We start from the raw sequence: 72089 nt of genomic DNA, 5'->3' as shown, positions 1-72089 counted from the left end.
TCTTTCTCTGTGTTGTCGCACTTTTCAGCTTTGATATCACAGAGAGAGTAGAATAATTAAAACACGCCGTTCATTATGAGACGGCAACAATTACTTAACAGCCGATTAGGCAGACAGAATGAAGGACAGACAGATAAGTTCCCCCTGACGTTTATTCACAGTAATGCTCCTGCCTGAACTTCTGGAAAATCTACCTTGTACATCTCTTTGTCAAAGTGTATCTTTCAGCACTACTATAGGATGGAAGATAACAGTATCAATTAATCTGGGGTAAATGTAGATAATGGCTGCCAGTTACTGCCAGTATGCATTTAACTGCTTGTGACGTCATCACTGCTAGCCTCGACATATGCACATCCGTTGAGTAGACGTTAATAGATCATAACTACTTAGAAAAGTTAATCAAGAAAAGTAAATATGAAAACAATCCAATACACTCACACAGTTTGTCATTAACACAGATTTTTTGACATTTCAACATTTGGTTTTCTTTTTCAAGCCTCTGAAACTTTTGGAAAATTTACCAGGAAGCCTTAAATTATATCTATCTGTCGTTTAAATAAAAATGGAAATTGTTTTAATAAAATAGACTGCATGTGCAATTTGTAACTAATAGCAAAGACTAATCCTGAGGTCTGTATACATTTCTAGACACTGATTCCTCTTTATTAGGAAAACCTCGCAGGTTACCATAGCTGCTTACTTCACTGGGGTCTGCTTGTGTGTTTGTTGTGTGTTTTTATGCAAACTTGACTTAATGGTCTATTAAGGCAGAAACCAAACACAAACTGAAACAATGCATCTTATCTTGTTGATGTCTAGAAGGTGGTTGGCGCCGAGCTGAAATGGCTGAATGAGGCTGAGGTGAAGTCTGGGGGTGGGTAAACACCTTGCCTTAAATAAGCTTGTCCTTTATTTATTATTAAATAATTGTGTTTTTGTGAAGACTGCACACCATGCTGGATAAGGCCTGCTCAGCATAATGAAGGTCACAAAACTGAAGATTGAGGAAAGTCTGCTGCTAAATGGAGGAACACAAGCATTTATTTGCTGTGGGAGGTGATTTTAGAGTTTTGTTGAGCAGCAGATAAATAGCCTGAGAAAGTGATAGCAAAGTATTAGTAACATGAGCTGCTTGTCTACTGGGACCTAAAAATCACATTAACGGAGTGTGTACTTTGAAATCAGCACTATGAGGAAGGTAAGAAAAATAATATAAGCTTAATTTACAAAATGACCATATAAAATGGACTTTTTCTTTACTCTGAAATGCAAGTCTACGTTTACACATCACAATTTCAGCTCTTCTTGGCCTTTGAATGCCTGACTTTCTGTGTTATAGAGTTTATTTAAAGAAAGCTTTTTCTCCTTGCACCTCTGAAATTGGTGAACACTTTCCACCATTAACAATTGCAGTTCACGAATGTATTTAGGATACAGGTCTGATATTTTTGTTTTGCTGCTGAAATGAACCATTTTGTTCTATGAATAGTTTTATATACAGTTGTAAATCCTAGCATAGATTCAGCCCTACACTCTCTTAAAATATCAATATGCGGACAACAATTTTGAATGATCCGCTGTGGCATCCCCTAACGGGAGCAGCCGAAAGAAGAAGAAGAAGCCTCTCTTAAAATAATGATTCTTTAATGGCACTGGATGGTGTGATTCTTCATAGAACCCTTGTTTGAAAAATAACCATTTCATTCTGTGAAGAGCTCTTTGAACATGAAGTGGGTTTTTGGAGCTTTGAAAAGTTTTCTAATATATGGACAAAACAGAAAACATAAATGTGTAGTAGGCTACCTAAGGATATAACAGATTAAGAAAACATGAACTTAGCTCATGTTATCGTAGGCAGCAAAAGTTATTTTAAAATCAGTAAGCCATTGGTGTTTCTCAAATCTGTTATCATTTATTTAGTTATGGTTATTTTTGGAACCTGTTAGGGATCTAAATAAAAGGATCTGTCTGGAATCTTAATGTGGATGGTTCTTTTGGGAACCGACAATAATTCCCTTATGGCATTTGCTCTGAAGAACCACTTAGGCACTTTTATTTTTAAGAGTGACATGGGCAGCTACTAATGTACTGGCTGTCACTTATTTATAAATTAATAAAAATAATATTTGTACAAATCAAAATAAGTCAAGGCCTACCCATACTGTATTTGATGGTTAATGTGCATATTAACTGCAAAAGCAACATTTTCAAAGATGTAAACATGAAATAACTTCTACTTCAAAATAAAATAGAGTGTTGTGTTTGTCAGGCTACAATCTGTTTATTAAATTAACTGTAAGCAAAAGTTAAAAATGTAATTTTTTCTCTTTCAGGCATCTTTGCCAAGGCTTTACAGATTACTTTCCTGTATATGCGTCAATTAGATGTATTTCTACAATAATGCAGTGGCCATAGTAGATAATGTAACAAACATTACAAACTGTCATTTATACACACACCTATAGCTTCCAGCATTTCAATCAATCTCAGTGACCTCAAGGTAAGTTTAATCACAATAACCTCTTCACCTTGTGAGATAAACAAAATAAGCTACTACATCCATTATCTTATACCACTTAACTCTTCAAAGTTTGTTGGCGAGTCCACCCCTAGCTCTACAAGCCACTGCTCTGCAAACACAATACAATCTTGGCGGGCCACTAAATGATAGCTGATCCACTGTCACCTGTTTATAAGTAAATTAAAATGAAAGGTTGAACAGATAAATAAGTAATAATAAATAATTTTATAGAAGATACTTTGTTGAGTTATTTGAGTTGACGTTATGCTGATTTACCAACAGAAGTTTTCTTCTTCTTCCAGTTCTTCTAGCTGTTTTAGTTTCTGTTTTATTTTTGTTCTTATTATTATTGCCTGGTGCTGCTGGGATAGGCCCGGCCCAGACCCCGACCATCCATAACCCTGAATTGTGTTAAGAGGATTTCAGAATAGTATGATCCTTCATATTCTTTTATGTTATGTTATATACTGACTGTCTGACACACATATATATATGTATACTGTATATGTATACATATGTATATGTATGCTGTCTATATACTATATATATACTGCTGTTGGTAAGGTTTTAAATGGCACAGTCAGCAATTAAACATTTTAAGCCTGAGCCTACAATAGCAGCATCCAGGATAACGGTTACATTAACACAGAAAGCGGCACACAAGCACATATATAACAGTAACGACAGATAAGGATTATAATGCTCAAATCATTTTGGTGTGTGAAAACCAGAATGTGCGAAAAAACAAACAAAAACTGCAGACTGAATGAATTCAAAATATCCATGGTATATGTACAAATATACAAATCCTAAACCATTTTCTATGCTGAAAATCGCGGAGAGCTAGTGTCTTTCCAACCAATAATAACGCAAACTCGGCAAAATAAAAAGAGCACACTGGGCCAATTACCGGCCGCTAGTTAGTTTAATGTCACTGTCGTCAACTGCGGCTGCAATCCCGAGTCCCAGGAGAAACCGGAGCAGGAAAATTGCTCTGAACTCGATTTTGACTGGTCAGCCTTTTATTCCGGCATGTCTGCTCCTTGTTAGCGTCTGCAGATTACATACTGCAAGGATGTGCAGTGGGAATAAATCTTTAAATGAAATAACCATCCGACCTGTTGTTTTAAACTGGAATACAAACTTAAATTGCTTTTACCCGCGAACAACAAATTCTCATTTATTAACAAACAGACGACCGCCGTAATATATCAATGTAATACGATTTCTGCAAAAGATTCGTTTACCTGAATGGATGAAGTTTAAAACCTGAGTCTTAATCTTTGGTACATTATTATGGATGCTATTAGCTACTGAATACGTTAGAGGTTGCTCTCCTGGAATGTTTATTTTGCGGATACATACATTTTGGGAGTCTTTCAGTTTTATTTATGTAATGTTTCAATAGGACACTAATATACATTTTTAATGTTTGTGGTTTTATTATGCATAATACGGTTTGATGCCGAGCTTCTGGAAAGCTTACGGTATGGTATGTCATACATATGTTTGTTTGCATTAATAACAGCTTTGACAGAATATGCACGACATTTATTGGAAAATATTTGAAAACATTTTTAACGAAAATACAACATGACAGACAGACAGACAGACAGACAGACAGACAGATAGACATCATACGCTATATTTGAAAGTGTTTAGGGAAGGAAGGGACGAAATGGGGTAGGAAACATATCTAGGTATAAAAAGAAATTAATATGTAGATAATTATAAAAATCAATGTTTTGGTTTGAGCTCTATTTTAATGGATTTATTGACATCTTTGTCGCAAGAGTTTATTAACTTCTAGTGAGATTACATAGTCAAAATTCGGATCTAAATTTACCCAAAAAGAGTAGTATTCTTAAATCTTTAAAATAAATAAACAGATACAAAAAGTTTACTTGAAGCTCCCTAATCTGTGAGCTCCTAAAAATAAAGGTGTCAGAGTGGTTCTAGAGCGGTGTCCCAAAATACATCCACATGAAGGTTCTAGAAAAAAAGTATGTCGAGAATCCATAAATAATCATAAAGAGATGTTAAGAGATTTGTAAAAATACCAATGGGCTTATGATTTTAAAATGACGTTTGCTACATACAGAACTCCTTCTACGTTAAGGTTTTCTTGATCTGTTTTGTCGTGCTAGGTAGCCTACAGGACATAAAACATATCTGTTTTCTCCACATATTAGGAAGTTTTTCGAAGCTCAAAGAACCTTTCATATTCAAAGAACCCTTCCCAGATTGAAATTGCCCTTCAGTAGCTACGAGGACCCACACGACCCAATAAGGTGCTATTAAAGAATTACTATTCTACGAAATACGACATATATCCTGACAATGCATCCATCTGGTTTTAGAACGCCCTCGACATGCGAAACAAATCTTGACGACGTAAGACGCCCACTAAGCGGAAATCACTGCACATTGTCCAAAATACTTCGTGTCGATATTAGTTGTTGGTCATTTACGCGACCACTGATGGATTTGTGGGGTTCAGAAGTGGTTGGATGAATGGGTGAAAGGTAAACGTCTGAAGAAACGAAGATTATTATTATTATTATTATTATTATTATTATTATTATTATTATTATTGTCGGTTTAAATGTCGATGTTTGCCCCACCTGTTCCAGGTTAAAAAAAATGTAATTCGTGTTTTTTTAGAACATTTTCGCTAACCTCAGGTGTTCAAACGATTTATTAGGTTCCCATTACTTTTACTTGAGGGAGCGGGTAGTTCGGGTCCCGTAAATTAAAGCTGAAATATCTTAAATGGGCTTTTTTTACTCCTTCATTCCTGTGTTATACAGTTAACACGATCGCAACTCCAATATTGGCAGGCATTGTAAAAAAATGCGTCCGAATGGTAATATGTGTCCGCAGTGTGTTATCAGCCATCTGCGCTTGTTTTAAAACGACAGCGAATACTCTTTCAAATAAGCAATGAAAGTGTGGAAGTGAACTTAATACCAATCTACAAGATCATAACCAACAGGGTCGAGACATCTCCTGGCCAAGATGTTAAAACATTATGTAATCGGTACAGAATCAGTTTCATAAGTGGAGAAAATGAAATAAATCAATGAGTAAATAAATAAATACATACACACATACATATACACACACAAATAAATAAACGGATTTTTTTTTTCGCTGAGACTCTGTGATTCTTGAATGCACTACATGGGCTGCAAGGTTACCAGAGTGGGTTCCGGCCTTAATGAAATTATATGACTGACGTTCAAAAACTTGCAACCTCACTTTTATATTTTTGTAGGAAATGGTGAAGGCGAGAGGAATAGTAATTGGGCATTAAAAAGTTGGTACGACGCTGAGAAAATTGCATTGCAAACGAAGGTGACTATGTAGAAAAGTGATTTAATTTGTTTTTTAAATTCTTAATAAATAAGAGTTTAACGAAAGGACGGAAGCTTTTTGAACGTCTCTCGTAGTTGAGGAAATAGGTACAAAGATAAACTCGATTCAATTTTACCTATCGCAATTACTGCTCTATAATTAACTATTCAAAAGCGTTATTATTTCAATCCGCAAAATAAAATGAATGGGGAAAAACAAAAATATTTACATCATTTTCCAGAATCCATGAGAGAAGAGCGTGGAGTATGTGGGAAAACTGCACCAGTATAACGAAACCATGTTCGGAAAAGTCTTCCTTTTAAACTGTTCAAAGTAGTAGTGGTAGGCTCCATGGCAGTCAGTGCAAGGTACACTTTAAAGATGTGTAGAAATGATAAGCATAATAACTAGTGAAGCACGCGGACTACGATCTTAAAATGCTAATAAAGGCTAGATATAAACACTAACTCTCCGCCTGCTCTTTTATAATTATGAATTCTGAACACGTCTGTACCATGTCATGTTGAATTAGCATGGGCTTGCAGGGATTGAGCTTTAATTACAACACACTTTTTCCATTGCCCTGGAAAGTGTCTGTTGCCGCTATATACATTTTTATGAATTTCAGCAGCACACAGTATCAGGACAAACGCTATCGCTTACGTCCAGCAGATTCTAGCCCCAATACGCATGTAATCGCGTCCCAGACTGACAGACCGTAGCATTTTATACATGTAGATCATCATCATCATTACTATAGCAATGATGTTGATGATAATTATAAAAATGGTAATTAACCGTTCATTCACAGTAAATGTAACATGCACTTGTACTCAGAAAGAAAACGATATTAACAGAAACGCTACCATCAATCCGTTTTCTAAATCCTTTATTTCACTTTAAGGTATCGGAAAATCGCAGATTACCCTGAGAGCTAAATAAATGTCTCTGTGTACGCGCAACTATTGACTAAAATAACATTTAGCACATAATAATTAAAACAAATGTCGCTAAAACAACCATATATGTTAAAACATTCATTCATGTATCCATACGTTATGAATTATAGAAGATACAAATAATCATTATCAGGCAATCACGATCAATCATTCGATTATTTTGCGGAAAATCATCTCGTTATTTTGCTTTAACTGACTGCAGTATCGTGGTAAGTAAGCCAAGCCTCCCTCGGCACAGCCTGACCCCACGTAACAGCACAAGGTAAGAAACCTCCGGCTGGTCGTCAGCTGGTCACCGGGCAAGCTCCCTCTCCAACGCCCAATCGCCCGTAGTCTCCAGTGTGCTTTTGCCGTTTGCTTTGCCTTGTGTTTTTATTTTAAAACACTAATTTAATTTTTCTCTACTATTCAAGCGCATTCGATCTAGCAGTTTTTTATACATAGATGCGTGATTTACTGATAACCACGCGAATGCTTCTAACCAACTCTCAAAATACTGAGAAGATACACTGGCTAGCAAAATGGCTTGTCTATATTGATTTTAAGAAAAACGATCGAGATTTTAGAAAGCAACAGGTGTGCTGCGTTATAGAAATCAAGTGTTTCTATAATTCGTCCTTCCGTTTTCATGTCCAAAGAACACTTCCTAAAATGAATGGTTCTTTGCCAAACAATGGTTGTATGAGGAACCACTTCAACCCATATTGCTATAACAGAACAATTTATTTAAAGAATGCAAGATCACAGAAAGTGATGTGTATCTTGATCAGATATAACTCAATTAATTAAACCTATGTATATCTAGATCAGGCAGGCAAAAAGGTGACCCTCATACACATTCATAATTAACTAATGTAGGTGGACCAATCAGCACAACCTTTGGGGAGCTGCTCTTTATCAAATAAGCTGGTATGCATGGAAAGAACATGTAACTTAATTCCATCCTAATAATAATTTATATTATGCAGGAACTATATATTTATATACACTACTGGTCAAAAGGTTTAGAACACTTTGTCCAGTCTGCAGTAGTCCACAGCCAGTATTTCCAGGCCCTATCTTGTCCTTTAAGGAATGGCTTTGTTACTGCCACTCACCCTGTTAAACCTGCAGCACAAAGTCTCCTCTTCACAGTAGAAACTAAGACTTGCTTTTCTCGGCCCCTGTTCATTTGTGCTTGAAGCTGTGCTGTGAGGATGTAGTAATGCAGTCTGTTCCAACTCAAAGAAAAGACAGACAGATGGTTTTTAAGTAATCAACAGAAGGTAGGACTCCTGTGCAAATTGTTTGCTTCAACTTGCAATGCTTAATATACTTTAATTGCTGCAGAACATATGCAGATTGAAATCTATTAGGTGTCCCATGAAGAAGGTCCATTTGTAATATTCTGATATTTGTTTTTTTCAGTGTATGCTAACCAGAACTAAATTTAAACCTCTAGCAGTTTACTACTTACCTTTTCACCATTTATTTTAGGCCATTCATTGGGTGTCAACTGATTAGTTTGGAAGAAAAACTAAAAAAACTGAAGTGGTCTAAAACTTTTGACCAGTTGTGTAAGTATAATATATGCGTGTGTCTCAGTGCTTTGATTTGCTTAATACATCAGTATTTTGCTCAATATACAAAGTATACACATAGACCGAAAGTGTAGAATATAATTTAAAAACAAATGTTTCTGCAATGAACAGAGAGAGTCTGTAGGAAGTTGCATTTGGATGTTTTTACTGAAAAAGTGCTCATACCTCAGTTGCAGAGAAATCTGAAATAAGTAAATTTGTAATTAAGTAGCATATCGAGTTCATTAAAACACTGTATATATATATATATATATATATATATATATATATATATATATATATATATATATATATATATATATATATATATACTATACTGTATATACATACAGTGAAACCTCAGTTTGCGAGTAACTTGGTTTACGAGTGTTTCGCAAGATGAGCTAAAATTTGTAATCAATTTTCACTTGATAAACGAGTGAGGTCTTGCAATACAAGTAGTATGTATACGCTTTGTCTGCTGAGCATCATGTGATTACAACTGAGCTGATGGTTCTCTCTCTCTCTCTCGCTGTGGGATTGTGGGCAATCGTCTCCTATTTCTCCGTCTGAGTCGACGTGCCTCACTCATATATTCAACATCTGTACGAGCGTATACTGTTTACTTCAGAACTGTGTATGTGTGTGTGTGCGAGCGTGCATGCGTGCGCGTGTGTGCTGTGACATGTGAGTCCCCGTCTTGCACCCCAAAACACAAAGCTGATTCTCAGTACTTTAGCAACACCGACTTTATTCAGCTTGAAACAGCAACAGCGCGGTTATTTATTGTAGCAGGATCTGCCACTCTCCTATACACAGACACAGCAGTCAGGTAGGGTCGTGGCCAAGTAGTACTGTGCCCTGCACATTTATAATGTCTCTTGTTTCTTGTATCACCCATCGACGGCAGGCACTTATAGCATGTCTGCGATCTTTTTGGATTCACTTTTACAGCAAACTGCTACAGCGCTGGGAGACTGCGATTGCTTTGTGACGCTCTTCCGCGTGTCGTCCCACTGGGTGGAATCCCACAAGAGTTTAGAAACTCACTCACACCAGCCATGATTCTTTTCAAAGGTAAAGTGCAGGTTAATTTGTTTTATGTATTTTTACTTTATATTTTGTATTAATCATTTTTATATGAATAGTTTTGGGTTGTGGAACGAATCAGCTGAGTTTCCATTATTTCTTATGGGGAAATTCAGTTTGATATACGAGTGCTTTGGACTGCGAGTACATTTCTGGAACGAATTATGCTTTCAAACTGAGGTTCCACTGTGTGTGTGTGTATATATATATATATATACACATATATACCTGTATATATGCACAGGTATATATATATATATATATATATATATATATTTATATATATATATATATATATATATATATATATATATGTTTGAACTCTATTAAGAATTTTAAAAACAAATTACATCACTTTTCTACATAGTCACCTACATTTGTGATGCATTTCTCCCAGCGTCATACCAACTTTTTAATGCTCAATTATTACTCCTCCCGCCTTCTCCGTTTCCAATGAAAATATAAAAGTGGAGAAACTCTTTGAACGTTCCTCCTATGTATATATACTTTTAAGTAATGTTTAAAAGTATCCCATTGTCACCTTTTAATATTTTTGACTATTTCAATGGAATTGCAGTATGTCCTTGCAAATATTTCAAGATTTTGTTTTTAGCAGCTATTCTGTTTCTGTTTGGTTGTTTTATGTTGGGAAGTATGATATGCATTCACCTTGCTTAAAATGTACCTTTAGCACAATGTTTAAATGATAAAAACACTGTTTTTAGATAATATTTGAAACCTCCAGATTTCCGCAGAATATGCAACTATATACACACTCACACATCATTTACTGCAGCATATCACCTGTCATGTCTAGAGCTCTGGGTTCAATGAAGTTCCGTTTTTGAGCACACCTTTCTAGTGACACCTCAACTAACAGCACAGCCATCCGTCTTTTCAGTTAAAAAGGCTTTCAACTGACCCAGGATTATTAACACAAATGTCTGCAGTTGATTGATTTGAATGGTGGCTTTCCAGATTTTAAATAATTTTAAATTAATAATTTTATGTCCTTCCCAGCCCCAACTTTTAACATAACCCCTAGTGACGAGGGCTGTAATGTTAAAAATTACAAAACTTAATGCCTAATATTAAGATTTTCATTTTTTAGCCCTAATGTTAAAAGTTTTTTTTCTAGGTCACTTTTGCATGTTCTACCCTATTCTTCTAAACATAATTTTAGTGTTTTTAACCCTAATCTTAATAGTCTAGTTGTAAGTGCCTAATCTTAAAACTCAGATTAGAGACCCTAATCTTAATATGCAATTTTTATTATGTTTTAGATGGTCTACTCCTACCCCAACCCTTAATTTAACCCCAAGTGACAGGGGCTCTAATGTTAAAATGATTCTAAATCTAACATTCACATTAGCAGCCCTAGTGTTAAATTTTCCCTTTTTAGTTCAGGTTTTAACCCTAATCTTAAATAGTTGCAGTCCCTCAGGCTAAAATTTGTACCCTGTGGGGACAAATATGTATGGACCAGTTTTATAATCATTTCTTTATTTATTGAAATACATTTTAAAGAAAAATTATTCCCTTTTATTTTATTCCTATTATAAGAACATTTTAAGTTTTTTTTTAAGAGAGCATATTTATAGGCATATAGCTAGTTCTGTTTAAAGGGCTGGGTATTTTAAATATTTATTACAACCTTCCTTTACACTGAAAAAAGTATAACATTTATGTTGTTCATTCAACGTAACTTTTCTATTTCAAGCAACTTAAGATTAGTCATTTAATGTTGTAGCTTGAAATATTTGGTTTCAGATCTCAATCAAAGTAAAAAAAATTGTTTGTACCAAAGTAAGTTATGGTGGAGGGAATAAACGTAGAAATCCTATTTCAGTTAACTTAATATTTTAGTTTGTTCGTGTGCCGTGTTTGAGGGGCTGTTTGTATATTCTTCCGGTCGAACTTTCCAGTGTGCTGGCTTTCCAACTGCCAAAAAAGAAGAACAACTTAAAAAATAGATTTAGTATAAAACAAGTGAATTGCACCCAATCACTCTAAATGATTTGCCTCAACTTAGAAATTGTGGGATCAATAAGCTAAAAATAATTATATTGGTTCAGATTGAAAATATTAAGTGTGAATCATCACCTTTTTTTTCAGTGTAGACCTGTATATTTACCTTTTTAAAACTCTGTTAGAAAACCTATTTATTGTTTTAGTACAGGGAAAATTTTAATCGGGAGAATTTATTTATATTGGGGTGTGATTTTAATAGTGGGTTGGCATGCACAATAATTAAACAATTGTTCAGGAGGAGTGTGCCAGTGCCTCGGTCATACGGGACTGTCATCCTCCACTAACCCACACCCCATCCCAGAGTATTTACACCAGAAAGTCTACCAGAAGTGTGCTGCAGCTTCATTACAGACACTTGCTCTCATAAGTAACTGCATGAGTGTCTGGCACAGTACCGCAGCAATCAGCATCATGAAAGGGACAAGACAAATCAATAAGAGGTGCTTAGTTTCCAGTAAAACTAACTGCTACAGCACTTCATCAGTCAAGTAGTGCTCTTTAATAAGTGCTCTAAAGTCTGTAAAACTCAACACTCTTGTGTATTTCACATTACAACAGTAATAAACAAGATAAGCCTGGCAATTAAAAAAAATAAGTCAAGAAGAGCAATATCAAGGGTCAAATTAAAGGGTCTTTAAAATATAATACAATTCTATCTTTGTTTGCCTCTCTGCAAATGAAACATGGCCAATTACATACATTTTAATATATTCAACATTTTTAAATCTGCAGTGGGCTGGCACCCTGCCTGAGGATTTGTTCCTGCCTTGCGCCTTATGTTGGCTGGGATTGGCTCCAGCAAACCCCGTGACCCTGTGTTTACTGTTTAGAGCTGCAATTCATGAAACTAAAAAAAGTCATATTTAATGATTCAAGGTGATTGAGTCATTATTTTATTTCAAAGGTAAAATATATTTATTGTTTTCTTGCTGTGTCTGATTAACTATACATACCATTACTCAGAATGGTGATATGTTAAATTTTTCCTTATCTGTTTATGCAATTTCCAATGTATATGAAATATCAGTGACACACATACGCACTTGATAGACAACTTCAGGGCTCATCAAATAGTAATTCCATTCCGAACCTGGGGTTGGCATTGTCACTTAATTCCTCTCCTTTTCCTCCCTCTACAGATTGGATGATTGACGGACAGAACATTGATGACATCACTTCCAACTTCTGACCTCTTGAACCCGCCTATTCCGCCTCTTAATGCTGAAAACCAGCTTCATCGACCTTCTCAGAATCAATCTGTAATCAGCTCACATCAGAGGATGACTTCACCACATTCATTGCATGTTTTTTTCTTGCTTTCATCTTAAATCACATTTGAGGATCACCTTCAAGTGCCCCAAACATTTATAATCTCTTGGCTTAATTCCTTTTACACCAGTTACATTTTTCGCATTGAATTTCCAAAGAATAACAAGCTGGAAAGTCATTTAAATTGTTGCTGGGTTCTAAAAATAATGCTGAAAGCATTTGTTAATAACAAAAAAACATCTATAAAGTTTTCACAATTTATGGACAGAAAATAAAATGTAAAAGTGCACTTCTTAACCATAAACTAAGATTTTTTTTATCGGAAGCTATATAAACACAATATATAAATTTACATTTTCTTTAAATACTTCAATGGACAAAAGTTTAAGCAGATACAACAGAAATTTAAATGTCATGCACTTCACAGAATTTAATTTGAGACACTAATGAATTAGGACACATATTAGAAGAGGGCAGTCTGGTGGACAGTATTTCTTCTTCATTGATTCAGAATCCTTGTTTTGAATCTCATGCCTGTAAGTTTTCCAATGTGGACGTTGTACACTGCCATTTGTTTTGTGAGGTTTCCATGTTTTTTGTGAGGTGTTCCTGCCCAAATAATTTACAGCCTAAAGTAATTAGTGACTTTAAACTGGTACCAATGTGTTTACGTGTAGGAGTAAATGCTGGGTGAACTAGTACCCTATCCAGGTTTGGTTCCTGCATTGAACCCAACGCAAAGATATTTTCTGAACACTCTGAACTCCAACATGTAACAACTATGACAGGAGTGTGCATATTTTACTAAAATGTGTAAGCCAGAGTCTAAAAGAAAATGTCAGCTCAGCATCATACTGATGACATCTTCCATCTTGTGAACATTTTTCTCTTATGATTAATTGTCTTTTTAAAATGTATTTGCAGTTACAAGAAAAAAATTGTGAAAACTGTGGAATACCTTGCCTTCCTTTGTATGTTAAGTACTCATAAAATGTAATCTGTGCTTGTATTCATCAAACATCTCAGAATTACTCCATAAGAATTACACTGTCTAACAAGGAGAAAAATGTGTACTACCCCAGAGTAGGACACAAGAAGTAGTTATGAAGCATCGTACAACCACTCCCAGCAAGGAGTAGGAGTTCACATTTGAGAATGAATGATGTCAAAATTTTACAGCATTCCAAACTGGAAAATTGTACTCACAAATGCATTTTGTAGTTTCCTTGGAAATCGTGATGGCTTTTCACTAAGGCATCACCAAAGCTAATAATAATAATAATAATAATAATACTCAAAGTAGTAGGAGATGGAGAAGAACAAGTAGTTCATTTTAATCCAAAGATTGAATTCCAGTTAATGAGTTCCAGCATCTTTCATAATGGTGACATGATAACATCATGTGTCGTGTTACTGTCCACCTACATGAATAGCCATGGGCATTGTTACCATTAACAACAGGGCTGCACCCATGTGAAACAATACAAAAACAGCATTATCCATAGAAAAATCGATGAAAATGACAATGTAACAATAATAATAATACAAAACACTTTAATTAAAATGTCGCAGCACAACAATTAATACGTTTCAGTCATGTGAATGATGATTTGTGTCTGTCTTCTTTTGGTCACCCAGTTTAGATTTTAGTTTTGTGAACTAAGTTGTTGCATGTCAGATCATATTCTGCTGTTAGATTTTGCCTTACAATAACATCAAACTCAGCACTTAAGAACATGTGAATAGCATACATTTTTTAATTCCTGTATTGAAATAGTTATAGTACAGGTTTGATTATGAAATGTTTGTTGTGGATGTTATTATGCTATTATTTATATTTACATAGGTTAAGATTTGTATTATATGCTTGTTTGATTGTTTTACAAGGGTTTTTTTTTGTTATTGTGACATACTGCAATAAAGCATCTAGTACATGTCTCATTTACTGTATATGGTGAATATCCATCTTAAAGTTCAAATAGTCACCTTATAATCCATATATTCAGCTTATATGACAAATGTCTCATTTACATTGCAAAATCCAGCATAAATTTCAATATTCTATTATATACTGTGTAACAACTCAGACAGTCACAAAGGTTTGGGGCAGCCACCTTTATAATATGATCCTGGCTGCAAAAGGTTTGGAAAAGTGAGTTCTTTACAAGACAGAGTCCAAAACATAACTGATTAAGTGGAGGTAAGATGGCAGTTTTAAGGGCCAGAAGAGGAAATTACGTCATCCACACCGGAACCGGAAGTGTCGTCATCAGTGGCGCCGGAACCTGGTGGGATTTCCCAGGAATGGTCTGCAAGAGACTGAGAGAGACAGTCAGCACACTCCGCCACCCCCTGGTCTGAAGTAGTATTACAGTTTCTTTAGCCCTTTAACTGCCTGCTAATTGCATGTGTGTGACAACTGTAATGTTGCAAATTCTGGCAAGAAGACAAATTGGATAACTGAAACTAAAAAGTTTGAAAGCTTGGGCAAGCAAAGTCATAATTAGGGATAGGCAAGGGTTCAGAAAAGCTAGAGTGAAAGCAGAAAATACTAAATGACAAAGAGAAAAGTCTGGGTTAAGGGAAAAGAAACATAAGTCCTAACACTAAAATTTCCTGGATGTGTCTTTTAGCTTCTTCCATACACTAGAAATTAAGAGATAGAGAGTTGCACTGAATTCAAATTCAGCTCAATAAACAGATGGCAGAAGTTGTGCACCGCCATCTTATATAGGCAGCACAAGATAATATGGTACATCATTTAACATATGTGTCACATGATTTGCAATAGTATGCCTATGGCCATGAGAAGTTTGTCACAAAACGGTGGGGTTATCCAAAAAAGGGAATACAAAATGGTGTTACCAGAACAATCTACTATATGGGAAAAAAGCTAAGGTCTCTGTACCCTATCCTTTACAACAATGTGATTGGTCAGTTTGGCTTTTTCATTTTTGGTTGTTTATGCTTTTGTAATGCGGTGGATAGAGGAAGTGTGAGTATGAGAGTCACCATCAAAGAGTGAAGGTACAAAAGTGGACAGGAGGTGAGCAAGGTGCCGTAAAATGACAAAATCTGAGAGCAGGATTTATGTCCTCACAGGTGGCGCAGTGTTAGTGCTGCTGCTTTGGAGTAAGGAGACTGTGGAAGATTGTGGGTTCGCTTCCAAGGTTCCTCCCTGTGTGGATAGCGCTTTGAGTGCTGAGAAAAGCGCTATATAAATGTAACGAATTACAATTTTTTACTATTACTATAGGAACACACTAAGCAGAAGGTGTGCCAGTTAAGAGAAGTAAGCACCTGAAGGTACACATAAGGCAACAGATTTCAAATATTTTAAATTTACTCTAATACATGTCTTTGACAGGTATCATGGCTAGATAATATAATAATTTAGAAAAAAATGCAAAAATACATTTACTGTACAGAAAAGGTATAAAATGATATTGCTACATATGGTGAATGCGTCACTTTAAATTTTAAACATTCAACTTATACTGCAAATATCTTACTTTTTTGTCATATGTATACCTTATATGGCATATGTTTAATTTCTAGGTTTATATGTTTACTGAGTCATAATTGTCACATGTAGAAAATGCTGTCAAATTCTTACTAGCATGTGGTAAGCAACAATGAAAAATTTCACCACTTTCCAACACCATGACTAACAAGTACACCAACATTACTTTGAAACTTCTGTCTTCTTACCTGAAAATTTTCAAAATATAATCATTTCACAATTGTAAACAGATTAGTTTTGCTACTTTACATCTGCAGGAGACTGGGTTTGAATCGTGGACTCGTCATGGTTCAGCTAAAGTACAAACTGTGTGCATTATTTCTGTAAATACTTTTATTATATGTGTAAAGCACTGTGCAAGTGTATTGATTCAGAAAATTTATTTTAAAAAATAAATATTTAATCTTCTTCAAGTTATTGTTCTTCTTCATGGTTCTTCAAGTATTTCATAATTTAAGATAGATTAATATAATGAGAAATACTAACATATTGGAGACAATCACATTTTCACACCAAGTTACATTTGCTGCAAAAAAGATAAAAGGTTATATTTTAGTAACATTTTGTTTTTAAAAGCTTATTTAATAAATAGTGAAGATAATATTAATTGTGAAGTACAATCAATATAGATTATAAACCAAAAATTGAGTTTAAATTTTAATAGACAGTTGTGAAGAAGGATGACTTTAATAAATGATAGAGCTTTACAATTTGCTACAATTCTGAAATGTGACATTTTCTATGCTCATATACATCCTTCTGAATGCAACATGCAAAGTACATTTTTTTTTACTCAAAACAGTGCTCAAGTAAAAGACATTTTATCTCATTCCATATTACCAATAGTTATGTCATTCACAAAACAATTCATTATAAAATGCAAAGTAGTTCACAAGACTACAGGATAACTGGTAACTTCAGCTGATCACCTTCATCCTTACTGTTTTCATTCTGATTATCTTCAAAAGGGTCATGATGCCAACATGTTACCTCAAGGGTCACCTTAACCTTAGTAACATCATTCCAATACCTCCAGACAATTCCAGGCTAGTTATGAGCTATAGTTTCTCAGAGTCTGTCGCTTTGTATTTTCCCAGTGGTTGGTGTCTTGTATACACCTTTTGAGGGGGAGAATCTTAACTACATGCCCAAACCACCTCATCTGGCATTGAGCATTCAGATACAGCAGTTCCTTTCTGAAGATCTACCATATTGCCGAGCTCCTTACCCAATTACAGGCAGGAAGTCCAGAAACCCAACACAGGAGCCAATGTTTACCTACTAGTACTGACAATTCAATTTTTTGATCACCCCCTATACCAGCGTTTCTCAGTCTTTAAGTATTTGCGACCTGAGTTTTCATAACAGTTTTAATCGTGCCCCCCTAACGTTTTTTTGAAAGGAGCCCACTAATACCAATTTGATCTTTTTTAATTAATGATTTTTCATAGATGCATATTTTATTATACCTACTTAACTTATCGACATTTATCTAACTCTATATTTATTTTTCTAGTCAGAATGTAGTTTAAGTTAATTTGTTTTGGTTTCAATAGATGTATTTTTCATATTTTTTTTGTTTTCTTTTTTTCACATCTTCGCACCCCCCTTTTTGTTACTTCGCATCCCCCTAGGGGGGCCCGCCCCACAGTTTGAGAACCACTGCTCTATACAATGTCAATCCTGGAGGGCCACAGTGGCTGCAGGTTTTGGATTTAAACAGGGTTTGCCCGGTTGTCACCCCAAGCACCCCTGCCTCATCATTCACCCTGCTAGACCATTCATTGTGTAAAATATGCAAAAACAGTGACTATTTGGAAGACATGTGAACACAGAGAGAATGTACAAACTGTGACTGGACTGGGAAATGAGCGTAGGTCAGCGTAGCTGTGAAGCAACAGTGCAAATTTCTGCACTACTCTGCCACCCATATAGAAAGCCATTTTATTATAGCAAGGATTACTGTCTTCGTTAAACTGCAATACATGATGTCATTGGTTGCATATTCAAACACTTTGTACACGTTTAAACAAAACTTCTCAAATACTGTGTGAGGCTTTGGCCTCAATATACAGTAAACTTCATTGAAAAAATTAGGGCTTCCTGTGTGCAATATTGTTTCAAACCAATTTCTCTGTTATTATCTACAGTATCTATTCAATGCCCTCTTAGTGAACTATAACTACAGTATTTTGCAGATTGGTTCTATTAATTTGAAATAATTCTTGAGGATTAAAAATAATATTAATGTTTTTCTTGTTAAAGCATGGCTGTTCTTACAGGTAATATACAGATAGATAGATAGATAGATAGATAGATAGATAGATAGATAGATAGATAGATAGATAGATAGATAGATAGATAGATAGATAGATAGATAGATAGATAGATAGATAGATAGATAGATAGATAGATAGATAGATAGATAGATAGATAGATAGATAGATAGGTAGATAGATAGATAGATAGATAGATTATTCTGCAGTAATTGCACCTGCAGAAGTCTTCCAAGCCCTTGAGCTAGGTTGAACTGTGGCTGTCATAACAGACCACTATGAAGGTGTCCAGTGTCCTGCAGGTAAAGTGTAACTTTACTAAGCTGTTTTTTAAAAAATGAAGTTGATACTGATATTTGAACTGTTCAAGTGACAGCAATGACAGCAAGGAGATAAAGAGTCATCCTTAACTACTGTCAAAATCCGAGCTCACGGAAAGGCTCTAAATGGCTTCTATTTGCCATTATGGCTCAAACATATTTCAATTAAATGGTTTATTGTACTAGCAATGTAATAATATACATCATAAGTCTTTTGATAAAAGGTCACCTTTCATTTTAATGAGTACAGATGGCAGAAATGGTTTCAGACTGAATCTTATAAGTCATTAAAGCATTTTTTTCACCTTTATTCTTGACATATGCAGAAAAAAAGTGCTCAATTTAGGATAGGTTAAACTTATGCATAATATCTGTTACAAATCCATTTTATTAAATCTGCTAACTTGCTTTTGCATTTCAAATATGAAATTATATTGCTTCCATTGATAGATGCTGGTAAATTAATTAAATACATTTGGTATGGCATAGTGTTTTACTATATTAAAAATAATACATTTAAAATAATAATTTAATACATCATAATACTTTTTTATATAGCACCTTTGCCATGCTGAAATCATTTGTATGTGGAAGGTTTGCATGGAGTTCATGCATAAGCAAGCATGTAAAACTGTGTATTCACCTGAGTGCTCTCTTCAAGAGCCGTTTCTTACTCCATGCCCAGTGCTGCTTTGGATGGATGCCATCTCCCCATATCTTTGAACAGAAGGTTAGAAAATGGATGACATTCTCCAGATTTTATGTTAAAATGGAAGAAAAATGTTTGTTTTTAATGCAAGTACTGTAATAGTAAAATGCAACAAAATGCTGTTTTATATATAGTTAGTTAATCACTGTATTTTATTTCCTCACGCAGGCTTTTACTGACTTTTAATGTAACTTAAAGAAGAAGGACAGCCTACAATTAAACCTGCTTCAACCTGCTCCACATGTGTTTGCATTCCTACAGCCAGACCCCCCTCCAGCCCTCTGACCGCCTCTTCAACAGCAGTAGATCCCTGGACATATTTGCTTCCACAGCTACAGCTTCAGGCAGTCTGTCCTCCCCTGCCACATTCATTTTCTTGCTTTATTAATACAGTAGCTAGTCTGTCTCAGTTCTAAAACCATTGAAACAGAGGACAACTCAGTGTAAATTCTCACCTTTAACAAAATGGGCGAAACAAAGGTCTTTATTAGAATAAAGAATTTATTAAAAACACAATAATGAGAAGGAACACAAAAATTATGCAGAAAATGGTGGACAAGCGAGCCAGGATCAGGGAGGTAATCTGGGTCAGGAATGCCCCTCTAGAATGTCCCCTCAGCTTCCCTGCAGAGTTCTCTCATTTGGCTTTTTTTTTGTCTGGCTTCATGTTTTTTAATGGGGAACACAGAACCCCATGTTTTGCCCCTGAACTGTTTGGGCACACTCTTCCAGCTTGTTTTCAGTAACCTACCAAATAATCTAGTGGCCCCAAAGTAATCACTTTTAGAACACTTAGACTAAAGAAATAATGACTTCCTCTAAGTGAGACTACGCTCTAATACATTGGCCTTGGTAACTGAAGCCTTCTTTAATGGAGGCTGATCTATGTTTCTGCCATTCTTCGTACTCTTGCAGCTTTTCTTTACTTTGTGCCCTTACCCCCTGGCACTGTTTTGACAGGCCAGTTCTCTGACATTTTATGTCTGTATAATAAAATTATTGAAGCATATCACACAAAGCAATTTATTTAGCAATTTTTGTTTTCAATTTCTGGTCAACTAAAACTTAAACAATCATTCTTACAAGGTTAGTTGTATAAATATTCATTGCTAAATATCACACTCTTTTTTTCACTAATGAGACTAAAGCTCTAATTGTGTGAACCCAGAACCCTAAGCTGTGTGGGAGCTATTTAGATAGGAAGCCTTCAATACCCTACCCCCCTCACATGCCATATCCCTCCTTCAACTGTCAGGAACATCGCTGTGACACGCAGCCTTTTCAGCACTTTCATGACATTGAAATTTGCACAGTTTACTCCTTGAAGGCTCACAGACCTTAACTTCATGTTGTAGGATTAACCCACAAGTTTCAGGTTAAGATAAATTGTGCTCTTTACGCGCATTGACATGTCAGGATGTAAACATCACAACAGATTACTAGTCGTATTGCTTAAAGTGGGCTTTGCCCTCTGGAAGTGAAGGGGAAGGAAACGAAACATCAGAAGTAAACACTGCGCTTGAGAATATTAAATCACAGAAGGCAGACTAGACAGAGGGCTTCACCATTCTTTCATTTGATCAATTACTGATTTACTGGTCAAAGTTTAACAGATTTAAAAATATTCATTTACAAATATTACTCATATACAATTTCTTTAAAGTCTTTTCTGTATGTGCCTATAAATAAAGAAACATGACTTTTAATTTTTTAAAATTATTAAACATTCTATGCTGAAAACAATTGTGGTAAAAGAAATGCACTCTGTGCTTTATGTTTTAATGAAAACTATCTATCTATCTATCTATCTATCTATCTATCTATCTATCTATCTATCTATCTATCTATCTATCTATCTATCTATCTATCTATCTATCTATCTATCTATTGTGATGGACGAGCGGCCATGGACTCCGGTCGCCACCCCCAGGCCGCTAGGAGGAGCCCTCCGGACAGCATGACGGTGCCCCGAATGCCAGCAGGGCCTCATGGACTATGTAGTTTTTATACACAGCCCTGCTGGATACCTTGGGGGCCACCAGGCGTCGCTGTAGGGGGGCTCGTAGGCTCGCATGTGCCCTATAACCCGGGAGTACGTCACGGTCACGTGACAGGAAGAAACGACGTGCTCCCGGGTTGAAGAAAAGGACTGTTTACCCTGACCCGGAAGGGAAAAGGAACTGTGGACTGTTGAACGGGAACACCTCCGGGTCAGGGTGTATAAAAGGACTCTGGGAAGCCCAGTACACTGAGCTGAGCTGGGAGGAAGGGTGGCAAAGTGTCTGGGAGTGTGGAGGATTATTGATTGTTTATTGATTTATTATTTGAGTATTGTGGAGTGGAGGGTGCTTTGTGCACTGTATTGTCCGAATAAATATAATTATTGGACTTTTACCTGGTGTCTGGAGTTTAGTCTGAGGGTTCAAGAGGACGGCAAGGGCCATAATCTATCACACTATCCATCTATCTATATTAAGTGCAGCATGTAATTAAATAATTTATTGAATAACTGTTCTATTTTGCTAGCAATCACTGGATGAAAAATAATTTTTTATGATGAACTTGACATTGACATTGATTTTTAAAATATTTGTTATGCTCATTTTGTTAATTTTATGGTTTCAAAAGACTGCCAAAATGGAGTGGATGTTCACCTTTCGAAATTTAAGAACATGCCTAATTTAATTCTTAAAAGGACTTATCTGATGTATGTAACACCACCCCAGGACAAGAGGGGATGCTGTCACTAACTGTGTTATCTCCATGTCTCTCCACAGTGTGGAGAAGATGGCCAGTCAGGGCAACTGACCCTTTCTAGTCTGACCCCGGGAATGAGGCTTCTACTCATGGATTGTGTGCACAGCAGGATGGAGTTTCAATGCAATCCGACCACCTCAAAAAAGCAAATTAAAAATAGTCTAAAGACTATGTTTGGTTATTTTATGTTCAAAGCCTTATTTTGCTTTGCTTAAAGACTTCAAACAACTTAACATGACAATCTAGTTGGTGTCCTAAAATTTCATTTGCATTCAGTGATTCCATCACCAGATGACAATATTTATACACTGTGATGGACGGCCGGCAGCTCAACCCGGCCGGGATGCCCAAAGAACTTTAACGTCCTGCGAGACAAAGCAGTGAGACAAAAGGACAGCTGCTGCACCAGCTTTTAAATGATCGACGCTCAGAGCGACAAGCAGAACACGCAGCTCGGCAGCAGGAGCAGCAGCAGCAGCAGCTAATCTGTTCACATCTCCTTATTGTGCGTTCAACCCCCACCCCCTCACAATGAGAGCGGCAGAGGCATGAAGTGGGTGAGCAAAGCGTGCAGGGGACTTTGCCGCCTAGTATATATATATATATATATATATATATATATATATATATATATATATATATTGTCATGCACGCTGCTTAAAGACCCGACAAGCAACATAGTATAGCGTGCCAGGGGACAAAGGTGGGGTATTAACCTCTCTTTCTTTATTCCCACAGAAAGACCGAAGCCACGCCGCCTTGAGTTTACACGGACTCCCTAACCATGCGCTACCACTTCTGCATTCCTTCCTTCCCTCTGGTCCACTTCTGATGACGTCATGACTCCCATCCATCACCATAGGTCCTTCCCAGCATTCCATTTGCCTGTTTCCGTTCCCACCCCATAAATTGTCCCCCCATATGCCTTACATGTCGTCTGTTGTTATGCTTTTAAAGCCAGAACTGACCTTCAACTTTACAGTATATGGGGCCAGAAAACCCCAAAACTTTATGCTTGCTTGTTTTTGTCTTTCTTTTACAATATATATATATATTTACAATATATATATATATTTGCAATATATATATACAGTATATATATATATATATATATATATATATGAGTGTGTACGCCTGATGAGCCCAGAATTAGGGCGAAACACGTGTCGCGTACTCTTTGCATTATTTGACAGTAAAACTATTTCAACCATTCTATATATATATATATATACAGTGGAATCACGTGTTCACGACCATAATTCGTTCCAAAACTCTGGTCGTAAACCGATTTGGTCGTGAACCGAAGCAATTTCCCCCATAGGATTGTATGTAAATACAATTAATCCGTTCCAGACCATACAAACTTTATGTAAATATATATTTTGTTTAAGTTTTTAAGCACAAATATAGTTAATTAAACCATAGAGTGCACAGCATAATAGTAAACTAAATGTAAAAACATTGAATAACACTGAGAAAACCTTGAACAACAGAGAAAACTAACACTACAATAGTTCGCACTATAGCGCTACCAACCGCTGGCTAAAAACACTTTTTTTAATGAATGAGTTTTAAGCACAGGGAAAAAAATGAACATTTGAAAAAACCCGTAATTTTATAAACCACCAAGAAAAGTAACATTGCAACAATGCACGTTATGAATCGATCCCTGTAAACAGAATTGAAAACAAAATCAAGCCCAGTGCATTCTTTAACTGCCTTCCTACCTTATGTGTTCAGCTCTCTCTCTCACGCTGCCTGTGTGTGTATGTCTCTCTCTCTTGCTTGCTGCACAGGAAATGCACAGGGAGAGACTGAACATGTACAAACCGAAAGGGAAACTGGCTTGTTCGTATACCGAGTGTGTGGTCGTGAACCGAGGCAAAAGTTTGGCGAACTTTTTGGTCCTAAACCGATTTGTACGTGTACCGAGACGTTTGTGAACCGAGGATCCACTGTATATATATATATATATATATATATACTAGCAAAATACCCGCGCTTCGCAGCGGAGAAGTAGTGTGTTAAAGAGGTTATGAAAAAGTAAAGGAAACATTTTAAAAATAACGTAACATGATTGTCAATGTAATTGTGTTGTCATTGTTATGAGTGTTGCTGTCATATATATATACATATACACATATACACACACATATACAGATATATTATATATACATATACACATATATTTTTTATTTTATATATATATATATATATATATATATATATATATATATATATATATATATATATATATATATATATATATATACACACATACATACATACATACATACATACATATACACACATAGATGCACTTACAATAACATAGAAATCAATATAAACAACATTAACATCATTATCATATGAGAATATGAAGTAATATATAAGAAGCACATTTCATATAAATATAAATAATTAAACAGTAAAATCTTCTTGTATAATTTGCTACCGTGGCTTTTCGTTGGTCTGTCCAGGATATTTAAATCACCTGTAGCTTGCAAACTGTTTCACCTATTGACTTGAAATGTGGTACACATATAATATGTCACGTCTGCTATCCGCTTTATGGGTGATGATTGTATTACTCTTTTTATGTTTATTTTATTTTAGAATCAACTCCTATCTGCGCACACCAGGGCGGCCGTGAGCAGATGCGTATGGTGTATTCACTCCATGTTATCGTGCATTGCGCTGTCACTGGTATTTTGATAAAAGAATTTGAACAATATATAAGAAGCGTATAAATTATTAAACAGTAAAACATTAACATTTAAGAAGTAAAGTTACATTGAGTACTACTGCAGTGCCTTCGGGTATACCTCATTTTTTCTTTGCCCATTACATGCTTAAATGTATACATTTTTTGGTGTACCTACCCGAGAACACGCGACATATAACCGACCGTGGGAGAAGCATGGATTTTAAAGAAGCGTTGAGTTCATCTGCTGGTCTCCCTCGTGGAATAACTGGTAATGTTTCACTAAAATCTACAGCGAGTAAAACGACATTACCTCCTTTTTTTTTTGTACGATCTCTGAGATGTTGCTTTTTTCGGTTCAAGGCTTCATAAGCTCTTTTATGTTGTATGGTGTACTTATCCCAAACCATCATCTTTGAATGTTGCAAGACTTTCGCCTTGTATGTAGATTGGGGTAATTACATTCATTGCATTCCTAGTCTGAATCACAATCTGATTGTATGGGTGGTTACCTGGCACTGTAGGGTTGCCACCCGTCCTTTAAAATACGGAATCGTGCCGCGTTTGACAATGAAATTGCGCGTCCCGTTTTGAATCAATACTGGACGGGATTTATCCCGTATTTTTGTAATCATTTTTTTTTTAAAGCAGCGTCTCATGCAAATCATCCCACACGCATTTTATGAAGATGCCTCCTCTCCTACTTTTGATTGGGTAATACTTGATGTCATCGTTAGTTTGATTGGTGTTTTTAACTGTCCAGTGAGGAGGGCGTGTCTTTTAAGTACAGTCTGCAAAGTGTTGGCACTGAGATGTGGCGTCAGCGCCATACTTGAAGCCCCTAACGTTGCGGTCAGCAAGTCGGCTAACATCCGCCATGTGCCGTCTTTCAGTTGCGAGAAGCAGATCATAGAATGGTTGAAACTGTTGCCCCTAACGTTGCGCCACGGCGTGTGGTTCGTTTATACCTCGTGTCTTCTCATTAAACTTTAATCTCGTGAATATGTTATTGCAATCCGCAGCGGGAGCGTTTCTATAAACTTTATTTAAACTTACGTTTTACACCGTGGTTTGTTTCCCTTATGAACATGCTTGTATGCTTAACTCGCTCCGTTCTCAATTGTTTAATTAATTTTTTGCTCTTCGCTGTTTGCGGCTGTTCCTCCATTTCCCCCTACTTCGTTCTTTTATCTCGCGAATATGTTATTGCAATCCTTAACGGGAGCGTTTCAATAAACTGATTGAAAATAGTTTTGCATTTACCTTTTTAGTAAAAGGCGAGCTTTTAAGCCTGAGAAATCACCCCGTAAACGCACACGTTTAATTGGACATGTGTTAATATGTATGGTTACACAGTATTAAAAGACAGTGAACAACGTCAGTTACCTTTGTTCCCGCGTTTGATTAAAGGTGAGCTTTTAAGCCTGAGAAATCACCCCATAAATGCACACGTTTAATTGCACATGTGTTAATATGTATGCTTACACAGTATTAAAAGACAGTCAAAAATTAACGTCATTTACCTTCGTTCCCGCGTGCGACTCGTGCTGTAAATCTCTTCCTTGTTTTTAGTTCACGTGATTACGTAGGAGGCGTGATGACGCGATACGTGACTCCGCCTCCTCCATTACAGTGTATGGACAATAAAATATGTTCCAGTTATGACCATTACGCTTTGAATTTCGAAATGAAACCTGCCTAACTTTTGTAAGTAAGCTGTAAGGAATGAGCCTGCCAAATTTCAGCCTTCTACCTACACGGGAAGTTGGAGAATTAGTGATGAGTGAGTCAGTGAGTGAGTGAGTCAGTCAGTGAGGGCTTTGCCTTTTATTAGTATAGATATACTAGCAAAATACCCGCGCTTCGCAACGGAGAAGTAGTGTGTTAAAGAGGTTATGTAAACATATATATACATATACATATATATATACATATCTACATATACACATATCTACATATTCATATATATATACATATATACATATATATATATATATACACATATCAACATATATATACACATACATATACACACATACATAAACACACACATATACATATATACATATATACATACATACATAGTGCGTTGTAACACGGGCTGTGATTGTTACATGGGAGGGAGACGACAAATCACAGCTTCCCGCTTTCTAATCGGGCCTGTGATTGGTGCTTTGACTGATGCCTAGATCCCACAGTATGTCCCCTTAGGAGAGGCGTTAGGCGAGTGTAATTGAATAGCGGTGCTGCAAGTTTAGTTTACACCTGTTTTTAAGGCTTATTGACTGAAAGGGGCTTTCATGAAAAAACTTAGGGCTTTGCTACAGGATACACCCTCCACAAGTTAAGGAAGTAAAAATAAAGGTATATATTTCTGTTTTATTTAAACCTTTTAAGTTTGTATGTGGGCGGCATGGTGGCGCAGTGAAAGGTGCCAGTTAGGAGACCCGGGTTCGCTTCCCTGTGTGGAGTTTGAATGTTCTCCCCGTGTCTGTCTGAGTTTCCTCCGGGTACTCCGGTTTCCTCCCACAGTCCAAAGACATGCAGGTTAGGTGCATTGGCAATTCTAAATTGTCCCTGGTGTTTGGGTGTGTGTGGGTGTGTGCGCCCTGCGGTGGGCTGGCACCTTGCCTGGGGTTTGTTTCCTGCCTTGTGCCCTGTGTTGGCAGGGATTGGCTCATGTATTTAGGATATAGCGGGTTGGATAATGGATGGATGGACATTTGTATGCATAGCCCCATTTGCCCGTTTTCGTATTTTTTCTTTCTTCAGTAATATTTCAGCAAACCCGGAGCTTGTCAGTTCAAATCCTGGTACTGACACCACTGTGTGACCCTGAGGAAGTCACTTCACCTGCCTGTGCTGCAAAAAACCAAAGTAATATAACAAATTGTACCTCAGATGTTGCAAGTTGCTGGAATAAAGGCATAAGTAAAATAGATAAATATGTATTATACACATAGGAACTATTCATTTATTTTCAGTTAAGTCATGTGCAGCAAACCTTTATAAATGAGGGTTTCTCCTTTTTAGATTGTGCAAACTGTTTCTTCTTCATTGACGTTTTCTCTTGGAGAGCTTTTTTCATTTCATTGAAAATTAAAGCAGCAGCTGCCAAAATATGTAGCTTTCTTATTAATTTTTCAACATTGTGTAAAATAACTTTATAAAGTAACATAAAAGGTTTAAATACTGGTTATCCTTTTACACTAAAATATTACTAAAGAGATACAAAAAAAGTAAAATGCATATGTTCTTTTTCTTTAAGGAGATTTAATATTGCTGAATGCATGCTAAGGAGAAATGGACTTTGTACTGCTTGTTGCTCTGCGTGTCAATAAGCCTGTACAGCAGCTGTTTTCCTGTCTCACTGCCTTGTCTTGCATGAACTTAAAATGTTTTATAATAGAGAGATGTTACTCATATCCTTAGTCCGACATCCACGTATCATATGTGTTAACAAGGTGTGTTTTATAAGTTTACATGTGTTTAAAGTGTGTGGGATGGGTATTTTAAGGCTTAAACTATAAAAATGTTTATTTATATGGTCTTTCTATATCGCGGATTTTCACCTATCACTGATGGGTCTAGAACTAACTTCCGCGACAAAGACAAATTGTTCAATCAGATCAAAGCCAAACTGACTGATCAGATTGCTCTGAGGGAACAAACACACACACAGAGTAGCATTTTATTATAATGTATATACGGTGGACACCATATGTATTCCTTTGAATTAGATTTTTTTTTGCTATTCCTATTTCCCCCCATTATACATAGACATACTGTGTGGTCAGTCGAGACCTTGTATCTTGTATTGTTCCCAGCCAAGCTGAACAGACGTAATCCTTTCTTCCTTCATGGTACAGCTCATCTTGAATTAAAGCCAGCCTTCACTATACCTAGGGCAAGTCCAGGTAAAGCAGGATAAGAATGAAGAGTACTGATAGACACCATGATAAAATTAACCCTTTTAATTCATGGGATGCAAATAATAACTTCAGTTAGTCATTTTGAAAAACACCCATGGCAAGACAGATACAATATTTACGATACAATATCACTTCCTCATCCTGGATAGCTTTTGAGGTGTCAGGAATGCATCTTTTAGCTAAGCAGACTAATTCTTGTTCATTCATTCCACAGAGAGGCTGCAAAGTGTGAAGTGATATGTTCAGTTCTCAGAGCTGGACAAATTAGCACCAGGCATGGAGAAGATGTAAATTTAGTTGTTGAGGCAAACAGAGATACTATTCCACATAGGCCAGTTGTGTACTTGGGCCAACCGCCTTCATTTAAGGGCACTTACTACTAGCATCCCTTTACTCCCTCCAGTGTTCACAGTATATTGTCTCTAAAATCAGAAGTTGCACTTGTGGTTACCAGCACTGAAGAAGCCCCAGACAGCATTGCACAGCAGCGTTTCTTCGCTACACTTTTGCAGTCTAAATGAAAACACATTTGTGACGAGTTGCCTTATCCTGTAGGTTAGTGAATCTTTCACCTTCAGAAAATGACGGCTTGAAAAGGCTGGGCATTTCAATTGTTGGACAGTCACTTCATTTTCGTTTCTTTCTGGTTTTTCTGGTAAGAGTCAAGATGGCAACATGTCTTGCTTAGCACAGTAATCCCCAGTATTGTCTGTAAAGTTTCTATGAGATTATGAAGAATTTGAAGATGCTTCAAAGTCAGCTGAAAGACATGATTCCTTTTGTGTGCTTTTGTTCTGTTGGTGTGTCTTCTCACAGTGACCTATACCTGATTTTAAAAAGAACACAACAGCCACCACTTAAAATAGACCTGTTGTGTTATGGCTAAGTTTTTGACCCATTATGGTTGTTCTTATTTATTTCTAACAAGATTTCCTCAAATCAATATAAAGAAGGCAATAGATGTAAACATTACAATGTTTTTTTTTAATAGCAATACAAGAAAACATGAAAGCAACTCAGAATATTACTTATACATCGCTCCATTATGTTCAGAACATATAATTGTATTTTATTTTGTATTTGTATTACTTCGTGTCTGCGTGGGTTTCCTAGATTTGTATTACTTTTGTATTTGTGTGGAATGTATGTAATTGTGAAATGTAAGTTATACAGGTCACCCCTTCACATTTGCGAAGGTTAGGGGTGGAAGACCCTATGAATGTGAAAATTTGCAAATAATACTTGGGCCATCTTAACACACAGTCACTCATACCATATAATTAGGTAGGTCGACCCAGAAATAATGTTCACAATTCTTAATATCTAATCTTAATCCTAAATATCTACCATCTTTTGAACACTTTCAGGAGCACTGGGTGCACTATGACCCTTTATTTAAATTGCAAAATCAATAGCACTGAACAGTTACTGCAAGAAATTCAAGATTCCAGGGACACAAAGAGAGCTAACGCATGAGACAAAGGTGCACAGCGTAGCAAAGCCAAGACCTGTAGATCCCACAGTTCATTTTTAATATTAGTAAAAATATTAAATAACATATTTATAAATTACATGATTTATGTGATATTATTTTCAGTATTGTTTATATATTTTTGTGTTACTTGTCAAATGTTTGCAATCTTTTGGCAAGCTCCAAAAGTATTCCCATTTAATTTTTTACGGCCATCTCACAAATAACTGAAATTACAAATTTCAAATTCGCAAATCTGAAGGGGACGACTGTACTCCCATTAGACCAAATACACTAGAAAAAATATCTTGTAAGTATGTGTACCTAGCAAGATAAACCTATACTACTTTAGAATGGTAATGAAATTTTGCATTCAATGTATAATGTTTAAGTCATTATCATTATATGCCTGTTGATTGTATTACACTATAGTCATCGGAGATTTGCAAGTAAAAAAATTGTATTTACTACTTACACATGACAACAAATGTGAACTTGAACTTAAATAAACACACATATTTGCACATGTATATATACAACCGCATAACAAAAAACAAACATATGAAATACATATTCATATGCAAGCTAACATAATGAGCAAGAAAATAAGCTAAGTAAGGTCAACAACAGGATCCAAAAAACAGAAAAGCCCATCATTTTAGTATTATCCCAGTAATCCTTGATTCTTGATGGTCACTGTAAACATTGCCGGGAACTCCTGTTTTTATAAAAAAGGAATTCTTAACAGAAATGTTATTCTTATGAATATGTCTAGTGTGAAAGATTTTATGGATGGACTACTATGATCCGACATCCTTCTCATGACTTTTTCTGTCTTGCTCATACTGACATTGTAAAAACCTCTGGAACTACCCATACATGAATTTAATAAGCCAAGCTTTAAAATATTGGATATGGCAAGGATTGTTTTAATCACAATAAGTTCGTTTTTACATTAGCAAAGGTGAATATTTTGTTTTTAAAAGAACTTGTGAGTCAGAAAAAAAATTATAATTATAACATACTTAACTTGTATCTTGAAAAATTTACTGTTAACTGTACTCACATTTGTGTTTCCTTGCCGGAAATTCTTTCCCAATTCTCCCAGTGCATAAATACTACAAAGCAAACTCATTCTAGCTCTTGTTTGGGTATCATAGATGAACTGCAGTTTTCAAAGTTTGTTTCACAACTTTCACAAAATAATATCAGAACATTATCATGGTACCCAAGAAAACCATCTTGATAAGTTATTACAGAACAACTTTGGCCCAATTTAGTCCTAATGCATGCAGAAGAAACTTGATATTTTAGGTCTACTTGAGCTTTGATCCATCCATTTTTCCCTGAGTCTTGACAATCTTCTTAGTCACTGGTGATGGCAGGCAGGTTATAGCACAATGCAGTCATCTCTTTGGTAGTCCTTACACATGGTGATGATAGAGTGATCTGAAAAGTTACATTTAGGTTAAATATATTTCTTTTTTTTTTGCACCTGACCATCAAACTTTTGACACATGCAGAATTTTCAGTAGCACTTACATGTTTTATTACACAATATTTAGATTTAGGGACAATATGTATGATGATTTATCTTTTCATCAAGGTCAGCTTTGAGAAATGATAAAGACATCAATGATATGTTGACTTTTTCTACCCTTATACCTTTGGAGTTCTTTAATGTTTCCCATTGCCGTCGTGATGACATCAGTAAATGACTTCTTCTTTGTATGGCTTCTCCGTTAGTACTAATGACTAAATTAAACAATGATTGGATAGAACAGTTCTCCTTGCACTTCACAAAGATTGGCTTCAGCATGCATTAAGGTGTATATTAGTGTCTTTGTAAATATTCATTTATCTGTGTATATTTTAACAAGTGTCATATGTAGAAAACACCTTAGCATTTGTGATTGCCTGAAATTTACCAGTTGCCTGTGGGACTAGAAAAAGACATGTTTTTTTTTTTAAATCTGAATGTAAATGGATCAGCCATATCATTAAAACAACCAGCCCAATATTTTTTAAGTTCCCCTTATGCCATCAAAACACCTCTGATCCACTAAGGCGTGGACTCCACAAGATATCTGAAGCAATGGTATTGTTCCTGACACCAACATGTAAGCAGCAGATCCTTTTTATGTCCTGTAGGTTGCAAGGTGGAATCTCCTTGGATCAGACTTGTTTCTCCAGCACATCCCATAGATGCTCAATCAGATTGAGATCAGGGAAACTTGGAGACCAACACCTAAAACTCTTTGTCATGTTCTTCAAAGTATTCCTGAACAATTTTTGCTGTATGGCAGTGTGCACTGTCCTGCTGAAAGAGAATACTGCCATCAGGGAATACTGTTGCCATGAAGGGGTGTACATGGTCTGCAACAATTTTTAGATATGTGGTATGTTTTAAAGTATTGTGCAAAGAAATGACAAGACCCAAGGCTTCACAGCAGAGCATTCTCCAGAGCATCACACTGCTTCTGCTGGCTTGCTTTCTTCCAGTTTTGCAACCTGCTGCTATCTCTTCCCCAGGTAAATGACCTCCACACACTGGGCTATTCACATGGTCTAAAAGAAAATTGGATTCATTAGACCAGGCCACTTTCTTCCATTACTCTATGGTCCAATTGTGATGCTTATGTGCCTCTAGTAGGTACTTTTGGCATCAGATAGGGGTCAGAATGGGTACTCTGACTGGCTTGTGGCTACACAACTCCATATTCATTAAGATGTGATGAGCAGTGCATTCTGACACCTTTCTTGCATTGACCAGCATCAGGTTTATCAGCAATTTGTGTTACAATAGCTCTTCTGTGCAATCGGATGAGATGGCCAAGCCTATGGTGAGAGCTGCTGCTGACATAGTCGCACCTGAAAAGATAGTTAAAAAATCTTCTAGTACTGTTATACTGTGGAAGACCCAAAGAGTGGCTGATCTTAAGAGAACATGCCAAAGAGCTGAGCGTAAATGGAGAAAAACTAAACTGACTGTCCATTATGAAATATTGAAGGTTAAAATAATAGAATACAACAACATAGTCTGTCTTGAGAGGCGCTGTTATTTCTCTAGAATTATAAATAACAATGCTAGTAATCCCAGAGTCTTATTCTCTATGACTGATGGTCTGCTAAATCCAGGTCACTCAATGGAATGCCTCCAAAAAACTTCCAGTGAAACATGTAAGGCTTTTGCTGTATTTTTTAATCAAAAAATTAATGATATTAGAAATAATATAATACATCTCCCCAATACTGAACCACTTAATCCCCGGTACTCCATTTTAAACAAATTAAATTCATTCACCATGATAGATTTACCTGATTTACAGTATATAAAATAATTTCTCAACTGAGACCCTCCACCTGTGTCCTCGACACAATACCAACAAGTTTTTTCAAAGAAGTATCGGGTGTACTAATTGACAGTATTCTTGACATAGTAAAGTTGTCATTAGATATGGGGGTCTTCCCAGACTTCCTGCCTTGTGCCCTGTGTTGGCTGGGATTGGCTCCAGCAGACCCCCGTGACTCTGTGTTTAGATTCAGCGGGTTGGACAATGGATGGATGGATGGATGGATGGGTCTTCCCAGACTGTCTTAAGACTGCTGTAGTTAAACCCCTGCTCAAGAAAAATAATCTTGACTCCTCTGCTTTTGAAAATTTTAGACCTATTTGTGACCTGCCTTTCTTAAGTAAAATTCTAGAGAAGGCAGTCATTATGCAGCTTAACCACCTCAATAAACATGCTATTCTTGATAAGTTTCAGTCGGGTTTCAGAACAAATCACAGTACAGAAATTGCACTCGTTAAAGTAGTAAATGATTTGCGGGTAAATGCAGACAGAGGCCGTTTTTCTGTTCTCATCCTCTTAGATCTGAGTGTCACATTCGATACCATTGATCACAATATTCTTAGAAATCACCTCAGTCAATGGGTGGGCCTCTCTGACAGTGTCTTAAATTGGTTTGAGTCCTACCTGGCAGGTAGAAAATTCTTTGTAAGTTGTGGTAATTATACTTCAAAGACACATGATATTCTATATGGTGTTCCACAAGGCTCTCTCCTGGGTCCGCTGCTCTTTTCGATATACATGCTTCCGTTAGGTCAGATTATCTCAGGGCATAACGTGAACTACCACAGCTATGCTGATGACACACAACTGTATTTATCAATAGCTCCTGACGACCTCGTCTCTCTTGATTCACTGACACAATGTCTTACTTGTGTTTCTGAATGGATGAGTAGTAATTTTCTCAAACTAAATAAAGAGAAAACAGAAATTTTACTGATTGTCAATAATGGATATAATGAGGTTATTAGAAATAAACTAGATACATTAGGATTAAAAGTCAAGACGGAGATAAAGAATTTAGGGGTAACTATTGACTCTGACCTGAATTTTAAATCACATATTAATCAGATTACTAGGACAGCATTTTTCCACTTAAGAAATATAGCCAAAGTTAGACCCCTTATATCATTGCAAGATGCTGAGAAATTAATCCACGCTTTTGTTTTCAGTCGACTAGATTACTGTAACACACTCCTCTCAGGACTACCCAAAAAAGACATAAATCGATTGCAACTAGTGCAGAATGCAGCTGGTAGAATCTTAACTAGGAAAAGAAAATCTGAGAACATTTCTCCAGTTTTGATGTCACTACATTGTTTACCTGTGTCATTTAGAATTGACTTTAAAATCCTGCTTATAGTTTACAAAGCCTTAAATTATCTTGCTCCATCTTATATTTCGGAATGCATTACACTTTACACTCCAAATCATAACCTTAGATATACAAATGAGTGTCTGCTTAGAATTCCAAGAGCTAAACTTAAAAGAAGTGGTGGGGCGGCCTTCTGCTGTTATGCACCTAAAATCTGGAATAGCTTGCCAATAGGAATTCACCAGGCTAATACAGTGGAGCACTTTAAAAAACTGCTGAAAACACATTACTTTAACATGGCTTTCTCATAGCTTCATCTTAGTTTAATCCTGATGCTCTGTATATTCAATTCAATTCATTATTATTCATATTATGCATATTCAAAATCCATACTAACCCTTACTTTCTCTTCTGTTCTTTTTCCGGTTTTCTGGGGTGGTGACCTGTGCCACCACCACCTGATCAAAGCACCATGATGTCCTTACATTGATGGATTAAAGGCCAGAAGTCCACATGACCGTCATCATCAAGTTCTTCCATGAGAACACTAAATACAATGAGGACTGATCATTTATGTTAGATAGAATGCTTAGAGGGGGCTGGGTGGTCTCGTGGCCTGGAACCCCTGCATATTTTATTTTTTGCTCCTGCCATCTGGAGTTGTTTTTTGTTTTCTCTGTCATCCCTGGCCATCGGACCTTACTTTTACTCTATGTTAATTAGTGTTCCCTTATTTTAATTCTTATTTATTTTGTCTTTTTTCTCTTTCTTCATCATGTAAAGCACTTTGAGCTACATTATTTGTATGAAAATGTGCTATATAAATAAATGTTGTTGTTGTTGTTCTCTCCACACAATGGGCACCAATGTCACCAGTTTACCAGTTGTCCTTTCTTGGATAGCTGTGGGAAGATACTAACTACTGCATACCAGGAACACCCCATAAGACCTGCCATTTGAGAGATGCTCTGACCCAGTTATCTAGCCATCACAATTTGGCTCTTGTCAACGTCATTCAGATCCTTATGCTTTCCCACTATTCCAGCTCCAACACATAACCTTCAAAAAATGACTGTTCACTGACTGCCTAATATATCCCACCCCTTGTCTGGTGCCATTGTAATGGGAAAGTTAGTATTATTCACTTCACCTGTCAATTTGTTTAATGTTGTTGGTGACTGTTATACAAAAGGCAGGGGCGCCATCAGTTAATTGGGTGAGTTAATTGGGTGACTGCTGTGGAAATAGCATTGGACTGAAACGATGCAGTTTTGTGACAATAACACAAAAGTATACTTCTGAATATATTTATTATTTTATTGCCCTCATACTGAACAGCATGCTTAGAATAAGTATTTTTTACATTCACGTAATCCTGTCAGATTGTAATCCGTTCACATTTTTTTGAAATAGATTAGGGGGATTTGCCCCCTGCTCGCTTCGCTTGCCAACCCCCAATTTCCATTTCTGCTGCTTGACAGTGTTAACAGTTTTAGATATTCTTCGGGATATTGTAAGTCGATGTTTTCATCTTCTGCACGATCACCACCAACTGTTTCAGCATGGTTCATTGATGCACATTTAACCAATCTGCAGTGCAACCAATCTACAATTTTCGTGTTAATTCGTTGACTTCATTATTTGTCTGTGCTAGGATTGCCCATATATTCATTTCTTTGGTTGATAACCCGCTTGTCTCGTCTCATCTCAGGATTTTCTTTTATAATAGATTCTTTCCATGACATAGCCACAAGCAGCCACAGCCTATCACAGCATCAATTTGGGTAAAAAACAGAAGACAATCTTAGGAGGGGCACCACTTCATCAATTTCAAATACCTACAAAATACCAATGTATATATTATGGTATGCTATCAAACCAGCCTGTTATCCTATTCCGAATGCCTTTGGGCACCAGCTTCATACAGCTAAGTTTTTCATTCTGAGTTACTTGGCAAACACAATTACTCGACTTTCATATGAGGAATGGACACGCATATTTAAAAAGCATTCCAACACCATTCAGGGCTGAAAAATTGAACTCCCCAAGTCTCCTAAGTTTTGCTCAGTTGGCATAATATGCAAGTTTTGCCATTGCTTCTAACCTTATTATTTTATATAAGATAACACGTCTCAGATTTCTTATCTTCTGCCTGAATTATGACTACATCATAAACCTTCAGACTAAATTCTCCTAAAGCCTCTACTACAAAACTAAAGAAGCTTAAGCTTCAGGTACCCTAATCCTAAAGAAAAATAACAATGTTAATAATATAGTGTGTGGTAAATAATCAAGCTTTGATACACAAAGAGGTTTGGGGCAGCCTCCTGTGTTCTTAAGAACTGGCTGCAAAATCTTTACAGACAAGAGTCCAAAACAGAATTGCACAGGTCAGTAAACATGGCAGATATACAGTTGGACGGCAGGAAGAGGAGGGATCTTGGACCAGAACTGGAAATTAGGTCATTGGGCTGTGACTTCCTGGAAGGTGGAACCGGAAGTAACGTCTTCTGGGGCAGAACCAGAAGTGGCGTCTTCATGGGAGCCAAGCCGAATTTCCCACATTTGGTCTGCAGGAAGAGAAGGTGAAAGGATTAATGCACTCTGCCACACCCTGTTTTTTTTGGGAATTACCTTCTTTTGAGCCATTTAACTGCCTCCTATGCGCACATGTGTGAAAAGTGTAATTTAATACAAATTTATTGTGAAAATAAAAATTAAAAGGTTATTAAAGCATCATGTAGCTGAATTGTAAATGAAAAAACAATCAAATTGAGGATGCTTCATTCTAAATATATTTAATATAGAACAATTAAAAATAATTTTAAAACTATTAACATATTTGAACAGAAATTAACATTTTTTATTACAATTTATGCTTATCACAAGGTATGAAGAAGAAAGGAATTTTTCAGCTTACCATGACTGAAGAGCACTTAAGTTCAACATGTACATTGTCCCTAAAAATAACATTGCAAGGAATCTCTCATATGTCAAAACTGTTCATAAATACGTTGCTAGAAAAACAGAAAAATCAGTTTTGTTTTTTTTAAAATGTGCTTCATGTAGTATTTATTCTAATAGGTGTATAAAATAAAAGATTGAGTGGACTGTGATTTTTTCTGTTTTATTTCATCATTCAATTAGGCATCATGCATGTATATAACATTTCTCTAGTTTCCATCCTTGCACAACTCCAAAATTGTAAAGCATAAGATTTCTTACTCACTCCAGTAATGTGTCAGATAAGCCAGTACAGCAATTTTAATCAAAATCTGAGATGCAGTGGTTAAAAATTAAAAATGTGGTGCTCTGTCCTGAGGAGGATAAGGGTGGATAACCAGACCTCACTGCTGGTTGTGAAGGGTCTCCCATAACAGTTCAAGCTTCAGGTCCCCAAAATGTTGGTCTACCACTGCTCTTGCTTTTGACCGTTTAACCCCATTTAAACCACGGGTCTTCATTCAGATATTACCAGAATCAAAATGTCAAGATTCCAAATTATTTTTTTTAGTTACTCTTGCCTGCTAAAAATTTTCATTTTTTTCCCTAAGAAATAGTTTGACTTTTATTTAAATAATTTATTGCTTATGTGGCATTGGGGTAATGTCAGAATGGACATTGTAGTATTATTTTTTTTCAATGAAAATATGATAGTATTACAAGGAATAAGTATTTGAAACTACTAAATAAACTGAAAAAATATTGTTAGGCTAAAAATTTGTACAACACACTGCATAACTTCCTGATTTCAGCTTCACTGGAAACCAGGGTTATAACAAGACAATTTTTGTAATTATTATGTTGGTCTAATTTCAGTGGTAGCAATACACTCACATAGTAAATTAGATGTTTTGTTCCTGTGTAATGCAAACACAATAACAGTTTGCAAAGATTTTAAATAAAACTGAAGATATCCAATGCTAACTCTTATATAATTCCTTTAATCCCGCCAAGACAGAAAAATAAAGTTTGGAGTTGAAAAGGTCAGTGATAAGTAGATATGACAAAATGGATTGATTATTCTCAACAAAGTAAAATAAGAGGCGTCTTGATCTTAGATGAACTGTCATACATTTAGCCAGACAAAGAATCTCAGGTTTAAAGAGCTAGTTGCCTGGAGTCTGTCACGGAAGCAGTCCCATTTTTGTTGATGCTGAAACTGTGCCCTGTGACCTTGACATTTACATATTAAGAAGACTGACACTTGTAAATTGGACAAGATCTATGGTTGTCAGATAAAATGCAGTTAATGCCTTTTCACTGAAGCTGTTTTTATCATCCATCACAAAAGTACATTTCAAAAAACAAGACAAAATTACAAAGATGTCCAAGAACTGAAATTCATGTATATATTGTATACAGTGATGGACAAAATAAGAATAAATGAATTTTTGAGTGCTGCAGCCTAACTTCAGGATAGGACAGTAACTTGCTCAATAAGTGTGACATTTGCAAGTAGTATTTAGTTTTAAATTCTATGGAAAGTGTATAACCGAACTTACATTAGAATAAAATTTCAAAATGAGAAAGGAATATGAAAATTATTTACTGCCATGCATGCCCTGGTTGTTGCAAACAATTTCATTAATGCATTGTCCAAGACATAAAACAGAAGCTAATTTTGGACATGTGGGCAGTCAATCTCAATGTTAGGTCAGTATAGAGTGACAAATCAGACTGGCTGTCACGGTTTTAGGATGTGCCAGGAAACTGAAGAACACGCACACAGGCACACTAAGAACAAGTAAACTGACCACAAGCCGGATGTGAACCCAAGACTCTGAAGATGTAAATAGCAACAATAGTCACTGGACCACCTCTCTGCTAGTACCATATTTCATTCATTATCAACCTGCTTAATGCAGGTTAGGGGACTGAACTCTGTCCCAGAAGCCTTAGAGGGAAAGTAGTATCCATCTCTAGACAGATCCCAGTCCATCATAAAGCACACTGATTTTCTCACATCGTTATTTTACAGACCGCAAATAAGTTAAAACAAAATTTTTATGTTGTGGGAGGAAAATTTGAGTACCGATGCAGACACAAGAAGAACTTGCACAGTCCACACATACTGTGGCCAAACTGAGTTTTAAATCTGGTCCCGTGGAGATTTAATTCAGCAGTCCTAACATAGTATTTGTTTTAATTTCTACTGGGCAGTTTGACTTCCTGTTCAAATCATTAGTGCTATTCTTTTGGCGCTTTGATGGATTTTTTCCTCCATAGACTCTGTTTTTTTTCACACTGCTTGCTTCTGGAATTATTGGTTAAGTTGTTACATGATCTGCTCTTCAACTGTCTCTATCCCATCTGCACAAATGAGACACGTATGTTCAAATGCTGTACATAGACCAGTTCGGAATTCAACACCATCAACCCTCAAAAGATCAGAGAGCAGTTGAGTCTGCTAGGCTACAACTCTTCCCTACGCAACAGACATTCTGTGACAGAAACATCACCTCCAGCACCATCATGTTGAGTACTGGCACCCCTCAGCCCTCTTCTGTTCATGCTACTGATCCACAATTGTATGGCTGTGCACAGCTCCAACACCATCATTAAGTATTCCGATGACACAGGGGTGCAATGGGGATGACTCAGCTTACAGAATGGAGATTTGATTATTGTCAGACTGGTACAACTGCAGTAATTAGTCTCTTAACATTCACATGATGAAAGAGATGATTGTTGACTTCAGAAAGACCCATGCTATCTACAGCCCATTGCACATCATGGGTTCTGCTGTGGAATTGGTCAGGAACACCAAATTCCTCAGTGTGCTCCATTTAGTTGACCGTACTTGGTCAATGAACACCACCTCCATAGCCAAGAATGCGCAGCAGTGTCTCCACTTCCTTTGGTGACTGAAGAAGGCAAGTCTGACTTCCCCCAATTCACACCAAAGTTTATTGGGGCACCAATTAGACAGATCTGAACCACTAGTTTGGGAACCACAGTGTCTGACTGTAAGGTCCTATAAATGGATAATTCACACAGCTGAAAAGATCATTGGAAACCTCTCTACCTTCCATTAAAGACATTTTAAATAAGCGATTGCAAAGCCTACAGCATTGTGGAGGACCACTCCCACCCCTCCTACAATCTCTTTGTCAACTTCCATCTGGCAGAAGGTAGCATCCAAACGAGTTCTGCCAGGCTGTTCTGCAACAGATTGTACCCCTTGGCTGTCTGCACATTGAACTCTGTGCTGCCCCTCTCTGCTTATTTATGTGCAGTATATTTATTACTACTGTTTTGGATTATTACTTGGTATTATTGCTTATTTATTTGTAACTATCAATTCCAATTTATTACTATATATTCATCACCTGTTATCTATCTTAGTATAATGTAGTATATAGTTCTTTACCTGTCTAGCATTAGTCCTATGTTTATGTATATGTTACACTGAGGTCTTGGGGAATGTTAATTTGTACCACTGCATCCTGCAATACTGCATAAGGATGAAATGACAATAATGCCCGCTTAACTTAAATTTGAATTTTGCAGGTGTTCTGGCACCTTATTTAAGGCTCATTCCCATTTTGATCCCGTTGCTATTGGTCTGTAACTTCAAACAGCATCTAGATTGTGGCATAAATTCAGAAATTAACATTTTTGGTAACACTTTTATAACAACTATCATTAATACATCATTATAAACCTTTACAATATGTGAATAGTTTCAAGTTTAACTCAACTTATTATATTTATTATAATTGATTATATCTTTTATACTGCAAAAATATCCACAACTAATAAAAAAGGATTTTGAAAATATTTAAAGAAGTGTTTGTTAATGACTGTTATCAAGTTATTATAAATTGCTCCCAAGTGTTTAACTACAATTTTTTTGTTTATCACTAGATGGCCTCAGAGCACTTTGTGTAAAATGCTTTAGTCTTCAGGCTGCCTTAACTCTAAGCTGCTCACCCATAGTTTATACAATTTATACATGTAGATAAAATTTGTGCAACTCTCATTTACTAGATAAGAACTGTTAAAATTTGTTAAAACAGAAAAAATGCCCTTTCTTTCATTTTTATTTCTGAAAGAATCTACGTCTAAATTGTGTTATGTCCTTTTCTGAACTACCTTTGAATAACTTTGTCCACAAATTCAAATGTGTGGATTATTTTCCTTCTGCCTTTGTTAATGGCCTGTACTGAACTGTAAGTGGGCGTCTGAAAAAGAATAATAAATTGTAGGCACTGCTTTACACAGTTACTGTATATTCTCTGATCACAGGGTTGTGCCTCAGAAACTGAAATCTGTTTTTTAAACACAGACTCTCCATCCAGTACTAAGCTTTGCCTGACACTCCTGCACCATGTGTAGTCTTCCCCTACTGATATTTTAGATCATTTTGGAGATTCTACCTACTTTTTTCATCCAACTATTTTCAAAACACTCCATTTAAGTGTCATTGGGACCTGAATTCTTTCCTGGTACTATTGGATACAAGGCAGGAACTGCAGGAACCAGTCATTTGCAGAGTCCATTTATACACACACCAACGCTTACTTATAATGAGACAATTTGAACTAGTGCATATGTCCATTGGATGTGGGTGTAAAACCAGCTTGGAGAAAATCTTAAACAGACTTGGAGAAAATGAGCAAACTACACACATGTGGTGAACATGTCTGTATTGAAACTCAGTCCCATGAAAGGATTAGTTTGGTATTTTTAAATGAAAGTTATTTTTTCACAATCTATATACTGTATATAAAAGCCAAATACCACTGACTCACTCATCATGAAATCTCCCGAACCCTGAAGACTTGAGACTTGAAATTTGGAATGTAGGTTACCCTTGGCCCATAGGTGCTCACTAAGAAACAGTTTTAAAAATTTCATGGTCCAAGTGCGTTCTGTCTGTGTGTCTGTCCACTTTTCATGAGAGAATTACATAATTACGGATTTAGATCTGGTTGTTTTCTATAATTTGCTTCAACTTTTTGGTTGTGGTACCGATGCAGTTATGCAAATTGAAGAGAGTGGTTGTGGGCCGAGAGCAGGGGGGCAGGGCCTTTCTCATTCACTCGCCAGCCTCTGTTCGAGTTAGTCTACATCTCACCATGTGATGGAGTGCACCTTGCCTCCGCTTAGCTAGCGATACCCTTTTGTTCAACAGACATCATCATCTTCAGATTGTTAAGGAGTAACGTTTGATGTTTTTGAGAGAAAGATCAGAGCTCCATGTGTTTTAGAGGTTAGCTGTTGATTGCCAGAGACATCACGACCATGTTCTTTTCTCCACATGCGGGGAATGCTCTCCCGTCAGAGCTGAACACGATCAGATATCATGCCAATGTCTATTGATTTTTAAAGTTTGTCCTGTTTCATTACTATGTGGGCGCAGCCACGGGGTACAGCTAGTCATGGTATATATTCATTTGTTCTTAAATGAAGCATTTTTTAGAAGTTTTAAAAGTACTGTGCTGTTCTTGCATTTTAAAATATGGTTTACAAGGCACTGATCCATGCTTGCTTTACATTAGTTTATGAACCAAATTAACAAATTGTTGAAGGCAAACTGAACAACCATTAAGGGTGATTTACTTAATGATTCAGAGTTCACATTTTGTCATGTTTCATTTCACTATAATAGCCAAAATGTCAAATTTCTAGTGCATTAGTATCACACCGCAGTATCAAAACTTTAAACATGAAAAAGATCCAAGTTATAAAACATTCTTTTTAAAACATCACTACCATAAAAATATTTTAGACAATGTGCAATTCTTTAAACAATCTCATGTAATTTGTTGCAGCTCATTTTACTTCACTAAAAGCATTATTCAATGCTATGGAACAGCTTGTTCTGTGATATCTTGATACCTGCCAAGATCTGGTAGGTAAGAGCACTGCCAGGGAAATGCCAGTCTTCCAATTATCCTGGGGCACAGTGAGTAGATGCAGCCTGGAACTGAAAGATGACATTCTTGGATCCCAGTCTCAAAAATGAAGCTGTTGAACAGTTTAGTCATTAGCAAAAGGAGACAGCAAAACCACTTAAAAGTGACTAATAAATAAATTAATGATCAAAGTAAGCATCAACCCACTAATTAAATGTGGCTAAATATAATTCAAAATGTGTATAAGAAAAGCATCCATGTACCTTTTTTTGAACCCTGCTTATTTTATTAAATAATTGCAGAAATGCTGGGCCTATCCCTGGATTATTAGTCAAAGGTTAGAACCCCCCCTAAGATGGGACATCAAGCCATTATAAGGTATGCTCACAATGCAATTTATCAGCTTGTATTGGATGGATGGAAGGATATTAGGAACAATACCTAACAATAGGCAGGATCCCATAGAAACCACTGTCTACCCAGCTTTCATAATGTCAATGTGACACAGTTAAAATTTGAAACTTTCTCAAACAAAGAAATATAATTTTAACTCATACTGTACTGTATATTAAAATCAACACACAAAACATGTTCTAAACAATCAAAACAAGTGCAGATGCAGGGCAGCATTCACATCAATTAGTGGGAGTCTGGAGGCAAGTCTAATTGAGAACCGCTTTATTTCAAACATGATCCTCAATATATACTGTATAAGAGCAATCTGATGCAATCTAGCTGATACTGGATAGATGTATGACTTTTATAGGAACATTCTCTACACCAGGGACTAATTTTTACAATAATCTCCAAAATCAAATAAGGGTTGTACCTATTCATTTAGAGGGTGGCATTGTAAGAATGTATTCATGAATATAATGCAGAGTCTTGAGATTTTGGGAATGTTTATTGTACATACCCAGGTTCCAAGATAATTATTGATAAGCTCTGAGACCACAAGACACTGCTTTGCGTCAATAAAATTGCCTTACATGGTTAAGCCTTTTGGTCTAGTACCTTGGGTTTCAAACGATCAACCAAGTACATTTGGAAATTTCGCTTTTGCATGTTTGTTCATGCTACATATTGCCTGTGGTAGGTTTTCCTAGTTGATTAATACAGTATATATTGCAGGCAATTATTATGACAATGATTCAGACAAAGTTTTGGAGAACCAATTGCCCCGTTTTTAATGCCAGTAGCCTGTAAATGGCAAAAAGAATGAAAAGTGCTTCAAACATAAAAGAACACAAAGCTTCTAGATATTCCAACCTAAAATTGACTGCCTTCTTCTGTTGCCTGGTGGTTTTAAAGTGCTGGTCTAATTATGGAGAACCGGAAGTGAGGTAATTTGTCCTCTGGCCAATGCTGCTCTGGACTGTGGAAATAGAAATGTTTTGTCAACAAGAGCACCCCCTCTTGTTCTGGCGGTAGTATTGCTTACCTGTATAGGGGCCCTAAGGATGCCTCCTCTGTATGCAAATACATAGTAATTGTTATCAAAGACATGGTTATTGATATCAAAAGCATAGTTATTGTATTACTAGTCATTTAGCCCGTTACAATAACGGGCGCTAGAACAGTAGTGCATAAACATTAGTAGGAACTGTCTATATTAAATGGCAAGGGACTTTGACCTCATTCTTTTTGTTGGTCGTATTTTTCTTTCTTTCAGCCTTTCTTTTGTTGATGTTTACTTGCTGAGCTGACCGTTCTTCGTGGGCTGCCGCAGTGTATTGTGTGTCTTTAATTTTCTGTGACAGTAATACTGTCTTGTACATCCGCTGGCTTGTACGTCCGTAATATACCTTTAATTTTCTCTGGCGGTAATACAGGTGTGCTCGTCGGTAATATGCCTTTAATTTCCTCTGACAGTAATACTGGCTTGTATGTGGCTGTAATATACGTCACTGTATTGTGTACCTTTAATTTCCTCTCGCAGTATACTGGTTTGTATTTCTGTAAAACGCCTCTAACTTTCTCTGACAGTAATATCACGCAGCGCACCGTGCCCCGCACATGCGCACTTCACCAGAAGCCCCACGCATGTGCACTTCACCAGAAGACACCCACACACGGACACCTGGACACACAAAGGGATTTTATTAAAGAGGATTACTGTTTTATTCTATTTTTACTGCACTTGTCACTTATGTGCCCATATCACTGTCAGATTAGTGATTCATCATATCAAGATATCAGGGGGTAGATAATTCTTCCAAAAATATTAATTATTTGTTATAGTAGTTTTCACTGCAGTTATCCTGTTGAGGGTTGCACTAACAATCTAATAATGTTGCCAAATTTTGATTGGTTATGTTATTTTTTATTAACTACACTTTCTCCTGAAGAGCCCAAATAATTGTACATAGGTACACATAAAATATTCATAAAAATCAAAAATAAAGCAAAAATGGACAAAGCACAATAACATCATGTGATATGAATATTATTTATTATCCTATAACACTGTCAGATTCTTAGAAAAAGATCATTCAAAATCTGTGCAGCCTTGGCCAACAGACCCTTCCTTGAGCATTCTATAATGCAGAACAGAAATACAACATTTAGGGAAGTGAAAAAAAATTGCCATATTTAATTCTGTCTGATTTTTGGCAGCATTGCATATTTCTCACAGTCAATATGAACAGATTTTCAAAGTCTAACATTGTATAAACAGGATCCCCACTGAGCAAATACAGAACATTTTGAAAGTTATTTCATTTAAATATTTGAGAAATGTGAGTTACACTCTGCACCTCGTATACAAATGTAGTTCTTTTTGTGGAATAAACACGAGAAGAGCAAGGAGGTATTCCACAAAGGGTGCTTAGCAGGTAAGCCTCTCTTTCATCAAAATGGCGGGTTTAGCTGAGCCTATTTTGATTCAGCCAAAGCAGATTTGGGAAAGTCATGCTTGGTAACCGAGGCAATGAATCTTTATGTCTTAGCCTGGTCCATAGCAAGCTAAAGATGAAGTTAAGCAGAGTGTTGAAGATTGAAAGTTCATGAAATTCACCATCCATGAGAAATAAAAGGTTCCAGGATTTTTTTTGGAATATTTAATCCTGCGGAATTATTATTTAAATTAATCTTACATTATCATTACAAAATGTTAAAATATTATAACCTAAACTATCCATTGAAAATAAACAACATTTAAATTATGTCTTTCTCTACCACCTTTTTTGTCAGTGACAGGATTTTGTAGCATTTTTGTAGTTGCTGCATTTTTAATTACACCATCAGTTAAATTGATCTGATTTTCATTGCAAAGTGTTAAAATATTAAAAATGCTCCATTTATTAAAAACAGCAAGAATTAATAATATATCATTCTTAAATTATTATGCCATTATTATGCCATTCATTACCATTACTGTTTTTTGTCAGTAATAAAAAAAAAGTTTAAAAAGCATCAGTTATAATTTTACCAATTCTTTAACACTAAAGTGGGACAAAGACGTTTATAGCATTACACAAGAAAAATGCCACACTTCATGACCTTCTTGGATAAACCCTAGGGTGATCCTATCCTTATTTACTATGAAGATCATATAAACCACCAGCCACAATAATGAAAACAAAGACAGCCCCTTGTCGTTTTTGATATGTCATGACAGTATTGCACACCTCAATAATTAAATGGACTTGACCTCTTTATTATTTTTTATAAAATTCCATATTGTTTTTCTGTTTTTTTTTTCACAAGTAAGATATTAAAAATACAAAATGCTTTTTAATTAAGGTTGTGCCAATGAAATAGAAATGCTCATTATAAAAATAGTCAAGTCTGGCCTGGTACTCATTATGATGATTTTAACACAGATGTTTGTGGTTACATTCAATGCATAAAGCATGAAGTGTGGTAAGTGAGTCTAAGTCAAATACATTTATCCAAAGCTGTATCGGTGACACTAGATAATGCTATTTAGGCTTCCAAAACGTCATATGCTCAATATGATGCACTCTTAAAACGATCGCAATAGGACGAGCGGACACCACTTCATGAAACGAGTGTGGTTAGGGTTGAGGAATAATATTGTGCATCTCTGTCGATTTCTTTGGTGGTTGGCAGTACTTGAAACGCCCACTCATGACCCACCAATGACAACACACAACCCAAAAGTGGGTTGCAAGACACTGTTTTTAATGACACTGACCAGTCACATTGTTGGTTGTTATGTTGAGGACAGACTCCTTCATTGGGATTGACATTAGAGCATTGCACTAGTGGCAGAACCTGCAGCTTTCATTTGGTTTGCTAAATATTCAGTATTTGTTTGAATATACTGTACGTACTGTTCTAGTAATTCTGAAGTAACTTACGTTCTTATTAATTGCTGCGAAATGCAATTCATATTGCTGCTTTCTTAATTAAAGGCAACATATGACATTCACAAACCAGTACTTTTACAATCAAAGTGGGCAATTCAAAATACACTTTTTATTTTTAAATTTGAATAATCACATTGATATTTAATTATGTAAAGTACAAATTTATAACTGTAATACATTTCCACACTGTGTCAGTTATGGATTGGCACTCAGCCTCTCTCACTTTCTTTATAGCAGAGGTATTTGCGCTTTTTATTTCTTGATTGCTGCTGAAAAGACCACCATTGTCTCCATTACATGTTCTTGTATTTTATGACAATTAAAATGCTAAACTTTTTGAAGATGTCCCATAATACATCATGCATCCCATCAATTTTAATATTAAAGTAACAGGTACTCAATCTTCAGGTATTGCACTCTCCAGTTTGCTTTCCAAACTATGATAGAAGTTATCAACAATCGGTTGTAGGGGCTGCTTAATCCTCACAAGTGTGTGCATAATCATGGATTGCCCAAGCTTGTTTTGAGTTTGTGTACAAGGAACCAACTGAGCTTTGAATGGAAAATAAGGCTTATTCAACTGAGGTTTACTAAACTAAGTCTCAATTTCATAAGCACACTTTTAAAATAAGGTTTATACACTATTTATTAGACATGTGGTGGCAAAAAAAAACTTTGCTCTGTGATATTTTATATTATTGGTCATTTTGTTATTAGACTAAGTTTAACTGCTTTATTGATTGTAATCCACAATTGAATATTTATTAGTTATTACATCTGTTCACTTCTGACAATCAACTTTCTGTTACTTGTCCTAATACACTTGCTGAAAAATCAGGCCATAGCCTAATATAACTCAATTACATTTACCTCTTTTGTAAGTCACTTTGGATAAAAGCATCAGCAAAGCAAATACATGTAAACGTGGAGAGCACAAGTCACCAAAAAGCTGAACACCTGCTTTGTTGTGTTTTGGATTAATATTTTGCTTTATCTAACAGAAAGATGGTTAAATGTTCTCCTCAAGATTTCTCAAATACAGGACACAGTTCATGTTTCTTTCAAAAATGGCAAGTTGTTTATCTCCTGATGCAACTAAATATTTATACAAGACTCTCATTAGAAAGACCATGTTAGATTTTTTACAGTTCCAGTTTGGATTCATCTGTCCACAGGACATTCCACTAGAACAGGGGTGAGCAGATTCAGTCCTGGAGGGCCGCAGTGGCTGCAGGTTTTGGTTCCAACCCAGTTGCTTAATTAAAAAACAATACTTGTCAATTATTTAATTTCATGGCTTGCTAGTGCTTTAACTCTGCCATGTCAAGTCATTCTCATATCCTAGATTTTGTTTCCTTTCTAAGGATATCATCCAAATGATTTGAAGTCTAAAATAAATGTGTAATTCTCAGTTCTTCACTTTTTTCTCTTCACTTTCCTTCCAAGTATTTAATTAAACCTAATAGTGCATGATAGATACACACAGGTGTAAATGGAAACAAGCTAAATGGAGAAATGTTGGTTTCTTTTGTCATTTGCATCTTATTGCTATTAAGGAGCAATTAAAAACCAAGACTACAGCTGTTTAAGACTAAAATAAGTAATAATGGTTCAACATCTTAACGAGCGAGACAACTAAAGTGAAGCAGAAGTGTTATTTGAGCAATAAGTGCTTCTTATTAAGCAATTGGGTTGGAACAAATACCTGCAGCCACTGCGGCCCTCCAGGACTGAATCTGCTCACCCCTGCACTAGAAAGTTTAAGAATCAGCCTGTATTGCTCTAAGCATACATTTGCTCATGAGTGCATATATGCAGCATAGACTTTCATTTCCACCTTGGGGTTTGAAGGCTACAGATCTTTAAGTGTAACATTGGTTGATTGTTTGTGGTGCAATTTAATGGGTGCATGAAGTTGCATATCTCACTATTTTGGAGTAGTCCTCAAGTACCATGAATCAAATCCATTACTTATGTGTGATACAATATAGCGCTTTGTCCACTGAACAAGAATTGGAAATTTATGACTTTCCATTTAAGGTTCTGCCTTCATTTTGAAGTATTTGATGTTGAAGTTCTTTTTAATACTGTTCTTTGGTTGTATTATATGATAAAATAGAAGGTTGATGGATCTTCATTTTATGTGATTTTCTATAACATTATATTGCTGACCTTTTTGTATCACTGGTGCTGGTAGTGCGGTAGAAATCAACATCTAAATTAAATAAAGAAACTTATCCTCTAACAGGACAAGTCTGATAAAACCTTTTGGTCAGTAATCAGGCAGGAGAAAAGCCATTCACTGTGTCATTTATTGTTCTTCAGCTAATGCTTGAACAGGGAGCATTCTTCTACAGCATGATCAGAATGGTCACAGAAGCAAAGAATGGAGGTTCATTTTATAAACTATGGAATTTACATACAGTGTCAATAAATGCATACATTTCATACTCTCATTGGTTAAAAGACATGAGGTGTTTAGCGCAGAACACAACCAGCCTAAATAGAAGTCTTTCTCCATTATACCCTTGTTCTTCAATATCTCTTAGTTTAGAGATTACCTTTGAAATTACCGTGTATCTGACAACTGTCCAGTTTTATTGTTTATAGGGTATCTGATGATCTCTTAATCATACATTTGAGGCATTACATCATCCTGCTCCTAGTACATTCTTGTCTTTGTTGTTCAGTAGACCTTTATCTGGTTTCCTGATATGCCCAAACAGATTTCTGACTTTTATTAACCCTTTTATTCTCCTTCTAGATTTACTGGTGTTTTGCTAGTAGAGAAACTGGAAAGTGAATATTCCTTAACCAGTAATTCAAGAATGCATAATAAGACCCCATAAGTTTTTAATTGTATCCATAGCTTCAGACAACCTAGAAGTGCATGCCTCTGACATTCATCCTATCACATAAATGACTCACGCGTCAAACACCTCCACTCATCCATTTGTAGCAACAGTACAGAAAAATGTTGACATTAATCAACATGGTAATAATGTAAAATTTCCTAACAGCCAAAAACAAAGTTTGTTGAAATTTTAATAAATTTGGTTATTAAATTAGTTTAATTGTGTTCCCAAATCTAAATCGCAAAGCTTGAATGAAAATGATTATTAAAGAATTTATGCTTAGGCTATTAGAGCTGGTGACTGTATGCTGCATATACAATGATTTGTAAAAATACTGTGACCGGTGGCAAGGAACAGAGATAAATGTTTGGGGTACCAATCACCCTGGCAAACCCCATTTAATTGAAACACAAACAATCAAAAATAAGGGAAAAGTGAGGTGTACGAGGCACAATAGGAAAGACACAAACTCTCTGTCTTTTGTTCTGCTAGTCGTACTGTACTCAGGTCCTGCTTGGTTCTGAGACATCACCTTTCTGGATCGCTGATTAGAAGGGGTAGGGCTTGTTCTGGGCATCACAGCCAGATACGCGTGCCCTCACTGGATGTCTTCTTCAGGTTGTGGAGAAAAAAGAAGATACTGTTAGTGACAGTGCCCAGAGTGGTAGTGCTTATCTCAGTTGAACTTGTCAAGGGACCCCCAGATTCACATTTACGACAATTTGCTATTTATGCTCACCTGAGGTGCAAGGGTAAAGAGTTAATTGATTATAATTTTTAACTGATGCTGGGAAGCAAGCATTTTACTCCAGAAAAGTTAATTGATGAAACTCTACAGAAAAGGAGCACTTCTCCAGACACCTGTTCCTGACAATGTCAGTCAGTCATTATCCAACCCGCTATATCCTAACACAGGGTCATGGGGGTCTGCTGGAGCCAATCCCAGCAAGCACAGAGCACAAGGCAGGAACAAATCCTGGGCAGGGCGTCAGCCCACTGCAGGGCACACGCACACACACACGTGAGGGACAATTTCAGGATCGCCAATGCACCTAACCTGTGGGAGGAAACTGGAGCACCTTGAGGAAACCCATGCAGACACGAAGAGAACATGCAGACTCCACACAGGGAGGACCCGGGAAGTGAACCTAGGTCTCCTTACTGCGAGGCAGCAGCGTTAGCACATCGTCACTGTGCTGCCCTCCTGACAATGTCCACTTACTATTACAAGAAATTGATTGCCAGCAAGCTGAGAATGTTTGGATTCATTCAAAATTCTTAATAAAATGTTCTCCTCATGTGCTTGTGTGATACACACAAGACAAAGACTTTAAGCTTTAGTGCAATGTAAACAGTGGGCAGTTCCAGTAGTTTAGTAATCATGGAATGACTTGAGTGAATATTGTACTGGTAGCATAGAGCAAACTTAGAAGCTATTGCATTCATATTGGAGCGGCTGCTGCTTCACCACCTTAGGCCACAGGTTCGTCACACCTTCGACCCTCTGCAGTTTGCATACTAGGAGAAGGTGGGAGCGGAGGATGCCATCATCTACATGCTACACCGATCCCTCTCCCACTTGGACAGAGACAGTGGTGCTGTAAGAATTATGTTTTTAGACTTCTCTAGCGCCTTCAACACCATCCAACATCTGCTCCTTAGGGTCAAGCTGACAGAGATGGGAGTAGATTCATACCTGGTGGCATGGATTGTAGACTATCTTAAAGACAGACCTCAGTATGTGCGTCTCGGGAACTGCAGGTCTGACATTGTGGTCAGCAACACAGGAGCACCGCAGGGGACTGTACTTTCTCCAGTCCTGATCAGCCTATATACATTGGACTTCTAATATAACTTGGAGTCCTGCCACGTGCAAAAGTTCGCTGACGACACTGCTATCGTGGGCTGCATCAGGAGTGGGCAGGAGGAGGAGTACAGGAACCTAATCAAGGACTTTGTTAAATGGTGCGACTCAAACCACCTACAACTGAACACCAGCAAAACCAAAGAGCTGGTGGTGGATGTTAGGAGGCCCAGGCCCCTCATGGACCCTGTGATCATCAGAGGTGACTGTGTGCAGAGGGTGCAGACCTATAAATACTTGGGAGTGCAGCTGGATGATAAATTGGACTGGACTGCCAATACTGATGCTCTGTATAAGAAAGGACAGAGCCGGCTATACTTCCTTAGAAGGCTAGCGTCCTTCAACATCTGGAATAAGATGCTGCAGATGTTCTACCAGACGGTTGTGGCGAGTGCCCTCTTCTACGCGGTGGTTTTGCTGGGGAGGCAGCATAAAGAAGAAAGACGCCTCACGCCTGGACAAACTGGTGAGGAAGGCAGGCTCCATTGTAGGCATGGAGCTGGACAGTTTGACATCTGTGGCAGAGCGACAGGCACTGAGCAGGCTCCTATCAATTATGGAGAATCCACTGCATACACTAAACAATATTATCACCAGACAGAGGAGCAGCTTCAGCGACAGACTGCTGTCACTGTCCTGCTCCACTGACAGACTGAGGAGATCGTTCCTCCCCCACACTATGCGACTCTTCAATTCCACCTGGGGGGGTAAACGTTAACATTATTCAAAGTTATTGTCTGTCTGTTTACCTGCATTGTTATCACTCTTTAATTTAATATTGTCTTTATCAGTATGCTGCTGCTGGAGTATGTGAATTTCCCCTTGGGATTAAGAGAAAAGCCAAGCAAAATGACACCTTTTATTGGCTAACTACAAAGATTACAATATGCAAGCTTTCGAGGCAACTTAGGCCCCTTCTTCAGGCAAGATGGCTAACACGGTACAATACCCTAGTACCCTTGGGATTAATAAAGTATCTATCTATCTATCTATCTATCTATCTATCTATCTATCTATCTATCTATCTATCTATCTATCTATCTATCTATCTATCTATCTATCTATCTATCTATCTATCTATCTATCTATCTATCTATCTATCTATCTATCTATCTATCTATCTATCTATTTGTTCTGGGTTACGTTTCTCTCCACCTTTTTTGGATTAGCAAGAGTGTAAACAATCCCAAAAGGAAAGGACAGGGAATTCAGATTGCTTCAAAATGTGTTCTTCTCTCTTTGCAAGATTGGACTGGCAATTTCACAAGCAAAACACACTCCTGGCAAAACCTGGAAATCAAGAGGAGACCAGCCTGCCCAATGATAATGGTCTTCCAGTCATATAGTTCTGTGTAAGAATAGGAAGATAGATTTGATACAATACAGGTGTTTGGATTGAGGCATCACTGTCGGATTACTCCAGGATGGAGACCTAATCTGAAACATATGTTTGGGCAAATGAATGTACATTGAAAACTTTAATAGAATATAAAAACTTTTAAAGGGACCGAGAACACCTCACTGGTAACAGGGAAACATTTGACTATAGGTTACCTTAGCTATTTGCAGAAGTGTAATTGGAACTACCTATCTTTAATAAATTAAGGTCTCATAAAACTGGGGTGGAAACTTTTTTTTGGAGTTTTATGAAGCTTAAATATCATATCACAATAAATACAAAACACAATTCTGTCAAAAAAGTCAATACAAACGTGTAAACTTTAATGTAGGGAATTTCAAAAAATTCCTAATCAACACCCCACGACTATAGTTCAGACAGCCACAACAAAAAGACCTATTATGAAATAAGTCTGACAGACTATTGTAGATGAAAATGAATGAACTTTTTCTAGACAGAAAGTTTGGCATTTGATTTTTCAGGTTTTTAGATATATAAGGCATCACTTCACCACTAATTCAGAGGGGATCATTTAGGATTCTTCCTGTCAAGCAAGATAAAGCACAAGCAACGTAGTAGAGCAGATTAGAGTAGATTCATTGTGGAATATTCTTATCCCATCTGGTATTACTCCAAATATTGTCCTTAGGGAATTAGGTGTGATGGTAAATCCCAAATGTGGCGTAGCGACAAAAGTTGACCGGACCAGAGCTTTAACAAATGCCTGCTGCCTCAAGTGCTACAGTTGCAGTGGAGAATTACCAGCAGTGCATATTTGTGGTGATAGTGCTCTATATTCCTCAATGCATTTTCACTGACTAATTTGCTTATATTTATGTTTTGTGACCCTCAAACAATTGACAAATAAGTAAATATTTTCCCTTGAAATAGTTTAAGAGTGGGGCAGTTCCATAACATATGACCTAGTGAAGCAACCATTTGTTGACACCATTTGTGTGTTAGGATCCTGTCCTCAATTTTGGACAATTTTAGTAAAGAAAGTTTTATTGTAAGCTGCATGCTTTATACAAGTTGATTGCCATTCTTTGTCTGAAAAATTAATTGCAGAATCCCCTTCCTATCATTGCCATCATTGCATTAGTTCATCTAAAGGTGCCTACAGATAGATTGACAGAATCTGGAAACATTACCAATAATTTCATCATCAAAATGTTTTAAGCATAGATACTGAAGAAAGACCAAAAAAGTAGATTCCTTTTGACAAAGTTTCTTATTTGCACATAAAATCAATGTGTTTCTGAAGTGTGTATTTGAAGTGCAGTTGATCAAATAACACATAATTATTGTCAAAAAGTTCTCTAAAATTCCTAATATCAAATGACTTCTATAAATTGAACACTGTGTTTGTGAACCAATACTGTGTCACAAACTCCACAAAGAGCCATAGCAAGGTTTGGGACAGCCACCCGTATATTTGGTTTCCTGGCTGCAAATTGACGTTTAAATGATAGCACTGCTGGCACAAAACCGAGTGCAAAGCAGAACTGAGGGAATAGGGAAAAGGTGGAGGCTTTTAAAGGGGAAGACAGGAAGTGAGATCAAAGGGGTCAGGCTCAGGAAGGTCTTCAGCCATAGGTTCGAGCCCGGACGTGACATCACAGGGGCCGGAGCCGGCAAGGTCTTCTTCCATAGGCTTGGTCCCGGAAGTGGCATCAAGAGGGTCAGATGGAATCTTCCGTGAATGGTCTGCAGGCAAGGAAGAAAAAGAGTCAGTGCACTCTGCCACATCCCAGTATGATTCAGAACTGCCCTTACTCAAGCCCTTTAGCTGCCTCCAATGCACACATGTGTGACAACTGAAATACTGATTATACACAACTAGATTTGCAAAAATTATTGATGACTAGCCTTAAAATTCACATATCCAACACCTGCAGGAAAACTGGAAGTTAAGTAAAGCTGTTCCTTCTTCGACTTTACATCTTTATAGAGTCAGGTTGTGTAGTCTTTTTGCATTTATAATAATTTTTAAAAAATTATTTAATTATTTTTCAATATTTGATTACCAACATTTACTCTCCCAGGTAAAAAAAAAAAAAAGTTTCAGAGAACTTATGCATTTCTGTAGTATTGTTAAAATAACACCAAACTACCTAGATATCTGAATTGTTGTGAAACAATTATAAGTGATGTGTGAGGGGACAACCAATAACAATATATTTTATTCACATTAATCTTGAACTTAGACATTCTGTAAATGTATTCAACAGATTCAGTACTATTCATATTGAAATGTTTGGATCTGTAATGAAGAGTACCATTTCATCAGCACAGAGCAATGTTTTTGTTTAGTTTGTTTCCTTATGATTCCTTATTTTTCTGACTGTTTCTATAGATGGATAGCTAGGGGTTAAATAGCCACTGCAAACAGTAAAGGTGATAATGGTACCATGCTCTTTTATGAAGTAGTCTCAATTATACTGTTTGCACAAATTGAAGCCTCTGCTCTGGAATTTAATAGAAGAATATACATGTGTGATGTAGAATAAAAGGCTATTCCCATTCCATTCTATGAGATCTCATATGCAGCCAAACACAGGACACAGTTTAGGCAATAAATGTCTGTTCTTACCAAATTCAGTTTTATGAATAGAGAAATTTCTCAGTTTTTTGTCTAGATTTCTAACAAGGCCAGCCATGATATCCAGCAACCTCGAGGGGATCCCGCGAATCCTCAGGATGTCCCAAAGACCAACTCGATCAAGCCTGTGCACTGGTACTGTGAGTGCTGTGCAGAGTGGAGGCAGGACCTCTGTGTTTTTCCCAGTTGATTCTGGGGTTCGTTAGGGGTGTGTTCTTGCTCCTACTCGGTTCAATGCTTGTATGGACTGGGTGTTGGGCAAGGCTGTGGGGTCCAGCGGCTGTGGGGCATCTGTTGGTGAAGAAAGATTCATGGATCTTGACTTTGCTGATGATGCTGTGATGTTCGTGGAGTCAATTGAGGCTCTGATCGGGGCGCTCGAGAGACTGAGTGAGGAGTCTGAGTGTCTGGGCTTGCGAGTGTCCTGGATAAAAACCAAGATCCAGGCCTTCAATGACCTATTGGGCACAGCCATCAGAAGTGTGTCTGTTTGTGGAGAGAGTGTTGACCTTGTTGATAGGTTTACTTACCTTGGCAGTGACATTCATGTCTCTGGTGACTCTTCCTATGAAGTCAGTAGACGGATTGGGAGAGCATGGGGGGTCATGAGGTCACTGGAAAGGGGTGTGTGGTGCTCCCGATATCTATGCGAAAGGACAAAGATCCAAGTCTTTTGAGTCCTGGTGCTTCCTGTCTTGCTATATGACTGCGAGACATGGACGCTATCCAGTGACCTGAGACAAGGACTGGACTCTTTGGTACTGTGTCTCTCCGGAAAATCCTTGGATACCATTGGTTTGACTTTGTGTCAAATGAGCAGTTGCTCATGGAGTCCCAAATTAGGCACGTTACCTGCATTGTGAGGGAGCATCAGTTACGGCTCTACGGCCATGTGGCGTGTTTCCCCGAAGGTGATCCAGCTCGTAAGATCCTCATTGTTAGGGACCCGAGTGGCTGGACCAGACCAAGGGGTCGCCCACGTATCACCTGGCTGCGGCAGATAGAGGGTCATTTCCGGAGGGTGGGACTGGACTGTGTGTCTGCCTGGGGGGTTGCAAACTGGGATCCCGAGTTGTTTCATTGTGTAGTGGGTGCGGCAATGCACTGTACCAGTGCATGCTCACCAACTTGACTTGACTTGATTTCTCACACGGATTTTCATGCCGTTTGTTTAGTAATGAGATTGGTTCGAGACTGTGTTTTTGTAGTCACAATCAGTCACAACAGTAGCTAGGGTTTTAAAAAACTTTCAACTTTAAAGATGAGGTATTGTTGAAACAGTTGTGAGTTTCTCTACATTTGCATGGAGACAAAGTGAAATAAGTTCTTTAGTTTTTTCCTCCTTAAGATAGTGTTTTAGTATTGTACATCCTGATTTGAAGGACTTAATACTTTATGATTTAAGAGAAATATTGATACAATAGGTTTATTTCCAGATTAGACTATTTTATGATGTAGTTTCTTGTTGAGCAGTTCATTTTTTAAATGATAAGTCTCTCTCTTTCTTTCTCTCTCTCTGCACAAAATACATTTTTGTCATTTCCATGGGTTACTGAACCCATTGCATTCTGAAATAGGTCTCCATGTCTTCTTAATCAATTTCCTCTTTGCCACCCCCCAAGGTGATTGATTTGTCTTGGACTTTTGAACTGCTAGTTTATATCTAGTAAAGCAGAGTTCATCACTATTTGTGTTTCTCATCTTAGCTTTGACAGTAGTGAGAAGTCAAACAAAATGACACCTTTTATTGGCTAACTAAAAAGATTACAATACTGTATGTAAACTTTCAAAGCAACTCAGGCCCCTTCTTCAGGCAAGACAACTGGATCTCCTCATCTAACTTGGCAAATAAACTAATGCTTACCTAGTCAAACAGCTTTTCCTACACACCACAGGCCTCCAGATACTGGGGTGACATTGACCTTCTCTTGCTACTTAACTTTTCCTTGTTTCTCACCATATTTGTCATTCTTTGTGTTATGTATGTTTCAAGTCTGGTACTTCATAGTTGACCTGTAAGCAGGTACAAATAAAAAAAATAGTGTTTGTGCTTAGATGTTGTTGTTAAATTTGGAAACTAAATTATTCTCTTTGAGCTTTTGAATTTCATTTTTAGTTTTCATGGTTGGTATTATTGCTTTCTGGTAACAATCGTGGCCTGAAATTTTACTTCTCCTAGGTTTTTTCTAGATTTTTATTCCAAGCTTCTAAAGTAAATAAGTTGTTACATGCATTGTTATTTATCACCCTCCTCATCCACAAGAAAACTTTCTGGATGAACTTAACTGTTCCCTCTGTTCAATCTCCTCATTGTCTGAACTTCAACATCAACATTCACTTTCATTGTTCATTTGGCTTCCTCACTACTTTCTCCTCTTTTTCCTTGAGATTCCTACCCATACAGCTGTTTTTTTTGACTTCTAGGGTTGTTAGCATCTTAAAACAGTTTAAGGCATCAATAAACTCATCACTGAGTGGTTCTTCTCTTTCCTCCTTCTCTCCTGTAACTAAGGTTCAGATTTCTGACTTATTTTGTTACCACAGACCAAACATGTGAGCACTACTCCCCATTCATTTGGTCCATTTCTCCTTCTTTAATTTCATACATGCATTACCATGCACTGGTTATTTTCCTGCTGACTCTCAGAAGGCTCACATGATACCAATTCTCATGAAGCATTCTCTCAATTTATCTCTGTACTTTTCAGAATTACTGGCCACTTCCTTCTGCCATATTTTTAAAGGCATTGGAATCAAAAGTGCAAAACTGTCCTCTTTTATTTTGGATGATAAGCTCAAATGTACAAAAATCCATTCGTAAGAAGCTGCCAAACACAGTTTAAAAAAGTTTTCTCAGACTCAGTTCCTCTTAAAGCAGACCCCTACTCCTTTTCTTTTAAACAACCATTCATCTGGTTTTGAAATAGCTAACCACCCTTGCTAATCACTTCTCTCCTTATAACTGTGTAACGGCCGACCCCTTTTACCCAGCCGGCAGCTACACCTCTAAGACCAGTGGCCTGGATAATTTACTGAGAAATAATCTACTATCAAGCCGTACTTCTTACCATTTGAACTTTTCCCCACAATCGACGGTGAAAAATATAAGCACACAAAAACGGGAAGTAAAACAGATTATATGTATTAAGTAAAATGACATAGAAAAATAGAAACATAAATATATCCCTCCACCCCAGCAATAATAAGACACCACCAAATATATATATATATACACACAACAAAAACCCTCCCTTGTCCCTGTAACAAATAAACACACAACACGAATAACGACAATGAAAGACAAACTGAAAATGAATGAGTACGTGAGTCCGGTAAAAAAGAAAATGTCCTGAAAGCGGATGACTGAATTAGTGATAGAGTTGTTTGATTCTCCCCGGAAAAAAATGGAACAGCCTCACCGTGAATCCTCGTGTATGTGGTGGATGATTAAGTCCTACCTCGGGGTATCTCGTGGTGAGGTCCTTGAAATAAATCCGGCAGATGGAAAACAAACTGGATGGATAAGCGCAATATGGGAAACAGGTACAGGTTGCTCGTGGTCGTAATGTTGAAACAAAATCTCCTTCTCTCCTCCCTCCTTTTCCTTCTCCTCCTGATGGCTTATATAGTCCTGTGACGGCTGTGATTGAATGATTGTAAACAGGTGTTTTCCAGGTTGGCGGCTGTGGTCTCCTTCCATCATCCGTCCCCCTTTTTACGGGGACGGCATAAACTGATGCACAAACAGTAAACGGGACAATGAAACGAGACACACTCAGAACTGACATTTAAACACTATGTGGCCCCGCTACATTCCCCCCCCCCCCAACCTTGGACAAGGGAGGGCTGAAGTACGGCTTGAGATTGGCCACATGGATAGTGTCTATCTTGGAGTCAGTGCCGATACCCCTTTGAAACTGGAAATTAACGGGACCTGTTTGAGAAATGATTTTGGCCGGACCTAACCATTTAGGCGCTAGCTTGGCGGAGAACCTTTTGCTGGCATCCGAGAGATGGTGAGCTCTAATCCAGACCAAATCACCCGGCTGAAAGTGCGCTTCCTTACGCCGGGCATTATATAACTTGGCATGTCTGGATGTCGAACTCACCAACCTCTGTTGGATTCTCCGCCGTAATTCCTCAATTTTGAATAAGTTATTGTAAGTGGTGGTTTCTGGATTAGGGGCTCTGGGAAGGAGTCGGTCAAGCGGGCCCTTTAGCTGTCTGCCCAGCACAACCAAAGCAGGTGTCTCACCTGTGGCCTCATGCACAGCGGTGTTCAGGGCAAACCGGAGCTCGGGGAGCCATTTATCCCAGTCCTGATGGCGTTCACCCACATAGGAGGCGATCATGTTCTTCAGGGTCCGGTTCACTCGCTCTGTCATGTTAGCCTGGGGATGGTAAGCTGTTGTCAGGTTTTTCTTCACTCCCCAGGCTGTATAAAGTTCATCTAAGAGAGAGCTCGTGAACTGCGGACCCCGGTCTGAGATGATGTTCTTCGGCACCCCCCAGCGGGTGAAGATTTCGTTCTTCAGGGTGGAGCAGATCTTATTAGTTTTTGCGTCTGTTAATGCAAACAGCTCCACCCACTTTGAAAAATAATCCATCACCACCATCAGGACGGTCTTCCTCGAGCTGGTAACAGGAAAAGGCCCCATCAGGTCGACTCCCAAAGTCTCCCCCGGTCCATCCGCGATTGTCGATTGCAGAAATCCTGCCGGTTTACCAGGTGGGTTTTTGAGCTGTTGGCAGGTGATGCACTTCTTCACATGGTGGCAAACGTCTTTCCGGACAGACGGCCACCACGCAACCCCCAGGATCTTTAATAAAGTGTTTGTCCTTCCAAGGTGACCACCTAAAAGGACTGTCGTGATAGTAATTTAAAAAGTCGGGGATGAGCCCTTCCGGGACGACTAGTTGGTGTTGCAGACCCCCAAGGGAGGATGGAGTGGTCCTGTACAGAACCCCCTGGAGGTCCATGAAGTGTACCCAGTCGGTACGCTGCTGTTCCAGTCCCTCCCTGATGCTCTGGCAGAATGGACTGGTGGCTTGTGCTTGAGCCAGGTCTTCCAGGCTTCTTGGCAGAGGGAGGATCATCTTCTTTGCCTCTGCCAAACACACCATCCCCGGTGGCTCTGACACCCTGGACAGAGCATCAGGCACAATATTGCCACAGCCCTTCCGATAGGTCACCTTGAAAGTGAAGTTCTGGAGGCGGAGTACCCACCTGGTTAGACGGGAGGAGGTCTTCGGGTGATTAAATACCCAGGTCAGAGCGTGATGGTCGGTGTACACTTCAAATTCAACCCCCTCCAGATAGTGTCTCCATTTTTCCACAGCCCACACGACAGCCAAACACTCTTTTTCAGCTGTCGAATAATTGAGCTCGGCGCCGTGCAAGGCTCGAGAGGCGTAAGCGATGACGTGTTCAGCCTGGTGGATTTTCTGAGTGAGCACGGCGCCAAGCCCCAGGTTGCTGGCATCTGTTTGTACCTGGAAAGTGAGCTGCGGATCTGGCTGGGCCAGAACGGGCGGCTCTTGAAGGTGGCTCTTTAGTTGCTCGACCGCGTCCTGGCACTCTGCTGTCCACTCCCACGGGACATCTTTTTTTCTTAGGTTGTTCAAGGGAGCCGCTATATCAGCCATCCGGGGAATGAACTTGTGATACCACCCCACTAACCCAAGGAAACGTTGCAAAGATTTCAAATCCGTGGGCGTGGGGTAGTCTCGGATGGCTAAGGTCTTCTCGGGGTCTACAGCGACCCCCTCAGATGAAAGAAGCGTAGGTGGGGTTGAATGAAGGTACACTTCTTCGTGTTCAGCGTAAGGTGCACTTGATGTAATCGTTGGAAGATGGTGTCCAGGTCCTGGAGATGTTGTTTAATAGAAGGGGAGTAAATAATGACATCGTCGATGTAAACAAAGCAGATCTTGCCTATCAACCCCCTCAGGACTTGCTCCATGAGCCGCTGGAAGGTAGCCCCAGCATTTTTAAGCCCAAAAGGCATGACTTTGAACTGGAACAAGCCTTCAGGGGTGATGACTGCCGTCTTCTTCTTACTCTCCTCGTCCATCGGCACCTGCCAATAGCCACTGCGGAGGTCTAGTGTGCTGAAAACTGCAGCTCCATGCAGTGACTCCAGAATCTCATGAACCAGGGGCATGGGATATGCGTCTACAACTGGAATGGAAAACTCTGTACTGGACAAGCTTAAGTCCTAAACTTTTAACCAGTCCTTCTGGGTATCTGGTCAAACCTCCTGTCTTATTCTTGAAAATCCATCACTGGCATGCACATCTTCCTCAAGGGTTGGTGCTGTGTTCTTCTCTTTCTTTTTCTCTTTCTCTTTCTTCATTAGTTACTATTACATTATACATTATGTAGGTGGTCTGATTTTCCTACTATTTGTACCTAATAATGCAGATTTTTCTTTCATTTCCATTTAACATCAACATTTAACAGAAATGTCACCCAACATCTCCTCATGGATGAACAAATAAAGTTAAACCCAAATGCTTCCTACTTCTTCAGCACATATAGTTTCTTAAGTACTGTCGTTTATACAGTAATTTAAAAGCCTGCTGTTGACTATGATCAACAGTCTGGGTGTGATCATGGATGGAGTCCATGAATCAATCTTTTTATTATGTCAACACATTTCCTCAGTGACCCAGTATTTTTATTTCTTTTTCGCAATATTCCCAAGACGTGACTATACCTCACCTCTTTTGAAACACATCCAATTATTCAGGCTCATTTTCTTTTTCAACTGGTCAATTGCAACCTTCTCATGGGAAGGCTTCCAGAAAATCAAACCATTCCAGCTCTTCCAAAATGCAGCTATAGTGATTTTGGAGTTTTTTTCCTTTAGAAATCTGTGTTCAGTTTTGCTGCCCTTGCAGTTTTAAATGTTATGTTGGCAATGCCATTTTTCACCTTGTTGTGGTTTGGACACTGCCATTCTGTGTTGTGTTGATCTTGATGGCTATAGCATTATTATGTATGATGTCATGGCGAAAATCGGTTTGTTTTTCTTATGTCAGATGGTGCCAAACTTGGTATCTTACTTTCTCCAAAACTCTCTCTTTGGTGTCAACAATAGATAAAAGTTCCTTTCAAGGAGGTTAGCTTTAAGAATTTTTGTAATTAAGGTTGTTTCTGACTTCAACTTTTGTAATATCTCTCTGGCTTTGATATGTTTTGATGCTGGTTTGCTTTAATGGTATTTGACCCTGGCCTTTTCTCTGACCCTGGTTCTTGCATTGGAGTTTGATTTCTGCTAACTACTTTTCAGACTTCTCTTAACTTTTCAACTTTCAACCCATCCCAGACCCCTCTTCCATGTCTAGCTTCTGGCTTGTTCCTTTTCTGATCACTGTATTGTCTGGAAAAAATACTATAACAGCAGTTGCCCCATTGGTGTACTTTGTTCACTCACAATACTTCTCTACTTTGCTCTGTTCACTTACAACAAAATTCTAATTAAAAACTTGTCTTGATCTAAAAGTTTTTCCATGGCTTTGCATGTAAATACATCAAATTTCATTTGAACATCTCCTTTTTTTTCAAAACATTCATATGTTGGCTGTCTGGCTGTACTTTTTTTGCCGTTTTTGGTTAACTCCACTTTGGCTTTTATATTGGAAATTCATACTGACTACTGCCCACCCATAAAAGTGCCAATGCCCACCTTAAGATTTACCTTTGGCAGCAGGTCCATTTCGAAGGCAATAATATCCCTTTTCACAAATCACCTCTGGTCACCCACAGATTTAATAAGTGTAAATTTTACTTTATTAATTCTATTTTTAACAGACTTTCCCTCCTACTTCCACCTTCTGTCAATTACCACTCTCCCTATACCATCCCTACCATGTCAACTGAAATAGCCAGTGACGAATCACCTTTGTCCAATAGTATGAGCTGTCTATAAATGAAGACCAGGTAAGGAGACAACTGTGGAGGCCTGAATTCTTAGGGCCTATGCTGATGAATTTTGTGGTGTCATGTGTCACTTGTTCAATCTGTCCCTAAGGTTCCAGAAAGTGCCACTGCTGTGGAGAACATCCTGCATTGTTCCTGTTCCAAAGAAGGCAGGTGCCTCTTCACCTAATGGCTACAGACCAACGGCACTTGTGTCTCACATCATGTAGACATTTGAGAGACTGGTTCAGCACTACTTGTAGTAGACCACCTACACCCACTGCAGTTTGCCTATCAGACAAAGACTGGAGTTGAGGATGCAGTTACCAATTTGCTCTACAAGGTTTATTCTCATCTGAACAAATATGGCAGCACTGTGAGGATTATGTTTTTTGATTTCTCCAGTCCATTCAGTACCATCCATCCATCCCTGTTAAGAGGTAAACCCAGAGATATGCAAGTGGATGAGCCTATGATGTCCTGGATTATGGACTATCTATTGGGCAGACTGTAGTTTGTGAGACTCAAGGAATGCATTTCTGATACAGATGTGAACAACACTGGATCACCACAAGGTGCTTCCTGTTTCCTTTTTTCTTCACTCCATACATTTCAGACTATAAATATAACACCAGCTCATGTCGCTTGAAGAATTTCTTAGATGACTCTGCACTTACGGGGTGTATTGATAAGGGGGATGAGACAGAGTATAGGAGTCGGGTAGAGAGGTTTTTTTCTACATCTTAGCATCAGCAAAACCAAGAAACTGATTATTGATTTTCACTGCAGCAAAGAGCCTCTATGTCCAGTCACTATTCAGACAGTGAATGCAGAAGTGGTGCACTTCTACAAGTACTTGAGAGGTTCACATTAATGACAGGTTGGAGTGGTGTCATAACATAAAGGACCTACATAAGAAAGGAGACTGCATTCCTTTAATGCGAGTAGTTACAGCCTTCACATCTTCTATAACTCTGTGATGGCCAGTTCTTCTACCTTGTGATGTGCTGGGCTGGAAAAATCAGTTCAAGAGAGGCCCATTGAATTCACAAGCTGATTAAAAGGGCGGGTTCAGTTATGGGACACACTCTGGAACCCCTGGAGTTAGTAGAGAAAGAGAGAATGGAAACAAAGCTGAGTGCCATTATGAACAATGCTGCACATCCTCTCGCTGGCACACTAACACTGAGTACTGTCAGCCAACAGATTATTCAGCAGAAGTGTGTCAAGAAACACTACTGGGACTCCTTTATACCAAAGTCAGATGTTTTCTTTCTTTTTAATTTTCTTCCTTTTAAGTCATTCTGGGGTGTGTTCAGGCCATATAGTGTGTGTGGTTATACAGTATATGTATTTATCTATTAATTTATTTATTTATTTAAAGAGCTTCTGTAAAAAGCCAAATTTCCACATGGGGAAAAATAAATTTCTATTTTATTGATATACCATTATTTAAACCAATTTCCCAACATGTAGCCATTAACTAATTTGTGGTAGAATATCAAGTGGCATCAGAATTTCCAACTTCTATAATATAGAACCCTGTAACAAAAATGTAAAATAGTAGGTCCATAAAAAGGAGAATTGTCAACAATGGTTATTTCACTTTTTTTTGTGAATACTGATACTGTAGCCCTTCTGTATAATTTGATTACATGTCTCTAGTCAAGTTAACTGTTGTGGTAGTATTACATGTTACTCTTGCTTCTTATAATTTGTTTTATTTCTTTTTTTTTTGGTGTGCTACTTTAAAATAAACAATATGCATGGTGTTTTAACTCCTTCTGCTATGAATTGTGCTTAACTTGCTAAATTGAATAAAATACACAAACAATGTGTTTTCAGCATCTGTCACAATCTCAGTGTTTTCATAAAAAAATACTTTTCCATCTGCAATTGACACTGAATATTTGCTAGAAAATAAGTATAGCAATTGCAATGAAATTTGAAGTTAATAAGAAAATTTACTACAGTTCTGAATTCAAATGTGACTTCAGTTTCAATATTATACAATTTGGAGCACACAATATTTAGCACTTCTGCTAAAGGGAGCTGAAGTGGTGCCCGGCACCTATTTCCTTTAATCCGTGTTATCTCATCTACTGACTCTTCAATTGCAAACAAAAAATCTATTTTGTGTAGAATGAGAGAGACAGTATTTAATTGTTAATTGTTTTGTCCCAACATCCAACTGCTTTTAACTGTAACTGAATCTGCTTTTAGTGTTCCTAAGTGTACCTTTCAGTAGTTCTGTGTTTATTTTTGGTATTTGTCCTGATAAACCACTAACAATAATGAGCGCTTCCTACTTGGCTCCATTTTGCCTACTTGTGTTATTCACTTGATAGATTCCTTATCAAATGGTTTTGATTTTCTTAATTCAACTGTTATTCTTGTGTCACCATCACACTCTATTTAGAGTTAATAGGAGTGTCATTTACATTTTGGCTACTTATTCCAAGACTGGAAAATTAAAAAGAAATGCTTCTTGCCAGTCATTCCAGCTACAGTATTTGTGCTATTGCTTTGTTAAAATTTTGTTTAGTTAATATATAAGCTTTTTCTTTCTTTCTTTCTTTCTTTCTTTCTTTCTTTCTTTCTTTCTTTCTTTCTTTCTTTCTTTCTTTCTTTCTTTTGAAAGGCAGCCAAAAACAATTAAACCAATTAAAAATTGAAACCTGTAGATTTTTGTCCAAAAGTTGAAACAAATTTGACAAACTAGGATAAATAGTCCTGTTTTTCCTCATCTTCTGCTTTACATGAAAGTTGTGAGACAGTGACATCTGGTGGCCACAAAAATACAGAACATTATGTTCTCTTAAAAATATGCTTTATGGCCAAAAGTATATGGACTCCCCTCCAAATTATTGAGTTCAGGTGCTGGTAGCCACCTCCATTGTTAACAGGTACTGTATATAAAATCAAGCATATAGTCCTTCAATCTCCACCGACAAACATTGGCAGTAGAAATGTGTTGTACTAAAGAGCTAAGCAACTTTAAACATGGCACCATTATAGGATGCCACCTTTGCTACAAGTCATTGCATCGACCTTCTGAGCTGCTAGATCTTACCTGGTCAGGTGTAAGTGCTATTATTGTGAAGTGGAAGCATCAAGAAGCAACAACAGCTCAGCCACAAAGTTGTAGAAAATGCAAACTCACAGACTTGGGCTGCCAAATGCTGAAGCACCCAGTTGAAGCACGTAAAAATCAATTATCCTTTGTTGCATCACTCAAACTGCCTCTGTAAGCAACCTCAACACAAGTCCTGTGCAGTCAGGATCTTCATGAAATGGGCTTCCATGGCTAAGCAGCTGTACACAAGTCTAACATCACTATGTTCAATGCCAAGCATTGGCTGCAAAGGTGTAAAGCATGCCAACAATATACTCTGGAGCAGTGAAAATGTGTTCTCTGGAATGATGAAACACACTTTACTATTTGGCAGTCTGATGGATGAATCTAGGAAAATGCTACCATACTGACTGCATAGTGCCTACTGTAAAGCTTCGTGGAGGTGGGCTAATGATCTGGGGCTGTGTTTCAGGGTTTTTGGGCAGGCAACTTGGTTTGAATGAAGGCCACTGTTAATGCTACAGCATACAGTAGATGATTGATTACTTCCAACTGGGGGAAGGCCCTTTTTCTTTTACTGTGCAAATCAGCTCTATATAAACATGATTTGATGAATTTGATGTGGAGGAACTCGAGCCTTGACTTCAATCTTTTTGAACACCTTTGGGATGAACTGGAATGCCACCTGCAAGACACGTCTAACATCAGTACCTGACCTCACAAATGTTCATTTGGCTGAATGGGCATGAATTCCTACAGACAAAATCCAAAATTATTTGGAAAGCCTCCCCAGAAGATTGGAGGCTGGTATAGGCAGAAATGGGGTACCAACTCCATATTAATGCCCATGGTTTGGAAAGGTTTAGGATGTCCAATAAGCTCATACAAAAGTGATGGTCAGGTGTTCACAAATGTTTGGCCAGATAAATACATAGATGGCTGGGGTGAAGATGGGCTTGATGTAAGTAGACATCATACAGTCATATCCATGTGTAAGAAAGCAGTCTGCAGCTCCTTGTGGTATACCAGGATGTCATGAGCCAGTTGCAGCAGCTGCAGCAGGACATTTAACAGGGCTATCATTCTTTTTTCTGTCACTGTGTTCAGTGATTATAGTCAGTATGATTTACCAAATAGGAGACACTTCTGAAGCCATGACAGGTTGTCACAAGGCACACTCACCTAAACACCTCCACTTGCTATTGTCATATCTATTTAATTCTTTTTTAAAACTCAAAACTGTGCTGAAATGTGACTAAAGCGATCGATCTGTAAACATTTAGAGGCTCTACAGTAAGTCATCTTGTTTCTTATACTTTTTTTAACTTTTTTTTTAAGATTGATTGTACTTTATGTAAAATGAGTGTTAGTCTGAATGTTGACTCCAAATTAACCATTTATGCATTTCTGTAGGTCTGAACAACTGTGTTCTGCCCTTTGCCGGTACTTGCTTTGCACTTTATGTTTCCATGTTATGCTTCAGCCCACTGTAATTCTAAATATGCATTAAGTATCTTAAGGAAATGAATGGATAAATGAATAAAAAAAATCTACTAAAACAACATTCTGAACATATAATCACAATGTACAGTAATACACCAATTCACATACTGTTGTACATTGTAAACACTTCCAGACCTGTTCACCCAGCTACAAAGCCTGTTGTGCAAATAATATTTTTAAATAATTAAAGTTAGTTTCCAAACAGATGATGCTTCTAGGGAATGGCACATTTTTGGATATTGCTAGTCGCACCATACCAAATTATTTTCTTTCATTCCATATTCCAGAACCCCAGGTCTGTATTACTGTGCACTTCTGCAAACATCAAGTCAGGGTGAGAAGATGACAAGGTGGCATTTCTATTGTGTTTTAATGTCTTTCCGGAGAAACATGCAGAAATACTGTCCTACTAATAGTTTCTACGCCAATTTCTCTCTAATATGAAATGTTGTACACAATTTGGCATGGAGTTTATCAACATATAGGAGTACTAAGCAAATTGATTATTCATATTAAAGTAAAGGGCATAATATTACTATAAAAGATACACAATATAAAAACTAAACAAATTCACTCTAAATGAAAATTCAATAAACATATAGCATGTAGCTTTAAAAAGTCATAAATTTGATAAAAAAAAAATATGGAAAAAAGGCACATTTTACATTTTTTTCTGTTATTCCTATCTGCCCCCTCTAGTGGTCATTTTGTGAAAATACATTTCTTTCTTTTGATAACAAGTGTTCTTTTGCTAGTTTAATGAAACAATATATGATCAGATATTAATAGATTCCACTAAGAAGCATTTTTAAGTTTGTTATCTCGGGGTGTATATTTTCCCTCAATTACACATTATTTTGACAAAATCCAATTTGCTTGCCTATGTATTAAATGCCAGCCTGAAAATAACAGGAGACTCTGAGTTTTGTTCATATATGCTCAAAGTTAGAACTAAACAAATCACTTAATGTCCACAAACAAACTGGATGAAGCTTTTCCTGTATAGATCCACATAAGAAACGCATTCATAATTATTCATGAAATTGTACACCATATGTGCACTATGGTAACTTAAAAATACATTTTTTAACTCTGTGAAGATATGAAAATACTGATTATATAGAAACAGGATCTATTTGCCATATTATATTTACAACTGCTGTACATCACAAGCTATATTTTTTGTAATAAAAAGTAAGCATTTAATTAAACTGGGTAGGTATAGTAATAAAGTTTAAGTAGGAATAATTAGGGGAAATTAAATGGTACTGATATTTAAAAAGAAAATCAAGTTTTCCATGCTCATTTATCTTCTCTCTAATATGTGTGTTCCAATAATATGCTCTGATTCAGTAGCACGGCTTTGGTTTTTAATGTTACTTTGGAAATGGAAAATGGAAAAAGCAATTTTCAATCCATCAGGTTGTTATTTGTTTGTCAGGTAGTCAGGTTGTTACTCACGTTCAGGTTAGGATTAGTAAGGTTTGTAATTTTCTTCAACTTACTGCTATAAAGCCTTTCAACAGAAATGGAGTGAGCTACTGTTTATATAGTGTATACATTACAATTCATAGGATTACACATAGTGGACATTAAGTGGATGGCTGTCACACTACAACCTTAAAACAGAATAAAAATAAGATCAAGGGGAAATAGTTAATGGAGCAAGGCCAATATGATCATTGGGGTAATTACATTAGAACATAAGAAATTTGACATACCAGAGGAGACTGTTTAGTCCATCAAGTTAAATAGCTGAGATGTCCCAATAACTCCTGCAGATATTTCATAAATGTTGTCAAAAGTTCTGCTTCAACTACATGGCTCAGTAGTTTGCTCTAAATTCACACAACTCTTTTCATAAAGAAGTGCTTTCTGGCTTCAGCCTAAAATGCACTTCTCCTTAATTTCCACAGGTGTCCTTGAGTATGTATCAGTTCCTCTCTGGACTATGACAGAGAGAGGCTTTTAGACCTCCAAAGGACCTGATGAAAACTATTGATTCCATCAAATACGATAACCCTCTGGATAATCATGTCTCTAAATGGAAGTTCCACCAAATTCATAATGACATTGCGGTTAGCTGACTGCAAACTGGCATTTTCAATGAGACAAAAACAGATTGTTTCACCAATGAAAGTTGAATCAACAAAATAACTCTTTTCATTATTTACTTTACCTTTATGTTATTTTCTTTCAGTCTCTGAAAGCTCTTGAAATCAACTAACAATTTCATGGGAAGATCAACAACTTTAAGAAAAGGCATAACTGATTAAAATAAAAATCATGAATCTCCAGTTTGGAGATGGTGTTTGCTCACTCCAAAGAAAAACTCCAGACTTCTGCAAACTTTTTTGCTAAAACCTGCAAGACTCCAAATGTTACGTTAAAATAAGTCCAGCAAGAACACAGGGACACAGCTGGAAACTTGTTAAGGGTAAACTTCTCACAAACATTAGGAAGTTTTTCTTCACACACAGAAACATAGACACATGAGATAAGTTATGAAGTGGTGATTAGACA

Source organism: Erpetoichthys calabaricus, chromosome 1 (assembly GCF_900747795.2).
Source record: "Erpetoichthys calabaricus chromosome 1, fErpCal1.3, whole genome shotgun sequence".
NCBI lineage: Eukaryota > Metazoa > Chordata > Cladistia > Polypteriformes > Polypteridae > Erpetoichthys > Erpetoichthys calabaricus.
Note: the sequence above shows the minus strand (reverse complement) of the source record.